The sequence below is a fragment of the Carya illinoinensis genome, chromosome 14 (assembly GCF_018687715.1).
Source record: "Carya illinoinensis cultivar Pawnee chromosome 14, C.illinoinensisPawnee_v1, whole genome shotgun sequence".
Lineage (NCBI taxonomy): Eukaryota > Viridiplantae > Streptophyta > Magnoliopsida > Fagales > Juglandaceae > Carya > Carya illinoinensis.
The window spans coordinates 10,490,306-10,562,394 of record NC_056765.1 but is presented as its reverse complement, the minus strand read 5'-3'; the positions used below and the strand labels follow the sequence as shown (position 1 = coordinate 10,562,394).

The 72,089-nt window shown below is 33.1% G+C and overlaps 6 protein-coding genes and 1 long non-coding RNA gene across 7 annotated transcripts; 5 read left to right on the top strand and 2 right to left on the bottom strand.

Annotated features, from left to right (window-relative positions):
• Positions 1–7,731: 7,731 nt before the first annotated feature.
• Positions 7,732–8,849, bottom strand: LOC122293216. Its single transcript, XM_043101728.1, has 2 exons — positions 8,144–8,849; positions 7,732–8,039 (listed from the first exon to the last, which is right to left on the bottom strand). Exons 1-2 carry the CDS (start codon positions 8,756–8,758, stop codon positions 7,962–7,964), a joined length of 693 nt encoding a protein of 230 aa, XP_042957662.1. The 5' UTR covers positions 8,759–8,849; the 3' UTR covers positions 7,732–7,961.
• A 10,532-nt stretch (positions 8,850–19,381) lies between these two features.
• LOC122293344 lies at positions 19,382–20,360 on the top strand. Its single transcript, XM_043101900.1, has 2 exons — positions 19,382–20,000; positions 20,101–20,360. The coding sequence occupies exons 1-2, from the start codon at positions 19,413–19,415 to the stop codon at positions 20,173–20,175; spliced, it is 663 nt and encodes a 220-aa protein (XP_042957834.1). The 5' UTR covers positions 19,382–19,412; the 3' UTR covers positions 20,176–20,360.
• Positions 20,361–33,715: 13,355 nt separating this feature from the next.
• Positions 33,716–36,936, top strand: LOC122293556. The gene is made up of 3 exons (XM_043102112.1): positions 33,716–36,270; positions 36,416–36,503; positions 36,622–36,936. The coding sequence occupies exons 1-3, from the start codon at positions 33,716–33,718 to the stop codon at positions 36,934–36,936; spliced, it is 2,958 nt and encodes a 985-aa protein (XP_042958046.1).
• On the top strand, positions 36,628–37,926 carry LOC122295145. The gene is made up of 2 exons (XM_043104208.1): positions 36,628–37,678; positions 37,760–37,926. The coding sequence occupies exon 1, from the start codon at positions 36,949–36,951 to the stop codon at positions 37,417–37,419; it is 471 nt and encodes a 156-aa protein (XP_042960142.1). The 5' UTR covers positions 36,628–36,948; the 3' UTR covers positions 37,420–37,678; positions 37,760–37,926.
• Positions 37,927–40,264: 2,338 nt separating this feature from the next.
• LOC122293555 lies at positions 40,265–42,472 on the top strand. Its single transcript, XM_043102111.1, has 6 exons — positions 40,265–40,514; positions 40,664–40,768; positions 40,915–41,019; positions 41,175–41,452; positions 41,543–41,752; positions 42,323–42,472. The coding sequence occupies exons 1-6, from the start codon at positions 40,265–40,267 to the stop codon at positions 42,470–42,472; spliced, it is 1,098 nt and encodes a 365-aa protein (XP_042958045.1).
• Positions 42,473–42,665: 193 nt separating this feature from the next.
• Positions 42,666–43,706, top strand: LOC122293190. Its single transcript, XR_006237195.1, has 3 exons — positions 42,666–42,766; positions 42,877–43,492; positions 43,596–43,706. It is a non-coding gene; the product is annotated as an uncharacterized LOC122293190 (long non-coding RNA).
• An 11,358-nt stretch (positions 43,707–55,064) lies between these two features.
• On the bottom strand, positions 55,065–56,079 carry LOC122294729. The gene is made up of 2 exons (XM_043103652.1): positions 55,413–56,079; positions 55,065–55,314 (listed from the first exon to the last, which is right to left on the bottom strand). Exons 1-2 carry the CDS (start codon positions 55,998–56,000, stop codon positions 55,240–55,242), a joined length of 663 nt encoding a protein of 220 aa, XP_042959586.1. The 5' UTR covers positions 56,001–56,079; the 3' UTR covers positions 55,065–55,239.
• Between the last annotated feature and the right edge of the window lie 16,010 nt (positions 56,080–72,089).

The window sequence follows — 72,089 nt, the reverse complement described above, 5'->3', positions numbered from 1 at the left end:
CAGAGGTGAGACCATTACTTTTATATTAGAGTCCATCAAAATTAATTGGGAGATTGACCAGCTTTTTAAAATCACTATAGATAATGCCTCTTCTAATTGTGTCGTTATTGATCATGTAAAAATGAGTATAAAAGATAAAGAGTATACTATTATGAGAGGTGAGTTTCTGCACATGCATTGTGGTACACTTATTTTAAACCTCATTGTATGTGATAGTTTAAAAGATATATATGACGCAGTAACCAATATTAGAAATGCAATAAGGTTTGTGATGTATTCACCAGCGAGATTTGATATGTTTAAAAATTGTTAAAGTGGTTGAATACCGAGAGAGGAAAATGGCATGTTTAGATTCTTCTACTATATGGAACTCAACGTGCCTAATGTTGAGTGTTGTTGAAAAATACAAAAGAGTTTTTGTGCCTATGGAAATAAAGGATTGATTGCTTTTGAAGCCTAAGTTTAAGGATTGGCAAAGTGTTATGATATTTCTCAAATTTTTTAAAAACTTTTTATGATGCCAACTTGAAAGTTTCTAGTTATTGTACGTGGCCACACATATACTATTTCAGAAGTTTTGTACGATTAAGCACACTTTGAACAAAATGTGTAAAAATGATGTTAACTTGATGAGTATGGCATCTAATATGAAAGTTAAGTTTGAGAAATATTGGGGAAACATGTATAGGATGAACATGATTATTTATATAACTTTTGTCCTTGACCCTCGATACAAAATTAAGTATATGGCATTTTGGTTGAAAAGGTACAAATGGATTAAGTAAAGAGATAGAATTGAGACCAAAGTGATATGGCTTTTAAATTGTTTAATTGACTAATACCACAAGTTTCAAGAGCTATGTAGTGGAAGATCAAATGTAGACCAAAGAAATTCCAATGCTACTTCCTCAAATATTATTGGTGATAATTTGAACTTTTAAGAATTTGGTTTAGCAGTAGATCAATACTTTGAGGAGGAAAATATTACAGTATTTGGTTCAGAGGTGAATAGGTATTTTTCAGACAAGATTGAATAAAAAACACCCTAGTTTGAGATTTTGCATTGGTGGAAGAAGAATTCATATAGATATCATATCCTTATGGAGATTGAACCTGTTATGTTGGTCATCTACATTCCCACTGTCGAATCCGCATCCCATTCAAAATTGGTGGACATGTATTGAAACCATATTGAAGTCACTATAAACATGTTCAATTTGGCCCAAATGCACTCTCATTTGATGTTTCTGCTTTTGCATTTGCTATCAACGGTCTATTTGTTCTAATTGCTATATTTATGCTCATTTGGATATATGTCTTACACTTTACTTCCTTGTCTACAACTATTGCCCAACAAAGTATCTTCAAGCATTGGACTGTGTTATATCAATAGGTCTTGGTTTGTGCGGTTATTAATTCCATTTCCTTCTTTTCTTAAAATGAGTTACGTATCATCAGAAGCCTTGAACTAAATCCATAATATGAATTTATAAAGCAATACTGTTGAAACAAAGGTTTTAGAGAAGAGTGGAAAGGAATTGGAAGTTGTTGAGAATCACCAATCTGCTGGCTTTGAGATGACTGTTTTATAGGTCCAAACACTTTTAAGACAAAACAAGACAAAATTCAAAATATTTGAATATTTGAACATGGTTATTTTCCCTCGTGTCCTCTTCCATTTGACCGCTATATGTATTGCATGTGTTCATTTTATCTTCTATTTATCATTGTAGAAAGAGATTTTGTAGGATATGTTAATTTCTCATTCCATATATTATTTGACGCAGTATGTCTTGACTCCTCGGGGTTATACAAGGATTTTTCTTCCTTCTGCATCATTAGTTGTTTTTTTTTTTATCTATCATCTGATGTTTCTGTTTTTGCATTTGTGTTGTAATGGTGGCTTGATTTCCGATTGAAAATGTCATATCAGAGATTTAGCTTAATTGTAGTTCAAGCAAACTTTGGGTTTACCTTGACTCGAGCGAACTTCATATAGATTATTCACCCGACATCTACTTGAGCAAAATTCAGATAGATTACTCGCTCCACATTTGCTCAACACCCTGCTCAAGTTGATTTTTAGAAAGCTAAGTTCTCACGCCATTTCATATATAAACATTTTTTTTTGTAAATTGAGATATGTGAGAGCTGCAGCCAAAACAAAGAAAAAAAAGATAGATAACTCCTTTTGTGAGATTTGATAGCTCATTAAGTATATTGAGGCTTTTAAAATTGATGAGTAATTTGTTATTTTTTTTTAATACTCCATCTTTGTGATAATTAACTCTTTGAAGAGTTTTGTTACATACAAATAAAGTCGTGCACTAATTTACGTATCAATACTAATTCATTCATACTTAAAATTTAAATTAATACTATTTTTAATAAAATTTACTTTTTGATCAATCACAAAAAATTAATATATATATTAGTATATAATTATATTTGTAATTAAATTTTTTCTTCCTTAAAATAGACTCCACCAATAAACGTAGCCAATTGTTCAAACTGAACCACTTAAAACTCTTTTGAAGTACTTCGTCTGGTCAAAAAAAGAATATTATTACTCAAAAACTCTTTTTGAGTCTTTCCGACCGCTCGTGATAATGGATGAATCTTTTAATCATTACCCTTGCAGGTTAAAGGAGAATTGACGTGCCGTTGGTGGGAATAATGAATATAAAAATTTTCAAGATTAACAATGCGTCGGTGTCCCATGAGAGGGTGTAAAAAAGGCCCAAAAGCACCCCGTCCAGTTTTAACATAAACTAAAAAAAGACAAAAAAAGAAAAGAAAGAGGGGGAAGAAGCATCGGTGTGAGAAGAGAACTTGTAAATGGAAAAATTTAATTATAAGCATATTTATATATTAATATATGTATTAATTTATTATGATTAATTAAAAAATAAATTTTATTAAAAATAATATTAATTTAAATTTTAAATATAAAAAAATTAATATTAATATACAGATTAATACGTGATTTTATTTATATATAATAAAATTCTTTGTAAATATATACTATTTTGAGTCTTTCCGACTGCTCGATCGTGATAGTGGATGAATCTTTCACCCGTTACCCTTGAGGATCACGGGAGGATTGGTGGCCCAAATGAATTGTAAAATTCTGCTTAATCACAAGAAGTGAATGTACTGCGGGTCGGGTGCATGGATTGGTAGCTGAAATGAATTATAAATTAAATTGGTCTTAACCACAATAAATGATGTATTGCACACTAAATTTATAGAGAGTAATAGTTTGTACAAATTTCAAATAAATCAATTATGTACAGTTTCTTTATATAAGAGTGGATCTCATTTTAAATAAATATAAAAAATACTCTTTTGTATTTTTTAAAAGAAAATCTTATGCAAATCTTATTTATTTAGAATTTATATTGTCCTTACTCATTTATAAATTATATATATATATATAAATGATCTTAAAATTAGATCAAAAGTTAAAAGTTAAATAAAATATTATTAGAATATTATTTTTTAATATTATTAGTATAATTTAGAGATTTAAAAATTTTGAATTATTTATTATATTTTATGTGTAAATTTAAAAAATTATAATAATAAAATAAAATGAAATAAAATATTTTATAAATTCAAATAATTTCTTAATATATAAAAGTAACAATTTTTCTACATACAGTCGTTATATACAACCGGTATGCAGTCGTTGACTCCACGTCAGTTTTAAAAAAAAAAAAAATCCAAGCTTTGCCTTCTTAGTTCGCCTAATCAAAAAACACAACCCTTTGCACCCTTTGATCCAAAAAAAAAAAAAAAATCAGGTTCTGGGTCGCTGACCCATTTAAAAACACAACCCTTTGATCAGAAACTCCAGCACTAAAAACCTGAAATGAAAAACCAAAGATTTGGTTCTGGGTCAATCATGTGCATCTGCACCATTCTTTATTTTCATGGCCATCTATATGGGTTTGTTGAACATCCTTGCAAGACAAAACAGATGGGCAATCTCCAAACAAGATCTACCTCAATTAATAGACACGTTAGAGCCTGGAGCTTAGAATCCATCTTCTGGTGTTCCAATTAAAAAGGTGAAGAAGGGGAGACCAATGAAGAGACGTGGCTGTTAAAAAAAAACAACAACAACAAATAGATGAGTTCTTTGTTCAAATCCTATCACTTTTTTCCTATCAACTACTTATACTGGTCTGAAATTTACTCCAATCTGATTTTCGAGCTGTGCTAACACTTTCCTCTTTTGAGCTCACCAACCCTTTTAGATGCAATTTTCGAATGCTTGATCAATCTCAAAATCTCGCACCAAACAGTGGGTTCTCTGCAGATCCTTCAAGAATTTATGTTTGTTTTGGTTTCGCAATTTTCTTCAAAACCCAGTAAGCCACTCGTCACTTAAAGTAGATCTCTCATAGATCCTCCAAGAATTTATGTTCGTTGGATTCTCTGCTTTGACGGATTTGCTCGCTAGCTCACATAGCATCTTGGGCTGGAGCTTCAAGGTCAACGGGCAAGCAGCAACCCTTGATCTCTCTTCTCTATCATCACTACCAGGACCCAAGAAGAATCAAACAATCTTTACTATCTGGGAGTGGAGATTGGAGAAAAAATATAGAATGAATTCTTCGAGAAAGAGACGAGAGAAATAAGGGAAACACTGAAACGGTACCGTATTTATTTTTCCACGTCAGAGCCGTTTGCACGCTGCTTGCAGCAACCGACTGCATTTAGCTTTTTTCTAAAAGTAATCCAAGATGTTGACTTTACCGATAAGATTTGGGCCATCTTTAAGAAACTGATGTTGTTACGTCTACGGATCACTTCAAGTCTTTTCTTTTATTTTTTCTTTTTTCTTTCACCATTTATTTAAATATTTTTAAAAAATTATAAAATTATATATTCATTTAAAAATATTTAATTAATTATTAAGTAAAAATTAAAAATTAAAAATAAATATTTTGGTAGATGAGAAATCATCGTGAACCTAGTGTTTGAAAAAGACGTAAACAGAAAGCTTGAAGCTGGAAAAAGTAAAGCTGTTTGTTGATTAGAGAAAAAAGTAAAGCAGTGTGTATGTTTAGACACAAATATATACCTTCTATATGGACTTGAATTTTGACCGCGTGTGTTTGGTTCCAAATCAATTATAGATGAAATATTATTTTTTTAATTTCTTTTATAAAAAAATTAAACTCCTCTCAATTTATTATTTATATCTATAAACATATAATTCAACCTATATTATAGTATTGACTTTCCTCTTTTCTCTTTTTTTTTTTTTTTTTTTTTTTCTCTCCAGGTGAAAAACAGTTTTCTTCATCTTAGCCAGAATTTCGTTCTGTTCACCAGGCGGAGGGGGCTTGGAGCTTCGGCTCCACCCACTTCCGCCCCCCCCCCCCCGCGGTCGGCCACTGTCTCCATTTAGACCTATATTTTCCAATTTTTCTTTTTTATTTTCCCCCAATAGCATTGATATATGCCGATCTACTACTTACCAACGATCTCAAACTGACACGCGCTCCTCTAGCAGCCTCTCCAGACGCCAATCTACCTAGTAGCTAAAGAAATCTGCTTATACATAAGACGTGTGCACCTCACATGCATGCCTAAGATCCCCGCGTCGTCGTGCCTTGGTAAGACCCCTGCCACCACGCACGACATTTTCTAGACCAGCGGCATCGAATCTTCCAGATTCAACTGTTCTTATCCCTCCTCGTGTGGCACGTGGGGTGCACGCGCCACCATCGCCAGTGATAACCCCTTGCCGGCGATTCGACATAGTTTCCGATTACTTTCCTATGTTCTTACTTTCTATATTTTTCCTAACTAATGATCGAGTGAAAGTAGACATGATAGTTTCTTCCAACCAATCCAAACCAACAAGTTGCAGCACACAACCCTTTACTAAGGCTTCTAGCCACAGTTCTATAGTTTGTTTATAAGCCTATATTAAAACCGTCACCAAGCAGTTTCCCCTTGTGGGGGCCAATTTTTTAGCTCCAAAAACCTCTTCTTCTTTTTCTTTTTTTTTCTTCTTCTTCTTTTTTATTTATTTTTTTTTTTCATGTTGTAACATGTTGATTTTGGGAAGCTTGTAGGGGACTCTCATCCCATTAAAAACTTGTATCTTGTAATCACTAGTTTATTTATGAAAGTTTTTACTTTGTTGAGAAAAGAAAAAAAAAATCTATTTACATTCAAATACATTTTAATGTGATTTATTAAAATATTACTATTAACATATCGATTCAATTATCTGAGATCACCACATCATTTGAGATCTTTACAGCTAATAATAATTAGATCACTTTATCAAAAACTAATGACTAGAGGCCTAAGCCATATACTTTCCTTTTTTATAACTTTAATACTTGGGATTCTCTGTTAAATAATTATAAATAAGAATTTTTACATTTTTTCATATTTTAGATTTTTAATTAATTGAAGGAAAATATGAAAGGGAAAAAAATATAAACGTGTCAAACTTTAATTAGTTGTGAATAATATTTTGATTTTTCCCATAATTGAGTGCATTTTCTTGTTAATTATAAATTTGATATGTTTGGATTTACCGTTTACGTAATAGTGAGAACATGTCACATTTTACGTACTCAAATTTAATTGAGGTTTTCTTCTCTATGTCAACTAAATTATTTTTCATTGCATGGGCGCTATTGAATTAGCTTTTATTACTTGTTTCAAATTATTATTTTTCTTTCGTTGGTACATATATATCTATATAAATATTATATATATATATATATAAGAATGAATTTAAAGTTGACAAAAGACGTAATTTCCATCCGTTTTAAATTGTAAATTGTTTTTAGCATGAAAGATGAAAAAATTTGGTAAAAAATGACCGTTTAAATCATGAGTGGCTCTTCAGGTAAATATTGTTATAAGTACAATTGTGTACTAATCTGTACACTAATGTAATGTGATTGATTAAAAAATATATTTTATTAAAAATAGTATTAATTTAAATTTTAAATATGAATAAATCAGTAGTAGTATACAGATTAGTACGCGATTGTGTTTGTATATAACAAAATTCCTTCTAAACGGTCTATCTGTTCCAAAGGCTTTAACAGCCACTAATAAAAATGCGCCACATCAGCAATTCTACACAAAACTCATAAGAGCCATCACACCGGATAATTGCCAAAACATAAGCCATCCCACCGTACGACCAAAACCTTCAGAATATATGCTTTTTACACCAACCAATGGGAGGCAGACCTTCTCTTGCCTGTCCCTTCACCTTCTTTCTTCTCCACCAACCTCCCTGCACAGGCCTGTGTTCATCATCAATATCCCATGTCATATCTACTAGTGGAGTAGTGTTACCTTGTGAGGCGATGGAAGATGCAGTTTAGGAAGAAGACTCGGGTCACAGAAGTAGAGGAGCAAGGAAATTGTAAATCGCAAAATTATTAATCGCGACGGTGATGATAGAGAGAGCGATAGTGAGAGAAAGGAGAGAAACAGATCCACAGCGACGGCTTGAGAGAGAGACCGAGAAGAGAGACAAATGGACTCAGCCGAAGAATTGAAAGAGTGATGATTTTGTATCATGCATGCTGATCCACTGTAAGTACAATAGATTATTAACGTGTCAACCTTCAATAGGATAGCTGTTATTTGAGGAAAAACAGATCGACTGGTATAAAGATTTTCTCTTAAATCATCCTAATATTTTTAAAGAACTATTTTCCAAGATAAGAAGAAACGAAAAAGAATTACCAGAATGATTAACCATAAGGAGAATCAAAGGAAATACATAGCTCTGATCTTTACTAAAACCCAGATCTAGTTACATACACACAACCCAGAAATTCTTATTTTTCTTCCTAAAACCATTTAAATCATGGATGAAGAACTTCCCTTGCAAAATACTTTTACACACATACCCATACTAAATAGTCATGTTTCTTCGAATTGGCTTGAAAGATTACTAAATACTAAAGATCCCTGTGCCCAAGGAAAACGTCTGTCAAGACTGTGGTGGAATAGAGTGAAACCTTTAGCAGCTCCAAGCCCTAGAATGCATGCAGCACAAACTCAAAATCAAAAATGACAGTAGAAACATTTAAAAAACACTTTTTCTTCTCGGAAGAAAAAGAAAGAATTAACTAGATCTAACCTTCTTAATGTCAATCTCCACCTTCTTCTCCTGGACAGAACCCATGTCTTTGATGTTTAAAGTGTTGATCAGAAGGGCAGTGCTAGAAATGGTTGACATGGGTTTCACCGTCAAATCATCCATAACCATGTATGTCACCACACCTCTAACATACCCTTTCTCAGTATTGTTTGGAATTCCTTTGGCGCGGCGGCTAGTTCGTGGCAGATCACCAAAAAGCCCATCTAGGGGACTCACGTAATACACAACGGACTCAGTCCTGATCTCTTGGTCAGGTGAAACGAAATTTTGCAGCAATGGAGGGGTAAGACTTGAAGATTGGAATGCTGGTTTAGGGTTCAAGAGAGAACCCTTGGTTTGGTTTGGAAGAAGATAGGAGGGGTCAAGGTTTTCGATACTCTCATAGACTCTTCCTAGGGACCCTGACCCAGGTGCCAAGTCATTATCCCGAAGAAGTGCGATGATGGAACCGAGAGGTACCTGTAGAAGTCCGAAGAGGAAGTCCACGAATTCCTTTCCGGACTCTGCAAACACCACCTTGTTTGAGCTTTTGTCTACGAGAAGCTTCAAGCTAATTATCGTCTCGGTCTCGCTGCTGCTGGGATTTGTAGCCATCTTTGTCTGTGCATCAATTTGATGAGAGCCATGGACTCTATAAATTGAGGCAAAATGAGAGGGAGAGTACGGATCCGGACCAATTATTAGAGTACGGATACCAAATTATTTGGAAGTGAAAATACCAAGTGTGGTCCGAATTTACTAGAGAAATAATTTATACATGTAAAGTTGTTTCTTATGTATTTTATTATTTATATAAATATTGTCTTAAATATTATACGGACGCTAAAACTTATTAAATTGTTGAAATTAACCAAAATAGACTTTTCACAAATGCGGTGCTGCAAAACCCAAAATCCTTATTCATATATTTATTTTCTCCCAACTTTAAAATAAACCTAATTTTTAAAATAAATATAAAAAATTAAAAGGAAAATGCAAAGACGAGGAATAATTAAGATCCTAATAATTATCCCTAAAATCGCATTAAGTACCACTGAGACTCTAATGCTTGCGTATAGTAATGGCGGAAGAGGCGCTAAGGACTCATTTAGTTACTCAGTATAAATGAGAAGAAATGTTTTATTGATATTATTATTATAATATAATTTTTTTAATATTAGTTTTGTTTTAAAATTTAAAAAAATTGAATGATTTATTATACTTTTATGAAAATTTAAAAAAATTATAATAATTCTATGAAATGAGATAGTTTAGTTTTTGTTAACTATACCAGCCTAAATCATTATATTAATTTTAGTTTTTTTTCTCTGTCCCTACCGTTTACATAGCCCCCAACACATCTAATTTTATATTTAATTATTATTTAAATAATAAATATTTTCTTTAATTTTTAATTTTTCATTTAATAATTATCTAATTATTATAATTTTTTCAATATTTCAAACAAAACACACACAAAAAAAAATTCAACTTCCAAAACAAAAATAATATTAAAAAATTATATTTTAATAATATTTTAACTATATATTTTTTTTTAATTTTTTCTATCTCATTTCTTAAATTACATAAATCATGTTAACTTAAATTATTTGACTATTATTCATATATTATTTTACTTTTTACAAATTTTTTATTCCATTTCGTTTTAATGTCCAAACGTAACTAAAGTGCCGGACACCTTCATGAACATTAGTAGAAGAGAAATCCCTGAGCCATTTAGTGATACAAGAAAATTAAATTTATAAATTAATTTGATATATTACGTTAGATTTGATTATAAAATTATTTTTATTATAAAATAGACCTCATATATTATACGACATCATGTCAATTTGTAAATTTATTTTTTTTAAATCTGTTTAGGCTGTAGCATTTCTCATTATTTTTTAATATTAGATTTGAGTTTAGATATTTTTTCAAATTTAAAAATAAATAAGTAAAAATATTATAATATTAAAAGTTAAATATATTTTGTTAATATTATGTTTTTAGAAATTTAGAAAGACTGCATTAAGTTTTATATTTTATTTAAAACTGTAAAATTTTACTTTTTTTGTATTTAAATAATAATTAAATGATAAATTTAAAATTTAAAACTAAAAAATATTTTCTATATAAATAATATTTACAAAAAAGTTTATAAAAATATTTTAAAAACAAACTCTCGTTTCATCGCCCAAACATTATTTAACGGCTCAGCATCTCCGCTCTACCCAATTTTGGACATCATCTAACATCCTAGCATACTTGAATCTTCACTTAGACCATTTCAAGTTGAGACTTCCTGAAACCCACTAACAAAATGCAGAAGAAAAAGCCAGACTTTCTCTCAACATTTCTCTTCCCCTCCAAAAGTAACAGGACTCATTGACATTATCATTTTCTCTCTTCAAAAAGTAATTCGTGGGACCCACTGATCATGACTTTCTCTCTCTCTATTCCTCTTTCCCCAATTAGCAGACCAAAAAGCAAGTACTTTTGAGTCCCCCAATATTCATTGTTAGCTTAGCTTGAAGCCTCGTAGATAATCTTATTAGGAAAATGCTAATGGAGCCCTTCAAAATTATAATTTAAAATTACAGCTCAATTATTTTTATTTTTTTATTTAATAATTAGGACTGTACATCCGGGCCGGTTTTTAACCGGCCCGGACCGGAACCCGGAAAACCGGGTTCCCGGTTATGGGTTTCGGCCCGGATTTGACCCGGGCTGAAACCCGCATTCCTATGACCGTACTACCCGGTCTGGACCCGGTTATGAGACCCGGGTTATAATCCGGAACCCGGTTAACCGGGTGTATATAAGGTGGGAAAAAAAAAAAACCCTACCCTCTGAACCCGTCTCACTCACGCCAAACCCATCTCCTGCCTCTGTCTCGCGCCGAACCCTCTCTCAATCTCTCCAAAACCATAGCCATCGTCCCTCTCTGAGTCTCTCCGAAACTCTAGCTTCTTCACCCTCGTGCCTCATCGTCATCCCCGTGCTGATCTTTGTAAGTAGATGCTTATATAATGTGTTTGTTTAGCTTAGACTGCCGATAGCATTAGGGTTTATTTTCTTTCTTTTGTGTTTGTTTTCTTCTCTATTTTTTTTCCTTCTCTGCCGATAGCATTAAGGGATTTTTCTTCTTATATGTTGCCTTTTTTTGTTTCCGATCTGTTTGGGTTTTCTAGAAATAGAGGTACCAGATGTATGGCTTTGGTACATGTAGTATTATTTATTTTTTGTCTCTGCTCATTTGGGTTGAGAGAGAATTGAAATCCCATATGTAGAAGAATGGCTGAATGAAATTGGAAATTAACCCACTATGATAGAGCTGTGACGTTTGCTTTTATGATAGATAAATAAATTCTGTTCACAGTAGATTTTGCTTTTATGAAATATCAGACTATGTCAAAGTCTCATGTTTTGTGTTGAACAAACATATCCATTTTAAGTAAAAATGAGAAGATCTTACTTATTACTAAATCCCACCAATTAATTCCTAGAAACATTCATGGACATTAGCCTTTGCATAGAATCTCTTTATTTATTTTTTTTTCAATTAATTGGGACTTTCACATTTGCCAATCTTGCACAACCTTTTTATGATTTTGAGGAAATATAAGAAAATTAATTGGGACTTTCACATTTTTAATTGTTTTTATTGCCAACGAAACGGTGAAACCTTATGAGCGTGAGAAATTTAATTTGTAATGCATCTTGTACTGCTTTCTTTCCAGAGATTGCTTTCTTTCCTTCTCTGGATTATCTTGTTTGAGATTTTGAGAATATTAAGTAAAGCAGTGTAACACTATTCAAATTTTCAAAGCTTTGTCAAGCTACTTTCTGTATATCCCAATATAAATAAGAAGATTTCTGGATGGAAAATGCTTCACCTTCTTTTTAATACCTATTAAGATCATGCAAAGCATATAAGAGATGAACCCCCCTTACCAAGTTGAAGCAAGGTAACCACACCTTCCCACGACACATTAAGTATGATTCAACCCTGTACTTCAATTTCTTAATGGTTATCAAATATCATAGGTGTGTATATTTAGTACAGTAGAAGAGAATTATGTAAAATGTTATGTTTAAATTATATGTAATTAGATGATTACTTGACTGCCATGTCCATCAATAAATTTCTTGATTACTTTTGTAAATAAATTGACATGTTGCATTATACTCTAATAAATTGTGTTATTCTACTAAACATGTTACCATCTTGTTTTTAAAACATCTTTTATTGCTTTTGAGATGATAAACATGAATTTAATTTTGAGATAATAAATTTTAGAAATAATATATTTGAGTTAAATTGAAATGATATTCACATCCAATAGACTTATTAGAGTTAAATTGATAAGGTGCCTCATGAAACAAATCAACAGCAGAAAAACAAGGGCCAAGGGCCAAGTGCCCCTTATGAAAAACAAGGACCAGAGTTTGCCTTCACAAATTTATGAAATTATCTCATCTCTTTTTATATTAATATTTAAATATAAATATTTTAAATTCTAAAATAAAAATTATATTATAAATCTCTCTTTAACTTTACAATCTTGGAGTTTAATTGATAAGGTGCCTCATGAAACAAATCAACAGCAGAAAAACAAGGGCCAAGTGCCCCTTATGACCAGAGTTTGAAAATATTTCTTTAGTCTCTGAACTCAATATTATTTTTTTTGTTTATATAATGTTCAGTTATTTGTTTTCTGTGTTTGATTTTTTATTCTACTGTGTTTGTTACTCAGTAACAGATGGAAGAAGATTCTGTGAGTTGTAATGTCGGTACAACTCAAGGGGTTGGTAGTGACTCCATTTCTCTTTCAGTTGATGTGGAAGAGCATGGGAATCTACCAACTTCTTCATCCACATATACACAACAGCCTACCCATTCTATCCCACCTTTACCCAAAAAATCCAAGAAAACACCTAGTAACCAATCGGTGGTTTGGGAACATTTTGAGAAAGTGCTACCTCTTGACCCCAATAACCCAAAAGCTAAGTGCAATCATTGTAGTAAGCAGTATAGTTGCCACTATAGGAATGACACTTCTTCTATGAATCACCACCTTTATAATGTATGTGAAAATTCCCCTCTTAGGATTAAAGGAGTTGGAAAAAGTAAATCCTCTAGTGGTAAAAGGGATGCGGAGGGAAGAGTATGTAGCCCACAAGGTGTAGTAAAGTATGACGCTGAAAAACTTAGGGTGTCAACCGCTAAGTTTTTTATTAGGTGTGAATTGCCTTTTAGGCTAGTGGAGCACTTGGGGCTTATTGAGTATGTGGCTGATTTAGAGCCTCGATTTTCATTGCCATCCCGACTCACTCTAAAAAGGGATTGTATTAAGCTGTATAACGAAGAAAAGATACAGCTAAAGAAATTATTAGATGGTCAAAGAATTTGTCTAACCACCGATACCTGGACATCGGTGCAAAACATGAACTACATGTGCATTACTGCACATTTTATTGATTGCAATTGGAAATTGCATAAGAAAATAATAAAGTTTTGCCAAATTCCCAATCATAGGGGCGAAACTATTGGGAGGGTGTTAGACTTGGGGTTGCATGATTGGGAGATTAATAAGATTTTGACCATCACAGTTGATAACGCCTCTTCTAATGATGTTGCTGTTGATTACATGAGGAGGAGGATAAAGGATAGTGATTGTACCATATTGGGTGGTGAGTTCCTTCACATGCGGTGTGCTGCCCATATATTGAATTTGGTTGTTAATGACGGTTTGAGAGAGGTTAATCAATTAATATCAACAATTAGAGAAGCCGTCAAATATGTGAAGTCTTCACCTTCAAGGTTTTCCAAGTTCAAGGCTTGTGCAATAGAGGAAAATATTAGCGGGAGGATGCTTTGTTTGGATGTTTCCACTAGATGGAACTCCACATACTTGATGTTGAGCACCGCTATAAAACACAAATTAGCCTTTGAACGCTATTATATGTATGTAGATAATGAATTCGTGAACCCCACTAGTGATGATTGGAAAAAAGCACAGATTTTTGTAGAGTTATTGAAAATATTTTATGATGTTACATTGAACATTTCTGGTTCTTTGTATGTGACAGCTAATGTATATTTCCAAGAATTGTGCACAATCGAAGATACATTAATTGATATGTGCATGAGTAATGATAGCATCACTAGGACCATGGGCATGAATATGAAAAATAAGTTTGAAAAGTATTGGGGTAGCACAGATAAGTTTAACTTGATGATATATGTTGCATTTGTGCTTGATCCAAGATACAAAATGTTGTCAATGAGGTTTTGGTTGCGACGATGCAAAGGGGATGAGATGGGGGATAAGATAGAGTCCAAGGTTAAACTCTTGTTAAGCCGCTTGATTGAGCAATATAACAAATTTCGTGTGGCTATTGGGCGGAGTTCTAATGTGGCTCAAGAGAGGCCAAGCACTACTTCTACTTCTTCTAGTAGCTCGACTAAATTTGATAGTGAGTTAGAGAAATACCTTGAGGAGCAAGGGTTCATGGAGTTTAGATCAGAACTAGATAGGTATTTGTCGGAGGGATGTGCACCAAAATCACTCAATTTTAATATCTTGGATTGGTGGAGAGTTAATGCTGCCCATTATCCTGTTCTTGCTGAGGTAGCACGTGATGTGTTAGCCACCCCCATTTCCACTGTTGCCTCGGAGTCCGCATTCAGCACTGGAGGACGCATCTTGGATCCTTTTAGGAGTTCATTGTCTCCAGAGACTGTCGAAGCTCTCATTTGCACCCAAAATTGGTTAAGGACCAAACCTGTCGACATCCAGGAGTTGGAAGAATACATAGAGTTGATGGACCTTGAAGGTAAGTTTGAGACTTGAAATATTTTTTTAATATCTATCTAACTTAATTTAATATATATCTAACTCTGTTTTTTTAATATTTTTTTAGATGATTATCTAGCTTTAGCTTCACAGCAGGCTGTTGTGAATCAGCCTTTCCAATCATGTTGAAGAAAAACTAGAGTAAGTGAAATTTTTTTTTGTGAAAGTAAAGAAATCTGTGTAACTAATGGAGTCCTAATAACTAATGCAACCCATCTGTTCACATCTGAATGATTCATTTTTATAAATAGAAAAATGGGCAGTGGGAAGGACTACATCATATAAATTGATACATTTTTCAGAAGTTTCCTTCGTGTTTACAAAAATTGTTTTGAATGGATATAATCACCCTATGTTTTGAATGGATTGAAAATAACTTTGTTTCTGTTCTTCACATTTTCAAACTTCAGTGCAATTTAGTGGGGTCTATTCTAGGATTCTTCTGTAGATGAGAAATATGCCAGTGATCACTCTCTCTTTTTAGTTTTTTTGTCTATGGTAGTACTCATTTGGGTGCTTTTGGATTTTTTATCTCTTTGCATAAAGAAACAAAAATTGTTATACTGAATGATCATAGATTGAATCCTAAGTAGCGCAATAAATTGTTTGAATATATATGGCTAGTGAATCTGCAGTGAGAACTTTAATTTAACTTCACGCTCAAATTAGTTGAATCTTATGTATTTATGCCCAAACCCTATGTCCAAAAATATGAAGTAGAGATGAACACAAAACATAAATCTCATCATATTATTAAACATTTAATAACACTGCACAAAATATCTATACAGTAACAAAATACCTGCAATTATAAAAGAAAATTCTGCTCAATTCTCTGAAAGCAAACAGCTTTGTATGGTTGTGAGAGTGGACATGTCTCATTAAAAAATATATATATATACTTTACACCATTGTTTTAACAGTTCTATATAAGTTTTGTTTCTGAAAAACAACAACAAATAATATCCTTTCTGTTTCTTGACTAATGCAGCCCATTTGTACTTTGTCTTTCTGTTTGATGGGAGCGCTATTTGGGACAACTTATTCCAAGAACCTTTACTGTTATGTTGGCTGATTACTCAACTCAGTAACAGGAGCACATGCAATGAGAAACATCTGATAATTTCTGATTATTTTGGAATTGGCTGCTTGCTCAAAATTGCCATAATCCACTACAGAGCTCTCTTCTTGTTGCTAGCTTATTCATACCTGGTTTATCTATATTTAAGTTAAATAATTTAACATACTTGTTTTTCCAGATTTATTATGGATGTGTTTTTCCAGATTTAATTTGTTATATTGTTTGTTAATCAAGTGGGTGCTTGTAACTTTTATAGCATTCCATTTTTATGATTGGTTTATATCTTGATAATTGTTGTAAAAATGGAAAAATGGAAAAACGTGATCAATTTATAGTCTTAATCACATAATTTATGGCCACTGAAAAAAAAAAAAAAAAAAACAAAACAAAACAAAAAACCCGGGTTCACCCGGAACCCGGAATCCGGTTATTTCAAAACCCGGGTACATCCGGGTTTCAAACCGGGTCTGATCCGGATTAACTCGGGCCGGGTTTCAGCCCGGATTTCAGACCCGGTTTCCGGCCCGGGTGTACCCGGATTCCCGGGTTGGAACTCGGATGAACAGTCCTACTAATAATTAAGAAAATAATTATTAGTAAAATTTTATATTTTTGGTATTTTTATTAATGATTAAAGAGGTTAAAAAATTATTGAAAAAAATATAAAAGATAAAAAAAATTAAAATATACTAGCCATATGCCCAGCAGTAAAATAATATTTGCAATGGAGCCTAGTTCACAAGCCAGCAAACCAAAGACCCGAAAACTAGGAATGGGCCGAACCAGGCTGACCCAGGAATCCCAGGAGAAGAAGCAGTTGGACAACACAAGCTCATCAAGGGTCAAAGGATAGATTGTCTAACACCTCTACTGGCCAACATCCCCCAGAGTGCAAGGTTAGGAGTAGGTGCATCTAGCTAATTTCATGCTGCATTAAATGAGATGCATAGATGGGCACGCCACAACAAAGAAATCACATCGCATTCAATGAAGCCTATGGGTCTACAATATGCCTTCTGGAGTGTCAGTGGTCGCCAAGATCATGCCCTGCAGGATTGTCGCACAACATAGAATTCGCAAGGAGATGTTACCTCAATACGGAGCACCACCCCCATAATCCCCCCTTCCAGGGGTTGCCCCAGCCAGGTATATATACCCTCTCCCTCAGTGAGGGGAGGGCTCTCAGACACTCTTCATACTCAAGCTTCTGTAACACTCTCACAAAGAATTACATACTGACTTAAAACATCCTAAGTATCTCTCGTCACCCCGAAACTCTCATTTCTTCATTGCTGCATGTGTGAGCTGGGCCTCGTGGAGTTACTCAGGCTGCGAAACATGACATCAAAAGCTACCTATCACTTTTTAGTGCATGACTTACATCATATCTTTTTACAAGATTTTTTTTTTTTTATCGAGAAAGCATTTTTTATTGTTGTTTTGACTATTTGTTGGATTCTCTTCTCATCGTTTATACTGTCACTTTTTTTAAGAAAGTTGATTTCATTAAACTACAAATATGATACATGAGGAGAGAGTAGGGTTCCCCAACAAACATCCCAAAGCAATAAATAACAGTACGAAGTGGTGAAAAAAAATAGATTTATTTGGGATCAATTTCTTGATCTCTACCCATGTCCTATGAAAGGATGACATCTTATAAAAAGACGAATAAAGACCACTGCTGGAAGCAGAGAAGGTGGCGAGTGCACTGTTAGTTGTTGTCAAAAGATGCTTTTTGGCGAGATTCACAACCCCTCCTGCAAGATTACTAGTTAGGAAAAGCAATAATATATAATAGCCAAAACTTAAGCCGAGTCGCCGATGAAGGGCCACAATTGGCAGTGGCGACGCCTGTAAGAGACGCGCCACCTCAGGAGGTGAACGAATTGGCAGACCCAAAGGGTTGGAGACCTCTGAGACCAACGAAGCTGCATGTGGCTTCAAAATCTGCTCCAGGACGCGGTTGCCCGTGGGAGACACGCACGGCAAGTGCCACGCGTGCAGCGAATGCTCTGAGCCAAATGACGGATTTCTTCCTTGAGGTTGAAGATCGACAGCTGGAAAGATGGAAAAGTGGGCGCATGCTGGTTGGAGGTAACCAGAGTGCAATAGATAGGCAAGATTCGGCATTACGATGAAAAAGCTACGAAAATAACTACGAAAATAAATAAAACCAGTAAAGGAGCCACAGTGGATGGCGAGGAGGGGAGGTGGGTGGAGCCGAAGCATCAACCCCCCTCCCCTGGTGAATGAAAATGCTTTCTGGAAGAGGCGATGGGCAACGAGAGAAATACTGTCATTTAATTTGATATATCGTATATTTTGAAAAAATAAAAAGACCTATGCATTCAATGATCTATTGACCCATCATCAAAAGAAAACAAAGAAAATCTCCAATACAGCATGAAAACATTGGATCAAAGAGAACAGATGGAAACATTTTGGTAAATTAAATAAATTGCAGTGAAAGAGAAGTATTATAATCATAAAATAAATTTATAAATTTATAAATTAATATAATTTTATATAATATATTAAATAATAAAATTATCTTTATAATCTAACTTATTACATTAAATAATTTTAATATATAAATTTATTTAAGTAAAATATATTTATGCCTAAAGTATGAAACTTTTTTAGTTTGTTAACAAAATATGATTTTTAGCCCCGTTTTGAAGTTAGATTGAACTAAGATCTAAAATATATAATATATTATTTTATATAATAATTATATAAATTAATTATATAATTTTTATTCAATAGATCACTATTGATTATATATACAATATAATTATTTAATATTTATTAATCATTTATGAAATTTGAAAGAGATCACGTAATTTTAATTTTATTAATTTAATTAATTTTTATATTAATATTTTGGTTAAAAAAATGATAAAGGCATTTATAAACCCAACCGGTTACATCATGGATAAAGATTTTTAAGTCAAGCATCCTTAAAAATTTATCAAAAAATTATGAATATGTCTAGAGCCGCTCCCGCTAGGCTAAAATATATATATATATATATATAATTATAATATTATTAAATAATATTTTTTTAATCACTAAGAAAAATAAATTTAAAAAAATAAAAGAAAAACAAAGGCCAGATCCCCCAACTAGATGCTAGCTTTATAGCCTTTATTCAAAAATTATAATGTATTATTATCCGATCATCAAATCAGACTGACACAACACTAAACCATCAAATTTAATTATTACAATTTTCTTAAATTATCACACAACCAAAATAAATAACTTAAAATTTTCCCTCAATATATAGAGTTGTTCCCATCAAACTGATGCAGAGACAAAGATGGCCAGCAGTGCCAGCAGCAGTGAGACGATAATTAGCTTGAAGCTCCTCGTAGATAAAAGCTCAAACAAGGTGGTGTTTGCAGAGGCCGGAAAGGAATTCGTGGACTTCCTCTTCGGACTTTTACAGGTACCTGTCGGTTCCATCATCGGACTTCTACGGGATAATGACTTGGCACCTGGGTCAGGGTCCCTGGGCAGAGTCCATGAGAGTATCCAAAACCTTGACCCCTCCTACCTTCTTCCAAACCTAACCAAGGGTTCTCTCTTGAACCCTAAATCAGCATTCCTATCTTCAACTCTTACCCCTCCATTGCTGCAAAAGTTCGTTTCACCTAACCCAGAGATCATGCCTAACCCCTGGCGGGGGGGTATTGTTTTTCCGACTACCACGGGTCATGTTACTAGCATACCATATGAAAACACTACTGAGAAAGGGTACGTTAGAGGTGTGGTGACATACATGGTGATGGATGATTTGACGGTGAAACCCATGTCAACCATTTCTAGCATTACCCTTCTCAACACTTTAAACATCAAAGACGTGAGTTCTGTCCAGGAGAAGAAGGTGGAGATTGATATTAAGAAGGTTAGATCTAGTTCTTTCTTTCTTTTCCGAGAAGAAAAAGTATTTTTTATATATTTCTACTGTCATATTTGATATTGAGTTTGTACTGCATGCATTCTAGGGCTTGGAGCTGATGCAGTTTTCACTCTATTCCACCACAGTCCTGACAGACGTTTTCCTTGGGCACAGGGAGTAATCTTTCAAGCCAATCCGAAGAAACATGACTATTTAGTATGGGTATTGTGTAAAAGTATTTTGCAAGGGAAATTCTTCAACCATGATTTAAATGGTTTTGGGAAGAAGAACAAGAATTTCTGGGTTGTATGTATGTAACCATATCTGGGTTTTAGTAAAGATCAGAGCCATATATATTTCCTTTGATTCTCCTTATGATTAATCATTCTGGTTATTCCTTTTCGTTTCTTCTATCTTCGAAAATAATTCTTTAGAAAAATTAGGATCTTTAGATCTTGAAGGACGAAGCAATTAGAAATAAGATCATCATCTAATGAATAACCTAAAAAAATATATATATATATTTTCTAACAACTGAATTATGATTAAATAGTCATTTTCTCAGTAAATCTTTTATATTTCATGCTAAAAACAGTTTCTAATTCAAAACGGATGGAAATTACGTCATGTCAACTTTAAATTCTTATGTACCAAGGAAAGAAATTCGAAAACAAATATGAAATGATAGGACCTAATTCAATTATAAGTTGACACAGAGATAGAAACCTCAATTTTTTGGTTAAAATCTGTCATGTTAACCTCAATAATACATAAACGGTAAATCCAAACATATTAATTTTATAATTAACAAGAAAATGCACGCAATTATGGGGAAAAAAATACTATTCACAACCAAGTAAAGTTTGACATGTTTATATTTTTTTTTTCCCTTCCTTTATCAGATTTTCCTTCAATTAGTTAAAAATCTAAAGTATGATAAAATTGTAAAAATTCTTATATTATTTATAATAATTTGTAGAGAAGCCCAAGAATTAAAATCATAAAAAGGAAAGTTTAAGGCTTAGATAATTAAGAAAATAATTTTTAATAATATTATAATTTTTTTAAATATATAAAAGTATAAATAAAATGAGTGAAAAATATACAAAATAAATAATTAAGACAAATGACCTCCTCCAATTTTTTATTTTTTTTTCTCTCTCTCTAAACGACAAACATCTTTACTTTCTCCAGCTTTACTAAAGCTGCCTGCTCTCTCTCCAGCTTTACTAAAGCTGCCTGTTTGCAGCTTTACTAAAGCTGCCTTCTACAAGAAAATGCATTTTTCCCTTTTTTTAAAGCAGCCCAATTCTAATCGGTGAAGTCAACATCTCGCTTTTACTTTATGACCTTAAACCTATTTCGGTGACTGGAGTTTCGATTCATACTATTTATTTTTATTTTTTTAAGAGTTACGTTATTTATAAATTTAATGTGTAATAAATATATCATTTATTGTGATTAAGACGAATTTTATAATTCACTTCGGTCACCAACTACAATAAAACAAGCATGACTAAAGGCCTCTTTGGATTGCGGTGAGAGAACTAAAATAGAACGATTTAAAGTGCTGAAGTTAAAAAGTTTCTCCGTTTCGTATTTTTATATTAAAGTATTTCTAAATTAAAAAATAAATAAAAACTCACGTTTTAAAGAAAGCATTAAAATGAAGTTTTTTGTCACAAACACTTAAAGAAAAAATAATCTCTATTTTATAATACTATATAAATTACAAAATAACCATAGTCATTTTAACAATATGACAAAGTAACCTTCAAGAGCACTAAAAGTCGTACGTAAAAAAAGTTAAAGATTTATAACTCTTGGCTTTAAAATAACAACACTAAAATTCTATCTATATTTTTCATTCTTCTCGTACTAAAATACTTACTTTCTATTAAAAATATGCTCTTTTATATCATTTCTACCTCAAAAAATATATATATTTTTAATTTATTTTCAAACAAATTTAATATATTTGAAAGTGCTTTGAACATACGAATTACAAACAGTAAATAGCTTTTTAATAGTAAAATTTATTATGTTAAGCTCTAATCTATAAGTTTTAAATTAAAAGTAATATTTTCCACCACAACTCCAAACATGCACTAAATTAAATTTTATAATTTGTTTTAGCCAACGATCCACTCGACTCACGAGCAGGGCTGTATAGAAATAGATGTAACCAACTGTCACCAACATGAACCGACCGCCGGAGTTCGGATCCAGCTGAAACAGACAGAGAACTAGTTGTCCAACAATATGAAATTGATTAAATCAACATCGGATGATTCAGTTCTGATTTAAAATAAGTTCAAATCGCCGAACTGGCCGATATAATATATATATATAGATTTTTTATATATATCTTATATAAAACGACGTTGTTTCACTTAAATTAAAAGACATCATTTTATATGTACTGTTTAAAAAAACATTTAATGAAACAACACATCATCGTTTGGATTTAGAGGTTTAATACCCCTTTCCCTCCCTTTTCTTCTCCCGATTCTCTATTTCTCCCAAACTCTCTCTCTCCTCTCTCACACAGCGTCATCCACCGGCACATCTCTCCTTTCTCCTTTCTATCTTTCTCTCTCTCCCATTGCGATGTCTATTCTCTTTGCACTCTCTCTCATCCCACCACCGACAAGACATTGATGAATCGACCAGAATCACGTCAAAATCGAGCATGCTGGTTTTCTCTCCCTTAACCGACCAGTTTTAAATATGTATGAAACTAGTCAGTTCGTAGGGTGCATCTGTGAAGAGATTTTTGTAGAGTATTGCCCAGATGACTAACACAAAAGGAGAGTGAATTGAGTTGTATTTAAAAATTAACAATTATAAATCAAATGCACAATATAAAATATAGACAAAATACGAAGCAGCAATAAATATAAAGAGTAAGGGTAAGAGAGAGGCAAACTCAGTATGTTAACGAAGTTCAACCCCACTGCCTATGTCCTCGCCTCAAGCTACCCCTTGATTATCCCCAAATTCACTATTTAACTTCCTTCAGGTGGAGACATAAACCTATTACACCTTGGAATAATACCGTTATAAAAGATCTGTGTAAAACACCCTCTACACTGGCAATTACCTTACAAGTGGTGATTCAACTATTCCCTGTATAGAATACTTTCTACACGCACAAGGGTTATACACACTATTTTACTGATATAAGAGCTGATAGAGGGTAGGTTATCAGAGAACACTCCTCAATGAGTGAAATAAGAACAATACAGCGTAAACTATATCTCTCTCAAAATGAACAAGGTTTAAGGCTCAATGTTTAGAGAAGAGATAATGAAAACTTTAAATGAATATTGTATGCTCTTGGTGTTGTCAATGTGAAGCTCTTAAATAATCTATTTATAGGCATATGAGACTTCATATACAAATTTAAAAAAATTCACATGTCAAAAAAAACATTAATCAATTTTTCAAAAAAATCAAATAAAAGTTTCTTCCTTTTCATTTATCAAAGACAACATTATTAATTTTTTAAAAATTTCAAATCTAATCTTTTTACTTTTTGCATATGACAAAAGAAGTACTATTTATTTTTCAAAATTTTTAAACAAAACCATCTACCTTTTGTACAAGTCAAGTCAAAAAGAGCATCAATCACTTTTGAAAATATTCAAATAAAGCATGCACATGTGAAAGATGACAATCAATCATTTTTAATATTTTCAAAATTTTCAAATAAAATCATCTACTTTTTACATAAGTCAAAAAGAGTAGCAATAATTTTTGAAAATATTCAAATAAAGCAAGCATATGTGAAAGATGACAATCAATCATTTTTCAAAATTTTCAAAATATTCATGCACATATGGAAAATGAATTTTAATGCTTTATGATAAAATATTAATTTTGAACCTTAATCCTAGTTTCTAATTTTTAAGAGATTTATAACATTACTCTATGATTTTAATGTGAATTTATTCACTTCTTGCTCATGCTTGGTTCCTTGACATACTTAACTCCATGTATAAACAACTTAAGCTTGAGACTCCTTTATTTTTTGAATTTATTTGTTATTATCAAAACCCATATGTAGATATATAATTACACCAAACTTGAAACTTTGGGTTCAACAATCTCCACATTTTTATGATGACAAATACTTGATAGAACCTGAAGCCTGTATTAATACTTAAGCTCACCTTGAGAATGTGCGTTAGTTTTTCAAAAAAAAAGTATAAATATAATTCCAAACATATATAACAAGTTTAGCAATTCAAACAATGTTAATGTTCTAATTTAAAACTTCTACCCCTTTTGCCATTATTAAAAATGATCCCTAGCAAATAAATGAACTGAAGAAAACGGTGTATCAGTAGAAACTGTAGATAGTTGACAAATTGGAGCCACCCGTGACCCGACAAGTGTGGTTGAAGATTTGAACAATTGCCTGATGTTGTTGACAAACAAGATAGAGAGTTCTGAGTTTCTATAAAAAAAAAAAAATCATTTTCACTCATCTAATACCATATAAAAACAATCTTAAAGTTATTCCAATTCGCATCAAATCTTATTATCATCATATAATTCATCTGCATTCTTTTAACATTCTCACTTTAAGCTTTCAATTCTTTTTTCAATGGCTCATTTTTCTAACATTTCTCTAAATACATTCATGAGGTATTCTGCACCTCAACCTCCTGTCCTTTCTGCAACTGCCATTGATGTTATGTTGCAGCAAGAAAATAATAATTTAGCTAATAAGTCAAATTCCGATACTATCTACGACTTGGTGAGTCTCGGGACTCGCTACTCATCCTCTATTGTTGTTTTTTCCCAGCAGCTACAAGTCAGAAACCATGATATTAAAAAGCTTAAAAAATAAATTGTTGTACTTCAGCGAATTGTTCAAGAGTCTCACACAAGGGAATGAATCTTTCGGCATAAGAATAAATAGTTGAAATTCTTATTAGATTCTTTATTCTGCTTGCCAGTTCTCATGAATAGGGATGACATGATATTATACGAAAAGAATGAGCGTCTCAAACATGAGGCTAAGAAGCTCAAGTTTCAGTAAAGGTATTTATAAAAACTCTCTCTCTATTTTTATTAACTCTTGTATATCTTTTAAGAGATTTCATAGCATACATCATACATATTTTTCTTCTAATCATACATAATATATCTTCTGGTGAAAGTTTTGTAAAAATATCTGCCAACTGATCTTATGTGTTTGTGAACTCTAGTACTATATTGCCCTTCTGCACATGATCTCGAAGAAAATGATATATAATTTCAATATGCTTAGTTCTAGAATGTTGTATTGGATTTTTTGAAAGATTTATAACATTTGTATTATCATATTTGATTGGCATGTGATTATACATGAGTTTAAAATCTTTAAGTTGCTGCTTCATGTAAAGAATTTTAGCACAACAACTACCCGCAGCAACATATTCTGTCTCAGCATTAGATAATGTAATAGAATTTTACTTTTTACTAAACCAGTAAACTGGTGCATGACCTAAGAAATGACATGTTCCACTAGTGCTTTTTCGATCAATTTTGCAACCCGCATAATCTACATCTGTGTAGTTGATTAGATTGAAAGATGTATGCTTAGGGTATCATAACCCTAGGTCAATTGTACCACTAAGATATCTAAAAATGCACTTAACTACAATCAAATGAGATTTTTTTGGAGCTTATTGAAAGCGTGCACATAAGCACACACTGAACATAATATCTGGTTTAGAGGCTGTCAAATATAATAAGCTACCAATCATACCTCGATATACCCTCGAGTCAACTGGCTTACCGGTTTCATTTTTATCAAATTTAATGGATGTGTTCATTAGTGTTCCAATTTCCTTAGCACCTTCCATCCCAAACTTCTTGAGTAATTCCTTAATATATTTTGACTAATTGATGAACATTCCAGTTTTTGCTTGCTTGATTTACAACCTGAGAAAGAATGTAAATTCTCCCATCATGCTCATTTCAAATTCTTCCTGTATAGTCTTAACAAAAACTTGACACATATTTTCATTAGTAGCACCGAATATTATATCATTAACATAAATCTGAATCAACAGAATATCATTATTTTCGTATTTAATGAAAAGAATTGTATCGATTTTTCCTTTTGAAAAACCTTTTTTAATCAAGAAACCATTGAGTTTCTCGTACCAAACTCTAAAAGCTTATTTAAGTCTATATAGTGATTTTGTGAGTTTGAAAACATGATTTGGAGAAATATGATTTTCAAAACCTGGAAGCCGCTCAACATATACCTATTTATTTATAAAACCATTTAAGAAAACACTTTTAACATCCATTTGAAAAAGTTTGAAATCTTTATAATAAGCATATGCAAGTAACATTCTAATAGTTTTTAATCTTGCGACTGGTGCATACATAATCAATTCATTCTTCTTGATTGAAACCATGGGCTATAAGTCGAGCCTTATTTCTAGTAATGACTCCAGACTCATTTTTTTTATTTCTAAAAACTCATTTTGTTCCAATAATAGTATGATTTTTGGGTATAGGAACAAATTTCCAAATATAATTTCTTTCAAATTGATTCAGCTCTTCTTACATTACTAGAATCCAAGATTCATCAAAAAGTGCTTCATCAATATTTTTAAATTCAATCTGAGATAGAAAAACAGTATGATTGCAAATGTTTCTAAGAGATGATCGAGTATTTACACCTCGTGAAGGTTCTCCCAAAATTTATTCCACTAGATGATTTTTCACAAATTTTCACTGTTTGGTTGCATCTTGTATTAAATTTTGATAATCTTTCCTGTTGTATTCATGTTAGAATTCATCTATTGTATTCTCTTTGTTGAGATTGAGACTTTCCATGTTATTTATACCTCATGTTTCTTCATCAACAGATTTCTTGGAGAATAAAGAATTAGATTCATCAAATACTACATGCATAGATTCTTGTACAGTCAAAATCTTTTTGTTAAATATTCTATAAGCTTTACTATTAGTAGAATACCCGAGAAAGATACAATCATCAGATTTTGTACCAAACTTGCCTAAATTATCTCTATCATTCAAAATAAAACATTTGCATCCAACTATATGAAAGTAACCAATGTTGAGCTTTTTCTCATTCCAAAGCTTATAGGGGGTTTTATTTAGTTTATACCTTAGCACAATTCTATTTATAACATAACATGCAGTACTTACCACTTCGGCCCAAAATTAACTAGGCAAGTTGTTCTCATTGAGCATTGTTCTTGCCATTTCTTGAAGAGATCTATTTTTCCTCTCTACTACCCCATTTTGTTGAGGAGTTTGAAAAGCAGAAAAATTATGCACAAAACCATTTTCATCACAAAAAATTTCAATATTTTTTATTAACAAACTCATGTCCCCTATCACTTCGGGTACTTGAAATAATATATTCCTTTTCATTTTGAATTCTCTTGAATAACTTGGTAAAAACATTATGTGCATCATCTTTATGATTAAGAAAGATGATCCAAGTATATCTAAAGAAATCGTCAACATTAACAAATGTATAATATTTTCCTCCTAAACTTGCAACTTTATTTGGTCCAAAAATATCCATGTATATCAGTTGCAGTGGTCTAGTAGTGAAAATATGTTTCTTAGTTTTAAAAGAAATTTTTGTTTGTTTACCAAATTGACATGCATCACAAATTTTGTCTTTAAAAAAATTTATCTTTGGTAAACCTTTCACAAAATCATTTGTTAAAAGTTTGGAAATAAGTTTCATGTTGGCACTACTTAGTCTTCTATACCACAGTCAACTAGTTTCATTTTGAGCTGAAAGACAAATAGCATCTTGTGAGGCAATTTCTTCAAAATCGATTTTATAAACATTGTTGCTTCTAAAAGCAATAAAACAAACATTGTAATCATGATATTCAAAATGGCTATTTAGAGAATTCATTACTAATTTTACCTATTCCCACGATCTTCCATTTCGAGTTGTCTTCAAATATCATATGTCCTTCTTCTATAGATCTAAGATCAAATAATTTAGTCCTATCTCCCATCATGTGTCTTAAACATCTACTATTTAAAAACCATTTGTTTTTTGTTGTTGAGGACTTCATGCATACTTATAAAAACAATTAAAATGATTTTTCTGGGTACCCAAGTTCTTTGGATCCTTTATTTATTAGTATTAGAAGAAAAAAAATTTTTAGGTACCCATATGGTCCTAATAGTCATTGTATGTTTTCTTTTAATAGGACAAGTATGATAATTATAACTATTTCTATTACAAAAATTACAAATAGCATGTAGCATATATGAAGAACTTGAGTGATTGTAATAGTATCTTTTTTTTATAAAATTATTTTTATGAAAAGAATTTTGAATACTGGATTTTGATATAGAATGATTATCAAAGAAGTTTTTTTAAGATTTGTATTTTTGTTTTGGCATATATCCCAAGCCTGCTTTGTCAAAAACACATATTTGACTACCAAGAATTTTTTCAAAATTTCTTTTTCCATTCATAAAGTTTTCAATAATATTTTCTAAATTAGTTTTCTTTTTCTTCAACTCAAGATTTTCATCTTTTGAAACGATATTTTTTTTTTTCTTAAAACATCAATTTTGTTTGTTAAAGAAGAATTTTTTTTTCAAAGCAGTATATTTGATACCCAATTTTTTAAATTCTTTATATGCCTCTTCTAAAATATTTTACAATTCTTCATATAAAAGATATTCAATATTATTAAGATTTGTTACCTCAATGTCATCTTTAACCATAAGACAAATATTTGTTGATTCTTCATTACTTGCTTCACAATTTAAGCTATTTGAATCATCATCCCATGTAACTTTCATTATTTTCTTGCTCTTGTTTCGATCTTTTTTTAGCAGAGAACAATCTGGCTTGATATGACCACGCCTATTGTATTTATAACAAATTAAAGTGTCATTTTTACCTGAATTTTTCTTAGAAAACTTTTTGAAAGATTTTCTCGGAAGAGCTTTATTTTTTTTTAAGAACCCCTTAATTCTTCTTGTTATCATCGCAACTTCTTCATCTTTGTCGTTATTTTCCTCATTTTCATCACTTTCACTTTCATGAGGAACAGTTTTAAGTGCCAAACTCTTCTTTGACTTTCCTTCTTCTTCTCCTCTTTTCAATGTGTACTCATGAGTGGTAAGTGACCAGATGAATTCATTTACTTCGAACTCCTTGAGATCTCTAGCTTCAAGAATCACTATCACTTTTAATTCCCAGCATTTTGGTAAAGAGTTGAGAATTTTTCTTACTATCTCCACCTTAGAATAAACTTTGCCAAGAGCTGTCAAACTGTTTATGATGTTAGTAAAACGTGGACATATTAGAAATAGATTCATCATCATTCATCTTAAACATTTCATATTCATGAGTAAGAATATAAATTTTTGATTCCTTAATTTGCGAAATTCCTTCATAAGTAACTTTTAAGTTATCCCAAATTTCTTTTACCGTAGTACAAGTCATTATTCTATTAAACTCATTTTCATTAAGAGCATTATATAATAAATTCATAGCAGTTCAATTCAATGTATAAAGTCTATACAATCAAACTATTCTTATTCCTTTTTGAAATTTACTCCATCAACCACTTTTGTTGGAATATAAGGTCTATTTACAATGTATTTCCAGATTTCTTGACATTGAGCCTGAATGAATATTCACATTCTAACTTTTCAGAATGAGTAATTGTCTCCACAAAAGAGTAGAGACAGACTGCTAGATTGACCTTCACCAAATGAAGTTGCAATGTTAGCCATAAAATCTTAACTAAAAAGATAGTTAATCTTATAACAGAGCCGTCGCTCTTATACCAATTGTTACTAATCATAGGCAGCACCTATGTCACCTAAGAATTCTACTTACCAAACTAGCCGGCCACCGTCTCTACTGGTGCACTGTCACCCATGATCGGAGAGTATTGCTTCGGTGACACAGTCACAAGCGAGAGTTCCCATGAGTGATCTGCCTGTATAAACAGTATATGTCAACTAGCTCTGACACCAATTGTTGCCCAGATTACTAACACAAGAGGGGGTGAATTGGGTTGTATTTAAAAATCAACAATTATAAATCAAATACACAATATAAAATATAAATAAAATATAAAGCAGCAATAAATATAAAGAATAAGGGTAAGAGAAAAGCAAACTCAGTATGTTAACGAGGTTCAGTCTCACTGCCTACGTCCTCGCTTTAAGCTACCCCTTGAGGATCCCCAAATTCACTAGTCAACCTCTTTCAGGTGAAGATAGAAACCTATTATACATTTGAACAACACAGCTACAAAGGATCCGAGTAGAACACTCTCTTTCTACACTTGCAATCACCTTACACATGGTGATTCAACTATTCCTTATGTAGAACACTTTCTACACGCACAATGGTTATACACATTTTTTTACTAATACAAGAGCTAATAGTGAGTAGGTTATCAGAGAACACTCCTCAATGAGTGAAATAAGAACAATACAGCACAAACTATATCTCTTTCAAAATGAACAAGATTTAAGCCTCAATGCTTAGAGAAGAGAGAATAAAAGTTTTGAATGAATGTTGTATGCTCTTAGTATTGTCAATGTGAAGCTCTCAAATGATTTATTTATAGGCATATGAGACTTCATATTCAAATTTAAAAAGATTCACATGTCAAAGACAACATCATTCACTTTTTTAAAAAATTCAAATAAAAGTTTCTTTCTTTTCATTTGTCAAAGACAACATCATTCACTTTTCAAAAATTTCAAATCTAATATTTTTACTTTTTGTATACGATAAAAGAAGTACTATTTACTTTTCAAAATTTTCAAATAAAATTATCTACTTTTTGCATAAGTCAAAAATAGCATCAATCACTTTTAAAAATATTCAAATAAAGTATGCACATGTGAAATATGACAATCAATCATATTTAATATTTTCAAAATTCAAACGTTTAATTATATCATGCACATGTGAAAGATGACAATCAATCATCTTTCAAAATTTTCAAATTTAATTTTCAAAATATTCATGCCTATGTGGAAAATGTATTTTAATACTTTATGATAAAATATTAAATTTTGAGCCTTAATCCTAATTTTAAATTTTTAAGAAATTTACAACATTACTCGATCTATGACTTTAATAGGAATTTGTTTCCTTTTTATTCATGCTTAGTTCTTTGATGTGTTTGATTCTATTGTGTAGACAACTTGAGTTTGAGACTCCTTTATTCTTTGAATTCATTCTTATCATCAAAATCTATGTGTAGATATATAATTACACGAAACTTAAAACCTTCACTACAAGGAATTTCACCTTTTCCGCCGTTTTTGCTATCGATGCAATTATAATCGATGGAAATATGCAGAAATTACAACGACATTCAAATCGCCGTTGAATTAACGCGCGATTTTGGAATATGGGCGCCTTTGAACAGTGTTATGTCTTATTGCAGCGGATTTGATATTGTTGCAACGAATGTGAGCCGTTGCAAAAAAATCCATATATCCAGCGTGTCGATTAACGTCGGTTATTGCGGTTATTGCGGCAATTTTAAAACAAACCGCTGTTAAAGATGGTAATATTTCCGCTCGTGCCTCACGCTTTTCCCCTTCATAATTCCCACCATTCAAGGTTACGGGAATCTCATTGATGTTCCCATCTCCATTTCCCATTCCCGAAAGGAGCACTACGTATATTGTTGCATTTTCGTGTTCTTCTTTGGGCATCTCCAGACCTGCTGTTCCCTCACAAGGCCACCACCATCGATCATCTCTCTTGCAGAAACCACAACAAATATTGAAGTAATTTGCAACCTTTAAGTTTCAGCTAGATGTTAGGGTTTCTGCAATTAGAGTTTCAAATATATTGAGGATTTATTTCTCCTACCCTACATCTAGTTGTGAATTTCAATTATTCAAAATTATGTGATTTGGGACAGGCTTGGAAGAAGGGCTGTTGTTTGGGGATATGTATGAACCAGCGTGTTCCTATCCACAGAATCTTGCCATCGATTTCCATCAAATCTTGAACGACAGCTATACTACTTGAGTTTTCTCTGACTTAAAGGTATTCCACTTCCCTTACTTAAACTAGTGAAGCAATCAGTTTGCCATTTTTACTGCATATAGTTTCAGCATGTATTTTGTACTTGTATTCGTATATTTGCGACTTGAAATTTCAAAGATTTAACTCCATAACATGACTGGGCCAATCTTGGAAAGAAATTAAACCTTAGCCCAACAATAGTTTCTAATCAGACTCACTTGTTGTATAGAAATGATGGCTGATCCAATATATCATTATTGGGTGTGTTGGTTTACTCCAACTATTTATAACTTCCATGGAGATTTTGAAACTGCATTAAGATTTAAGGCATGAGTTCTCTCTCTTGGTAGGTTATTGTGTTTAGTTACATACGTAATCAACTATATTTTATCATATCTCAAGAGTTGAAATTCTATTATAAATTTTATTATCTCCATGGTTTTGGGTAAATTATTTCTAGAATGTAAGCCCAATTTGACCCACCAACACTTCTTGCACTAATCTGTGCAATTTAAGTCATGCTTGTTTATTATTTCTTCCCACTTGGCAAATCCCATGAATGGGTAGCGAATCTACATGCCTATATCCCTCTACTTATTTTCAACTCTTGTTATAAGTATGTTTTTTTACAAGGGAAGCAGAACAGATTCAAGAGAATTACTATCATCAATGAATTACATGGGATTTCTAATCACTTCCACTTTAATGGCCTTTTATCAAGACTGAGCAGAGCTCTTTTTCCAAAATTTTAGTAGTAGCCTCAGTTTAGGTAGGTGAAACAACAACTTCCGAAAAAAGCCCGGATTGCTAATTTCTATGCTTAGCCTCCTACATATTTAGTGAGGAAGCAATTGGTCGGAAATGTCTTTATCTCTTTTTCTTTTTTCACGTTCTTCGTCGATTCCCAAGATGGACACAATTCAGCCACATCAGGCTAGTTGACTTTTTCCAATTAATTATGCATTTACAAAACTAGTATGAAGGCTAGAATTACTAAACACATACTACTTGCAGTACTTCAACTGAAAAAAATTAAAATGACTTGAAGTTCTGCACCTTAAATATTCATTCCCACCAGATTCCATTAATATATTTTTGTCTTGGGATGGAGAATATACCAACCGATTTAGTTTACCATTCTTTAGCCTTTCCCCCTAAATAATTGCCCTTAAACCACCGGATATGCCTATAAAAGTCTTTTGCAATGGCTTCGAATGCTTTCAAAGCATACATCATGCATATAACATGTTGCAAGGTCATTGTATCCCAAAACATGAACATTCGCTACATGGTGATTTTCAACCTTCTTCTATATGATTTAATTCTTAGTTGGCATGCCTAAGGAAATCCTGTAATAGATAACATCACAACCTCACCCAACAAACAGCTATATTCAATATCAGATTTAATGTATAGTTCGATATGGACTTTTCCAAACTAATAGTTTTTACACTATTCATATTAGTTTCCCAATTGCCCAGTTCATGGTATATATGCTGATTTATGAATATTTATTGACGATAAGTAAAGAGCTTTCATTGTTCCCTTAATTGTTTGGGCCGTCTCAAAATCAGCGGCTTTTCAACTTTGATTTACACATGCTATTAACCGCATTTCGTAGATGACTTTAACTGCATTGCCCTCGTTATGAAGAAGCACTAATTATATCACTGTTTTGTGTGACTAGATGGACAGAAGTTGGATGTACCTGAATGATAGACTTATGTCAACAGAGTATGCTGAAGGGGTTGAACAATTCCTAACAGTAGCTCGCGCGAACGCAACGAGCACTAACCGCACCCGTTGTCCTTGTCGTTCATGCTATAATAATATCTTCCTCCCTATACCTGAGGTGGAAACCCACTTGTACCTAAATGGGATTAATCCAAATTACAACCCTTGGATATTTCATGGGGAAGACGAGATTCTGGATGTTAGTGATGACAATCAGTCCTCATCACCTACTGATGAAGATGAACATATTGATGACATGGAGCAGATGTTAGATGACATTAGGGAAGGCACGCTCATGGATACGTTAGACGATTTTTCCGAACCTAGAAGTCAGCCACCTATAGGCGAGCCAACCCCTTCATTCTCATTTGACAAACTATTAGATGACGCACGACGTCCACTTTACCAGGGGTGTAAACAGTTTTCAAAGCTCTCCTTCATTGTGAAGTTGCTTCATATTAAATCCATTGGTGGTTGGTCGATAAAGTCCTTTGATCTTCTCCTGAAGTTGTTGAGGTCTGCATTTCCAGATGCTCATTTCCCTCGTTCTTATGAAGAGTCACGGTCATTGAAGCGGGGTTTAGGATTCAAATACCACAAAATACATGCTTGTCCTAATGATTGCGTGTTATTTTGGAAGGAAAATGAAGATATGAATGAGTGTCCAAAATGCAAGGCCCCTCGGTGGTTGCCCAATACATATAGAAACCGTTTAATCCCTCAGAAGGTGTTGCGTCATTTTCCTTTGAAGCCGAGGTTGCAACGACTATATATGTCAGCTAAGATTTCAGCCCATATGAGATGGCATAAAGAGCAACGAGCTAGTGATGGTTCAACTATGAGGCATCCAGCCGATTCAGTCGTTTGGACTACTTTCGATAATGATCATAGTTGGTTTGCTGCAGATGCTCGCAATGTTAGGCTTGGTTTAGCGAGTGATGGTTTCAATCCTTTCAACAACCTTGCAAAACCGTATAGTATCTGGCCCGTTATCCTCTTGCCGTATAACTTGCCTCCGTGGTTCTGCATGAAAGAGCAATTTTTCATCACGTCTCTCATTATTCCTGGCCCAAAATCACCTGGTAATGAGATTGATGTATACTTGCAGCCCTTGGTAGATGAATTGAATGAGCTTTGGGAGAATGGGGTGCATACATATGATGCATACAAGAAGGAAACTTTTAGATTGCATGCAGTTTTATTGTGGACAATAAACGATTTTCCTGCATATGGAAACCTATCGGGCTGGTCAACTAAAGGGAAATTGGCTTGTCCTTCATGCAATGCTAATACAGATTCTATGTGGTTGACCTTTGGCCGTAAGCATTGCTACATGGGACATCGTCGTTTTTTACCATCAAATCACGTATGGCGAAAGAAAAAATCTTGTTTCAACGGAAAGGATGATCATCGCATGCCGCCAGGGTTATTATCAGGACTGGATATTCTCCATCAACTCAGTCTTCTTAGGGATGTGGAATTTGGCAAAGGTCAGAAGAAGAGAAAGCGGACTGCTGAAGAATTAAATTGGACCAAGAGAAGCATTTTCTACAACTTACCATATTGGTCCTCACTTCAGCTTCGGCATAATCTTGACGTAATGCATATTGAAAAAAATATTTGTGACAACATACTCGGCACCCTAATGAACATTCCTGGAAAAAGTAAAGATAATATTAACTCTCGCCGTGACCTTGCAAATTTGGGTATACGAAAGGAACTTCATTTGATGCATCAAGGTGACCGGTGTGTAATGCCGCATGCATGTTTTACACTAAATGGCGATGAGAGGAAAATTTTTTGTGAGTGGTTGGCTGATGTGAAATTTCCAGATGGGTTCGCGGCAAATATTTCAAGATGTGTAAATGTTCGTGATTGCAAAATAGTAGGGATGAAAAGTCATGACTGTCACGTTTTCTTGCAGAGACTACTCCCTATTGCAGTTGGGGGGTGTTTGCGAGACGATGTTGCTTTGCCCTTGATAGAGCTTAGTCAGTTCTTCAAAGAGATTTGCGCACGAACTCTAAGTGTGGATTGTTTGTCAAGGCTCGAAAGTGATATTGTCCTCATTTTATGCAAGTTGGAGATGATTTTTCCTCCGTCATTTTTCGATATCATGGTCCACCTAGCTCTCCATTTGCCCCGTGAGGCGATGCTTGCCGGACCAGTTCAATATAGATGGATGTACCCATTTGAGCGGTTTCTCGGAAGATTCAAGCGGTATGTTAAGAATAAGGCTCGTCCAGAAGGATCAATAGCGGAAGCATACATTCATCGAGAATGCTTGACATTTTGCTCGATGTATCTCGATGATATTGAGACGAGATTCAACAGACCAGACCGCAACATTGATGCGGTTGAGGATGATAGGATAGATAGATTTAGCATTTTCACACAGAAGGTCCGTACCATGGGTGTGGCATCACCTATTCAATTAGATCCAATATTATTGACTTCAGCTTGTTGGTACGTGCTTAACAACTGCACCGAGATTGCTGCCTATATAGAGTACGCATCTTTTATATGCTCTTAGCATTTTGTGGTATATATAAATTTCTGAATTTAGTTAGGAGTTTAAGCCTACTGCACATATTTTGTGGTTATTGTTGTCGAACAATTTTAAGAAGAAATGATGTTCCCATATTATGTGCAGTGAGCACTATCAAATATGTAAGGAAAAGAATCCAATGCATGCCGATGGAACGCATCGAGTAGAGTTCCCATCATGGTTCAAGAAACGTGTATGTAACCCCACTTACACTTGAATCCATGCATCGAACTATTCTCAGTATTTACCCATAGTACTACAGTCCATGCATAATTACATGCTTAATAATGGTGTAGGTTGTGATTTTCCAGGTTCAAACTATGCGTGAAGATACCCCTACTGAAGTAGTCGATGATCTATATGCCTTAGCTTGTGGCCCTGAATCTCAGATTAGATCGTACGCTGCGTGCATCGTGAATGGTAAAAGGTTCCACACAAAGCATCGAGAACAACGTCGCCGCATTCAAAATTCTGGTATTTTTGTAACTGGTGATGAGCAAGCAAATAATTTGGAGTTCTATGGTGTTCTAAATGATGTTGTAGAGTTACATTATATGGGATGGTGTCGAGTGTACTTGTTCCGATGTGACTGGTTCGACGTTGGCGATCGAAGACAAGGTGTTTGAGTGGATTCACATATGACTAGTGTCAATGTTGCTAGGACATGGTACAAAGATGAACCCTTTGTCTTGGCATGCCAAGCTGAACAATGTTTCTATGTCAAAGATAGAAGGGTTAAAGGTAGTTGGTATGTCATACAAAAGTTCATGAATAGGAATGTATATGATATCCCACAAGTGCATTTAAATGAGGATCATGAAACGTCATCAAGTGACGGTGAGGCGTATCAAGATGAGGAATTTGAAAGTTCCCGAGGAAATGTTGACTTTGCTGATGTTGGAGTGGCAAGTCCACTCCATAGGCCTGATGTACAACCATTTGAGTTTGATGCATCAAGATTAGTTGGGTCATCTGGACAGCCACAAGTTGGAGATGATTTTATAGATGATGCAGAGGCTGAGTCGGGTTCAGACAGTGGTGTTGCTGATCATTCAAGTCCAGTTGAGGGGATGGATTCTGATGATGATTTCCTATCTGACTCGGAGTAGTCATTTTTGAGTGGGCACATAAATTACATGAAGAAGCCATTTCTTCTCATTGAACTAGCACCTGTATAGTTTCCCCCATTTCCTTTTTAAACTTCATTTACTGCACAAACACAGTCCTCTATCTTGGAGGGTTATATGATGATATGTATTAACATACATTAGTTTTGCTCTTAATTTGACTATGATGAGCTCGTGCTTCTTGTATGTCCAGGTTCTAACATTGATTTGCAACCAATTTGTGCAGATTTATTAGTAACAGGTTGGTGGTATTATTTGGAAAAAGTTAAGGTTGACTATCCCTTTCTGTAGTTGGATGGTAATCTAGTGTTACATGCAGCAGAATATTGTGGACATAGCGGCAAGCATTGCGGCATAATCGAGTGGGATTGACAAAGATATCCTTTTAACTATTTAGTTATTTAATATGCAGTAGCTAACATTGGAACCAAATTTATAATGGAACTCTTTCTCTCTAACATAGACACACACTCATATTTTGTGTCTTGTATGACTACTAGGTCAAATTTGGTGTATTACCCAGGACTGCAAAATATTAGGTGTGCCATATATATATATATATATATATATATATATATTATATATATGTATATTATTGTTTATATAATATACATTTAATTTACCCAACAGTCTTGCCACCTATCCGGGTCCCTTGCATGATAATTTGTTGACTCTAGAGCATGTTTAGACAGCAAGTGTCAATTTCACTATGACTTATTTATCATGAGCACAAGTCCACTACCAGTCAGATGCACTTTGTTGAATGAAGAAAAAATTGACAAATTATCTGCGTGTGATTGATATGGGATGACACCATTTATAAAGCAGCTGGGTACTGTCAAATAAGGATATGGGAAATAAATTACTTTATTAACATTTGAATGACTTGTAACAAGTCAAGCGAAATTCTTAATATGCACTTTGCTTAGATGGGCAATATATAGGTCATATACAATGCCAAAATAATGACGTCAATGGTAATAAAATTATTATATGAGGCAATTAACAATTTGTGCATGTTCTAATATATTTGAGAGGTAAAGGTGGCATCTAACAATTACAAAAGCAGATGGATTTCATATTGGTACATTTTGGACGCTCATTTGGTCAAATTACTGCTATATTTAGTTTTCAAAGATGCACATTGAAGAGAAATATTTAATCATATTTGTGTTGATCATTGGAGGAGTGGCAAGCATAGAATGGTGAGAATACTGCTGCAAATGATATATTAGAGTTGACCCAACCAGAACATAAAAAAAAAAACTATGTGCATGTGTTAGCTTAGTCACCGCATGTCCTGGGAAGAATTTTAATAGTAAAACATCAATCTTATTGAGACAAATGCAAAAAAAAAGTATGCACAAATACGGAATTGGGAAGCATCATTTGAAGACTAATTTTGGGCTCTCAATACATCTATGAAATGGGCGGGACATTTTGGCGCCTGGGAGGGAAAATTGGGGACTTGAGGGTAAATATAATTATGGAACTCATGCTTTAGCAAGGTTAAACTAGGAATTATCAACATAAAGATCTTTGATGTGACCGCTAGGATTGGATGTAATCTGATGGGTTGGTGAATTCTTGAGAGCAACGAAAGGTGAGATATGCCTCTAGTGAACCATTTCTTGAGAGTGCTTTGTCTTCAGCAGCCAAATTGCTCTTAACTTCCAGAGTATCCATTTAAGATTTCCAATGTATTTCTTTGGGTCTATGCGATTTCTGTAGCTTGAGTTCCTCCCTATAATGGATGAGCTTCACAAATAGTTGCTGCATGCATAACGTTTCTGCTGATCTTGTTACAGAATAGATTTAGTTACACCAAGGTACTGCTCTTGGTTTTTTGTCCATTTCCAGGGGAGGAGCATTTTCCAGGTATGGGATTTTTCATAAAACCAGCTAAACAAACTCCATAAAGGTATAATTTTTACCTTCCCTTATGTATGCCTATAATAAATTTCTTTGTAAAAATCTTGTGGAGTGCTTGTGGTTTAGCTCAGTTGTGCAGACAACCATTAACAGTTTACAACCTTGGCTTGGGTTTGATGGGTTGGTTTATGAGTATTCGAGTAATGTGGTTATATATGATTATCTGCTATATATATATACATACATATATATATACACATATTGATAGCATAATGTTACCTACACGTTGGTATTTCAAGGTAGTTTTGACTTTTGGACTCAATGCTATTATGACAATGAGTCCTGCATCTAACATACATATATATATATATATACAATTTGGGTCTGTGCAGATTTTTTTTAATCTTCTTATACTTTGACAATGGATGAAATAGACCTTGCCTGCACTCACTATACTATAACAATTAACAAATCTTTTGTAGTTCTGACTTTGACACAATTCCATGGTGACACTTTCGAAGTATTAATATTGGAAACTTAGAGTGGGGTACCTGTTTTTGACCTTCCTGGGTGGTTGCTTCACATACTGTACAACTAGCTATGCTTTTTTAATTGTGGATATTTTATGTTCTAAGTTGGAGCTGGATTGAGGTGGAAAATTGGAGTACATCTGAAATGAATCTGTGTTGTATATATATGCACCGACTGCACATCTTTGTGTTGAAATCCACATATGTAGCCCTTGTTGATTTAATGTACAACAACAAAGAAAATGGTCACAGTAGTGACTGGTGACACATGTAACAGCTCTAACAAATATAATTACTTTCTGGGTGATGAAAATGTGTCCAGCCTTGTGCCATATACATATTTTTGCCACACTTAGAGAGGAAGATATTGTAAGATGGACAGCTAGAATTGACTACTATATATGTTTGGTTTTAGGATAGCATCAATGGCACCAACCGGACGAGGAAGAGGGTGCAGGCGAGGTGGAGGCTTAGTCAAACGACACGCACCTTACCAATTCATAGGACGGCCACGCCCTCCTATACTAAGAAGATGGACCCCCGATGATGATGAAGGTGCGGGTAGTTCTGACGACTCAACGCAGCCTCCAAGTCCAGATAGGCCGCCTCAACTTGCAAGTTCTAGACCAATATTGAGTGGGCCTAGGAGTGGAGGTAACAATGAAAATCTACATGGTATGCAACCTAATTCTTAGCCTCCTACTGTGACTTTAATTCAAACCAAGGAATATGGCATGCATTGCTGCATAATATGATTGGCAATAATAAGGATGAGCAGCTGTGTTTACGTGTTCCTAATTAACTACGCATGAATGTGAATATAGAAGCTGCAGCAGAAGATGTTTCCGAGCTTGCAGCAGCAAACATTGCAAGTAGAAGACCAATATTGAGTGGGAGCAGGAGTGGAGGCAACAATAATCAGCCAAATGGTATGCAACCTAAGTTTAGCCTCTTATGGTGAATTTAATTAAGATGAGGAATATGAATGCATCCAAGCATAATATGACTGGCATACACATATAGCCACCTCTTTAGTTACGTGTTGCTAATAAAAGATGCATGAATGTGTATATAGAAGCTGCAGCAGAAGATGTTCCTGAGCCTGCAACAGTAAACCTTGCAAGTAGAAGACCAATATTGAGTGGGCCAAGGAGTGGAGGCAACAACGATAATCTAAATGGTATGCGGCCCTAATTCACTAGCCTTGTACTGTGGTAATATAATTCAGATGGGGAATATGATATGCATCCAACCATAATATGATCTTGATAAATTTAATTGCCACCTCTTTAGTTTTGTGTTCCTTATAAAGGGTATTTTGGATTGTGTATCTAGAACCTGCAGCAGAAGATGTTCTCGAGCCTACAACAGAAAACATTGCACGACCAAGACGTGGTCGTGGGCCAGCGAAATGTATTGAGTTTGATAAGCAACGAAAGCATGGAAAAATACCATTGAAAATCAATGATGGGCAAACCGCACCTTGCTGCGAAAATGCAACGATGTTTACAACACGGGTCACATGGATCTTAAAACATCATGCCGACATGAGTTACCCACGATGGACGGATGTACCTATGGTTGAGAAGGAAGAGCTAATGGATCGTGTCAGGGTAAGTCAAGAATTGGACATGCACATTATAAGGAAATTGTTGTTGGATATTAAACTATATATGTTCAAACTAATAACTTGACACTTTTAGGCTGACTTCATATTGGACTGGGAAAAGGACAATCATCGCAAGACAGTCTGGAAACAGTTACGAAGGCGATTCAATGCTTTCCATCATGAGCTTCACAAGAAATATTTGTCATATGATAGCCATGAAGAAGCCTTAGCTAGTGCGCCTGGTATGGTTGGGCCACTTGTTTGGGCAAAGTTATGTGGTAGATGGGGAAGTGAGGCATTTAAGGTATGCCTAGTATTTATAGCATTCTGCACTAATTTAATAGTCACTAATAAGTATGATGAAGGTGTTGTCGGAAGCACAACCTTCTCCATTGAAACACCTCACATGACCATATTTTGTTTTATTGGATTTTATGCAAGTAGAAATCCTATAACACTTAGTGGACAATGATTAATATCACAAACTTACATTGGGAATTCACTGACAGTAATAGGAGTCAATGCCTTGATATGGTTGGAACTAATTAAAGTTTAATTTTGTTATGTTGTTAGACAATCTACCTATGTGGCACTGTCATAGTAGCTCCATCTATGAAATAGGCTGTGTATTATATATGTCATTCTTTGAAGGGTTCTGGGTGAGGAGGAGCTCATGAGACACAGGTAGATCAGCTATAAAACTGGATGAAATCATAAAGTATGCTATGATATTAAAACCAATAGGATAGCATAGTTTAGAATTCAAATACAGATAATTATGTTTTTTGGTCGATTTTATTTCAGTTGTAATTTTCCATTATAACAGCTCGAGCTTTGATTGAAGGTTAATGAGATATTGTTGGTGTATTTGTAGAAAATGTCCAAGCAAAACAAAGAGAACCGTAGCAAGCTGAAAATCAATCACACCGCTGGGAGGAAGTCATTTGTTCGCGTATTAGAGGAGAAGGTTAGGTTTACTTACATACTCTATTCTAATTCTCAATCCACTTGTTTGAAATGCTGAAGGAGTACCAAAAAATATAAGTTTGATAACTAATATAGCATGCGGAAAAGAATTGAGTTTGATAGAAGGTACACACATTGAAATAACTGAAAAATGCTCGGTTTCTGATAACACATCGCACGGACAGCATGCATTGCATTATTGCACATAGTAGAAGGTGGGTACAACCATTAATATATTAGTCTACATATTTGACAGCGTTCGACCACCCCCAACCTGGTAGAGTTTTACAAGGAAGTCCGTTGGTCTAGAAAGAACAACGCATTTGTGACAGAGACGACAGGCGAGCTTTATGTGAGAATTGTATTTAAAACAGTCCAGTTATAGGTTAAAATTCAATAATGGGCAATCATTGTTCTGTTTGTTAAAGAGTAGACTAATAGGATGTTCACTAATCTGTGCAGACACAAATGGCTGAGAAAATGCATGATATGGAACCTGAGCAACGTAGTGAAGAGGCAACAGCTTCTGTATTTAGGGATGTCCTGGGACATAGACCCGGATATGCTAGGGGGCTAGGTGAGATGATAATACCGGACTCTACAAAAAAAATAGATCTTGAACGGGAGAAACGTCATGCTGAAGAAGTGGACAGACACAAAAAAGAGGCCGAGTATTACAAGAGTGAGTTTGAGGAATTGAAGGGAAGCATTCGACTTCTGATGGAGAGGCAGGTTGAGTTTGACAAGACATTGGGTAGTTTAGTGAACACAATTAGGTCACAAGATGAGTCTCATAGAGAGACTCATGGTGACTATCATTGGTACTGATGTGAATGAATGCTTTTTTGTGGTGGTTTTTTGTGTAAATGGTGGCAGGTGGTTTTTTTGGAGAATGGGGTAATAATTTTGGGTGGTGAGCAGGATATCTAAGGCAGTGCATTAAGTAGTTATGATATATAAGTAAATATTTTGTGATCAATATATTTTGGAGGACTTGTAAGCAACCAAGAAGGCACTATGATGGGAACTTGGTTGGAGTTGTAATTCTGCACATGGACTGGGAGCAACATACATATAGGTATGAAATCATGACTTTTGGACTTTAGGGCCTAATTCCATCGATTATTAATACTAGTAGTAAAACATTGCATACTAACACATATATCCTCTTTATTTGACAGGCAATGGTGATGCAAAGTTACTAGTAGTATTTAACACCTATAGTTGAGAGAATGGTGCAGTATAACTTTGCCCAAAAAAAGGCTGCAGCTTGGGCAGTGGTTTAGCACAAGGTTCGAATATATAAACTCAGTCACTTTTTAGATTTCAGTATGAATGTATGTTTCTGAAAGGTCACTTTATCTGGACAATTCCACAATTTCCTTTTAAACCTTCACATACATATTTGTGTTTTTTGGTCTATATATGACATTTTAACCTTTTGATTCTTCATAGTGAAGCCAGCCAAATTCACCAAATATTTTATTTATATCTACTGAAGATTAGTCTTAAGTGGGTTATAAATTTCTATATAATTGCTACTCCTAATACCAGTAAAGATTTATTAATCCTTCCTGCATTTTAATCCACAATACCAGTAAAGATCATTTAGGTATATCCTAGCAGATTGCATATATATATATATATATGCATTTTTTTTATTGACAATAGTAACTGGTTTATTGCACTAACTTTACCAACTCAATATTAATGGGTGTATGTTTTTACAGCAAGATACTATGTTGGTACTGCCTTGGTTGATGCAACAGTGGGCTATTAAACATGTTTTTTGGGTATTTTGTGGATAGAAGGTCCTTAAGGTGTTGATCCTGGATGAATGTTAAAGAGGGCTTTGTTACTACAGAACTACAATTGCTATGTTGGGGTACAACTCACACTTGACAAGGAATGGTGGATGACAAATTATGAAGATATGGACTCTGCTTAGAGAATGAAGTTCTCGTTGCCTGTCTCACCCAGACCTGCCAGGCCATTAATATTGAATTCAGTAGTTTATGCTTGACTTCTTTGTATTTTGGAAGTATCTAATTTCCTAGAATTAAGTTTGTAAATGCTAGCTGTTGGATTTGGGATGTAATGGTTACAAATCCTTGATCAGTTTTAACTTAAACTGATCAATGATTTTTAACAAATGTATGGGGATGGACAAGAAATAGCAAATGTTGTTGATTTGTTTCAAAACACTACTGCTTCTTACTTGAAATTCTGTTATAGGAATATATATGCAAGTTTGTGATATGGCATTGAATTAAAGGTCGGAACAGCACATGCAGTATTATGTAATATTCCAAAGCTAATGCAATTTAGCTAGATATATATTCATATAATGATGGGTACTGTGTACACCAAGATTTCCAGGGATGTTTAGCTCAATCAGAAATGATCATCATTTGCAGCGGTTAGGAGGCTGTTGCAAATGTATCCATTGGTTTTAGCAGTGGTAAAAGGTCCAGGGTAATAGACGCAAATAGTTTTATATGATGATAAAAGCGTTGCAAAATACTTTCTTTCACAGCGAGTTATTAAACTGCTGCAAATGATAAACAAGTTGACATCGTCAATATTATTTTATGCAGCGTACATTATCGACGGAAGATTGTAAAATTACCAGCGTTTCAAATACATCGTTGCACTATTATTGCGGCGCTATAATAGGCTTTAGCAGCGTCTACAAACTGTCGGCATATACTAATGCCGTCATTTTATATCACCATTTGTAATAGCTATTTCCAACGTGTATTAATATTATTTCCAGCAGATGACAAAGCGCTGCTAAACATATTATACACAGCGATTACTGAAAATCGATGAAAATATTTTGTTCCCTCCGTTTTTTGGCAACCATTGTGCAACGAGTTCTGAAACGCTGAGGAATCTTTATTGCGGCGATTATTTGACTTACTGCGGCGATTATTTAGCGCCGGAAAAGATCAAATTCCTTGTAGTGCTTAGATTCAACATAGAGAGTTTGTCAGATTTATGGGAGAGCTACTCCTTATCTAAAGGTATATTTTTTTAGTGTAATTTAGTCCAACTTGCCTTGTAAAGCATTTTCCTTTCAGATGTCTAAATCTCTTTTCTTTTAAGAATTTGAGTCAACTTGTCCCATCTCTTTTTGACATTATCTCTAAGTTTGATTTTTAATCTTATCTCCAGACTAAATTATAAACTGCTAATTTGACCCATACACGGTAATCTCGTTGAAGATGGCTGGGGTCAAGGTTTTGGACACTCCCATATACTTTACTCGAGGAACATGACCTAGCTGCTAACCCAAAACCCTGAAGAAGTCCGAGGATGGAACCGAGAGGTATCTGCAAGAGACCGAAGAGGAAGTCCACTAAACCCTTCCCAGCCTCTCAAACTCCATCTTGTTACTGTTTTTGTCTCTTGAAGCATACTATCTCGCTGCTGTCGGGCTTTGTGGCCATCTTAAATTGTCTCGTCATCCATTTGTTGCGAGCATGGACCCTATATAAAGACGTATGACTCCGACCTTAGTAATAAAAAATTCAACAAACTACACCTTATCCAACCTTATTTCAATTATAATAAAATAGCACTTTTTTATATTAACCTTTATAGTTTTCTTTAAAAATTAAAAAATATCCGGCCGCCGGCGATGAAAGGTGCAATATTTTATGCCGTAAGTTATAAAAGTTTGATAAAAATGTGGTTTATTGAATTCTTCTTTATTAATTACATGATATGTAGTTATACGATTAAAATATGATGTCATAATATATTTAATAACGAACAATGTTATATATAATTATAGGTTGTGCAAGCTGGATTGTACACTTATTTTAAAAATAATAAAATTCACCTTTAAAAAGTTGAGGAAAAATCTATGTAGCATCTTTTTTATCTTTATCCTCTCAATATCTCTTGATGTGGTACAAAATGATAAATTCACAAGTAAAACATACATAATAAATAATCTTCTACAATCATTTAATATTACAGAAGATAAGTAGGATTATTCAAAAATTTATTTTTTCATGTGAATCTTATATTTATTTATTTTTTAAAATAAGAGTACGCAGTACTTACGCATACTATAACTACAATTATTATTTCTATTTAATGAAATTTTACCAGACAAATCAACTTAGTCGCCTTCATATTCCTTAAGAATGGCAGTAATACATTCCATAATGCAGTTTATTTTTTAGGCCTTAAATTATTATTGTTCGAACATCTAATTAAGGAGTAACTCATATATATTGGATTAGAAGGTATTTAATTTTCCGGATGCCCCTTTACAACCAGCGTAACAAATATTTAATTAAAAGATTAATGTTAAATATAATTTTAAAGTGTATAAGTGTCGTATATATTTTTTCTAAAAAAAATTGTATAATTTATTATTAAAAAGTAAATTTTTATATAAATTTTAGAATTATCTACTTCTTTTAAAATGAGTATGAGATTTGTTAATTTTAAAATTGTATAAATCATTTCGCTATTATATTACATGATCAGTTATCTAAATGGTTCGGGTTAAGGTTTTGTAGGAGAATCAATCTAAAATCATCCGATTACTCAAGAATTCCAAGAAACTCAAGAAAGTTCAAGAACACAGATGGAGAGAAAAGCTAATATTCTGTTAAAGTAAAATGTGTAACTGTCCAATGTACAGAGTAGTTCAACTATATATACAAGGAATGAAATACATGTGCAGCGCACGTGCAATAAAGTAAATTGACAATTAAAGGTTTTGTAAAACTAACTATTTACAATAATTGTTTATACTTCAATACTCCCTCTCAAGATGGAGTGTGAATATTGAGAACACCCATCTTGGAAAGAAGATATAGAAACTGATTAAGAGGCAAGGCTTTGGTGAATGCATCTGCTAGTTGATGTTGAGAGCTGACATGTAGAGTTCTAAGCATACCAGATTGTATCTTCTTTCGAACCAAGTGACAGTTAATTTCTATGTGCTTAGTTCTCTCGTGAAAAACAGGGTTTGTTGCTATGTGAATTGCAGATTTACTATCACAAAATAGCAAGGTTGGAAAATCATGAGTAATCCCAAAATTTTGAAGTAAAGCAATTAGCCAAGTTAGTTCACAAGTAGTGGAAGCCAAGGCTCTATATTCACCTTCAGCTGAAGATCTGGAAATAGTATTTTGCTTCTTTGATTTCCAAGAAATCAAAAAATCACCCAAAAACACACAAAATCCAGTCACTGATTTTCTGGTGTCTAGACAGGTCGCCCAGTTAGAATCTGAAAAAGCCTTCAGCTGTAACGAAGAAGAAGATGGCAAAAAAATTTCCTGACCAGGTGTACCTTTGAGATACCGTAAAACATGATATGCTGCATCCAAGTGTGTTTGAGCAGGATTATCCATGAATTGACTTAAAGTTTGAACAGAATAAGCCAAATCAGGTCTTGTTATTGTCAAGTAGAGCAACCTCCCCACCAATCTTCTATAAACTGTGGATCTTCCAAGAATGACAAATCAGTTTTTGTCAAACGCAGGTTAGAACTTATTGGAACTTTGGCTGGTTTACAGCCAAGAAAACCAGAATCAGCCAATATTTCTAAGGCATAATGCCTTTGACAAAGTGAAATTCCTTTAGAAGCTCTGGCCACTTCTAAACCAAGGAAAAATTTAAGATCTCCAAAATCTTTAATCTAAAAAGCACTATGAAGAATGGATTTTATGTCTTGGACAGCTTTAAGATCATTGCTAGCCACAATCACATCATCAACATATACCAAGAGTGCAAGAAAAACTGAACCAAAAACTTTAGTGAATAATGAATAGTGACATTTGGACTGTTTAAATCCATGCTGTAAAAGGCAATTAGTGAGCTTGCAATACCATTGCCTTGATGCATGTTTTAAGCCATATAATGACTTAGTTAACTTGCATACCTGAGTCTCCCCCTTATTTCCATACCCTTGAGGTAGGGTCATAAACACCTCCTCATCCAAATCTCCAGGCAAAAATATATTATTTACATCCAACTGATATAAATACCAATTCTGAGAAGAAGCAACAGCTAGTAAACAACGTACACTTGTAAGCTTGGCCACAAGAGAAAAAGTGTCAATAAAATCCAACCCCTCTTGTTGAGTGTACCCCTTAGCTACAAGCTAGGTTTCTAACGTTCAATGGTCCCATCTGATTTATATTTAATTTTATACACCCATTTACAGCCAATGGGATGTTTATCAGGAGGCAAGTTAGTAAGTACCCATGTGTTATTTTTCTCAAGAGCAAATAATTCTGCTTTCATGGCCTCTTGCCAATGAGGAATTTTAATTGCTTGATGATAGAATTTAGGTTCAAATTGAGATGAAATATCAATGGTGAAAGCACGATGTGTAGAAAAAAGTTTGTTATAAGAAAGATAAGTAGACAAAGAATGAGGAGTACTTACCTTGAGAGAAGCTGCTACAATGGAAGAATCAAATTTTGATGAAGAAGAAGTGATTAAATCACAATGATATTGCTGCAAATATTGTGGTGGATGTTTAATCCTAGTAGACCTTCAAATAGATGGATTATTGGTAGAAGGATGAGAATTTGAAATTTGTTGAAACTGATCAATGGATACAGAATCTGAAGATTTTGATGTGAAACAGTAGGCATATTAGTCACAGCAGGTGAGTCAGAAACAATAGGAATGTTAGAATTTGCTGGATTATTAATGGGATAGCAAAAATCAGGTGTATTAGACGGAGGAATGAGAATTACAAAAGAATCTAAAGAAACTGACTTAGGATCTAAAGAGAGAGTGTTTCTGTTTTTATATGGGAAGAGATGTTTATAGAATATGACATCCCTGGATAGAAAAACAGATTTTGAGTGTAAATCATACAATTTGTAACCTTTGACACCAAAAGGATAGGCCAGAAAAATACATTTCCGAGCTCTGGAATCAAATTTTGATCTTTGAGAAGCAAGAGTGCTAGCATAGCATAAATAACCAAACACTTTTAAACTGGAATAATTGGGCTTTTGAGAAAAAATGAGCTCATAAGGAGATTTGTTAGACAAAATAGGAGTTGGTAACCTATTTATTATGAAAGCTGCTGTTAGAACACAGTCACCCCAGAAACAAAGTGGTAAATAGGCTTGAAACCTCAAGGCACGTGCAACTTCTAGTAAATGCCTATGTTTTCTTTCTATTACCCCATTCTGTTGAGGAGTGGCTACACAACTCTTTTGATGAATGATGCCTTTAGCAGAAAAATATGAAGACATATCAGACTCTAAACCATTATCACTTCTAAGAATTTTAACCTTAGAACTAAATTGTGTTTCTACAAGAGCAACGTAAGAAACGAGCTTGGTTCTAGTTTCATATTTGGTTTTCATTATATACATCCAAGTAGCTCTTGTAAAATCATCTACAATAGTAAGAAAATATTGAAAACCATCTAGAGTAGGAGTCAAGAATGGGCCCCATATATCACAATGGATTATCTCAAAGGAACAAGAAGTACGAGATTCACTATGTGGAAAAACCAATCTTGATTGTTTTTAATAATGACATACATCACAATCTGTATGTCTAGAAGGAGTTACATCAGAAAAGGATCTATGTATCAGACTTTGTTTCAAAAAAGAAGGATGACCTAGGCGATAATGCCATAGGTCCAAACCAACAGAATCAGAGTTACAACTTGATGTTGAAACAAAAGATTTACTAGAATCAAGTGCATCAGATATAGATGCTTTATTGTGCAGCAAATGGTAAAGACCACTTCTTTTTTCACCCGGACCAATTGTCTTCCATGCATACAGGTCCTGAATAAAGCAAAATTTGTTTAAGAAGATTAGACAAAAATTAGAAGAGTGGGTAAGTTTACTAGTTGAGAGGAGATTAAAGGAAAATGAGGGAACACACAAGATATTGTCAAGAACCAAAGAATCTAAAATTTTAACAACTCCTATGTGTGTAATTGGTACTTTGTAACCATTTGACAATGTAACAAAAGCTGATTGAACAATTGTGTAAGAGGAAAGAAGTGACACTGAGTTAACCATATGGTCAGTAGCTCCAGTGTCAATAATCCATGGAATATCAAGATATGAATGATATTTCTTAGCAGAAAACAAGCAAGGATTGAAAGTCAGATTGGAAAGTGATTTACCTGACTGATTGAAAAAGGACTGAGGATTTTGCTGAGATGTGGTATCTACTAAATGAATTGAAGCAAATTTGTCAGTGGAGTTATGCATTTCAAGCAAAGAAAGTAACTGTTGACATTGTTCTTGAGTAAATGGTAAGGAATGTATCTCACTAATTTGTCTGTCCTGTGAAATATTACCAGACAAATTACCATCAACATAATTGATTCTAGGTTTATTGCTCTTGTAGCCAAGAAGATACGCATGTAGTTTGTAACACTTTTCTTTTGTGTGTCCTGTCAGTCCACAATGACTACAAATGGGCTTCGATTTTTTAAAAAACTTGAATCTTGTACCAGATTTTTGAGAATCATGTGTAGTAGAAGCCAAAACAGTGGAGTCCAGATTAGAAGATTTTGGAACATGAAGACTACGATGACGTTCCTCTTGTAAAACTAAAGACAAAACTCTGTTTATGGGTGGCAAAGGATCTAGCAATAGAATTTGGGGTCTAACATTAGAATATGTATCATTAAGCCACATCAAAAACCGCATGACAGATTCTTGTTGTTGGTATTCTAATACTGCTTTCAATATACCACAATTGCAATTAGGACCACAACCACAATTCAACAATGGTCTAAAATTTGACAATTCATCCCATAAAGTTCTCAACTGAGTGTAATAGTCACTTACAGACATGTCCTTTTGAAGCAAAGAGGAAACTTCTTTCTGAAGTTGAAAGATCCGTGGCCCATTTGACTGTGAGAACCGTTCTTTGAGATCAGCCCATTGTGCAGCAGCCATATCAATGTAGATACAACTTGCTGCAAGATGTGAAATTGGCAGGAAAAGAAAAGGTGAGAAACCGGGTATGCGTGTACGATGATTGTTTTTCTTCATACTTTTATCAGACATTTTTTAGAGATCATCCATGATCTGATTTTGATGAAATTTCAGTATGTTGCTCGTGATGTCGACAACTTCATTTTGACTCGTGTCGATCTCTGAGATTCATCTTCATCTGTCCTCTACAAATACTTAATTGGTGAGTCTTTCTTGTCACTCTTGTGGTTTTCCATCTGTATGGTGATGATTTTGTGTTAAACCAAGAATATAGATATTCTTGATGTATTGGTAGCATCTAGATATTGTTCTAGAGAAGACAATCTATAACCTCATTATTGTTGATAGTGGAAGTTTAATTGGACTAGGTCCCGTAGTTTTTCCCTTTGTATTGGACGGTTTTTCAAGTAAAAGTTATTGTGTCTTGCATGTGAGTTTATATTTACTAGATTATTAATTTAATTTACACATCGAAATGGTAGAAAAATATTCTGCTGTGATTTTTAGTGTTCATCCTAACAATTAAGTCCAACTCAAACAAGAGAAACCCAAAATCCATAAACATATCACAAAAAATAAAATAAAAAACATAGAATTAGCAAATCTAAAAAGCTCAAGACAAATTTTCAGAATATATCAATTCAAAATGTTTGTGAAACTTGAAAACAAGCTTAAACAAATAAGGAGAGAAGAAAGCGATCGAAAAGAGAAGAGAGAAGAAAATGAAACGAAGAAGAAATAGAAGAAGCATGGACGAATACGATGAGAGAATAAATAATGGAACAAAAAAAATATAGTAGAAGAAGCCAAAAGGAGAAAAGGAGAAAAAAATTAAGAAAAAAGCTACACAACCTCCTACTATAATTATATGTAAAGAGGATGTTTCCTTTCTTTAATTTCCATTAGAGGGTGTAAAACGCCCAAAAGCACCACGTCCAGTTTTAATATAAACTCAAAAAAGAAAAAAAAAGAAAAGAAAGGGAGAAAGAAGCATCGGTGTGAGAAGAGAACTTGTAAAAATATACTCTTTTGAGTCTTTCCGACTGCTCGTGAAAATGGATGAATCTTTCACCCGTTACCCTTGAGGGTCACAGGGGGATTGGTGGCCCAAATGAATTATAAAATTCTGCTTAAGCACAAGAAGTGAATGTATTGCGGGTCGGGTGCGTGGATTGGTAGCTGAAATGAATTATAAATTAAATTGGTCTTAACCACAATAAATGATGTATTGCACACTAAATTTATAAAGAGTAATGATTTGTACAAGTTTTAAATAAATCAATTATATACAGTTTGTTTATATAAAAGTGGATCTCATTTTAAATAAATATAAAAAATCTATGTATTTTAGTAGAACTCATTTTTTTTACCCAAAAAAAAAAAAATTAATGCAAATCTTATCTATTTAGAACTTACACTATCCTTTCTCATTTATAAATAATATATATAACTGATCTTAAAAAATATAAAACTAAAAAGTATGAATCCAAAGTCATCAAAAGAGGTTTAGGTCTCGTTTGATTATATAATTTAGATGAGATGTTTTGTTAAAAGTTAAAAAAAATATTATTATAATATAAATTTTTAAATATTAGTTTTATTTTAAGATTTAAAAATGTTAAATTATTTATTATATTTTATATAAAAATTATAATAATTTATATAAAATAAGATAGTTTAATTTTATATAACCAAACCAACTCTTAATGTCTAAAAGTAATCCTAGATGTTGACTTTACCTAAGAATTGGGCTATCCTTTAAAAAAGTTACGAGCAGACAGCTTGCGTAAAGCTGGAAAATGTAAAGCTCTGTTTGTAAAGCAGTTTCTACCTTATATATGGACTTGAATTTTTTTACTTGGTTGTTGGAATAAGCTTAATTTATTTTAAATTAATTATTGATTAATTTTTTTTAATTATCTATAAAAAAAATTAAACACATCTTAATTTACTATTTATACATATAAATATATATTTCAATCTATTTATATTCAAACATATTTTAATAATATTTATCAAAATATTACTATTCACATATCAACTCAGATCATCTTAGATCATCTCATTTTTTGGGATCTTCACAGCTAATAAAATATAACAACTTTTAATAATTAGATCACTTTATTAAAAACTAATGACTAGACCTAACCCATAAACTTTCCTTTTTTATGATTTGAATTCTTGGGCTTCTATATAATTAATTAATTATAAATAAGAATTTTTACATTTTTTTATATTTTAGATTTTTAATTAATTGATGGAAAATATGAAGGAAGGGGAAAAAAATATATAAACGTATCAAACTTTACTTAGATGTGAATAGTGAGAACATGTCACATTTGACGTACTCAAATTTAATTGAGGTTTACTTCTCTGTGTGAACTAAATTATTTTTCATTGCATGGGCACTTTTGAATTAGCTTTTATTATTTTGTTTCAAATTATTATTTTTCTTTAGTTGGTGTGTATATATATATATATGAATAATATTATATACAATTATTTTTACATACTTTTTATACATTTTATTAATGTGATTGATTGTATTAATTTTTTTTAATATAAAACTAATCACATTAATAAAGTATATACAAAAATAATTGTATATAAATTCTTTTATATATATTTATATATTTTAATTTTAATTTGACAAAAGATGTAATTTGCATCCGTTTTAAATTGTAAATTGTTTTTAGCGTGAAATATGAAAAAAATTGATTAAAAAAATATGACCATTTAATCATAATTCAGTTATTAGAAAATAGTTTTTCCTTAAGGTTTCATTTCTAATTAAAAAATATTCTAACCCAAAAGAAGATTACACTGAAATAATTATATAACTTATGTGATTTTTTAAATTATAAAATTATTTTTATTATAATATAAAATTAACAAAATAAATTCAGGTAATTTATCAAATTAATTTATTTATTAATTTGTGGACGTCGTAGTTAAGAGAAAAAAAAAATCGATGAATCGAACTGAACAAGACCAAATTGATGGGACTGGTCTAATCTCAAATTTGATTCAATCTAATACCAATTTTATTTTTTTTTAAACCGTTTAAAATCAATCCGATTTCAATTTTTTTTTTTTAAATTCAAGACCAGATCCAACGTGACGTATATTTTTTAATTTTTTTATTATATATAATATATAATTATATATAAAATAATTTTATATTATATAATAAATTACTAATTAATAAAATATATTATAATATATCATTATAATTTATAATATAATTACAATATATATTATATTATATTATAATATTATAAATTATAATAGACTATATTATATAATATAATATACTATAATATATTATATGATACTTTAAAATCAAAAGACAAAATCCAATCGAAATGAATATCGATAAAACTAAAATACCAATTTATGAAAATAATTAATACGTAATCAATTTTAAAAAATACAATATCAATATATTCCGATTCTTTTTAAATTTTATCAAAGACTGGAAGTAGAACCGATTTCACCGTACTCGCGGCACTCTTCTAATTGTTTCGTTCTTGGATACGGCCAGAGTGAGAAGTTGAATAACACCTAAAAAGTTACTTAGAATGCGCAAATTTCTTGACCGTAAGTTCAATGTTCCTAATATTTTTAAAGAACTATTTTCGAAGATAGAAGAAACCAAACAGAATTAACAGAATGAATAATCACAAGGGGAATCAAAGGGAATATATAGCCCTGATATTTACTAAAACCAAGATCTAGTTACATATACAGCCCAGAAATTCTCCTTTTTCTTCCCAAATAAATGGTTGAAGAATTTCCCTTGCAAAATACTTTTACACGCATACCCATACTAAATAGTCATGTTTCTTCGGATTGGCTTGAAAGATTACTTCCTGTGCCCAAGGAAAACGTCTGTCAGGACAGTGGTTGAGTAGAGTGAAACCTTAATCAGCTCCAAGCCCTAGAATGCATGCAGCGCAAACTCATAATCAAATATGACAGTAGGAACATATAATAAAAAAACTTTTTCGTCTTGGAAAAGAAAGAACAACATCTAACCTTGTTGATGTCAATCTTGACCTTCTTCTCCTGGACAGAACCCATGTCTTTGATGTTTAAAGTGTTGAGAAGGGTAATGCTAGAAATGGTTGACATGGGTTTCACCGTCAAATTATCCATAACCAGGTATGTCACCACACCTCTAACATACCCTTTCTCAGTATTATTTGGAACTCCTTTGGCGCGGCGGCTAGGACGTCGCCGATATTTAGAATCGCGGCCAAAGGAGACAACCATGATCTCTTGGTTAGGTGAAAAGAAATTTTGCAGCAATGGAGGGGTAAGAGTTGAAGATTGGAATGCTGGTTTAGGGTTCAAGAGAGAACCCTTGGTTTGGTTTGGAAGAAGATAGGAGGGGTCAAGGTTTTCGATACTCTCATGGACTCTGCCCAGGGACCCTGGCCCAGCTGCCAAGTAATAATCCCGAAGAAGTGCGATGATGGAACCGAGAGGTACCTGTAGAAGTCCGAAGAGGAAGTCCACGAATTCCTTTCCGGTCTCTGCAAACACCACCTTGTTTGAGCTTTTGTCTACGAGGAGCTTCAAGCTAATTATCGTCGCGGTCTCCTTGCTGGGATTTGCGGCCATCTTTGTCTTTGCATCAGCTTGACGGGAGTTTGGAGCCTGGACTCTATAAATTGAGGCAAAGATGAGTGAGAGTACGGACCATAAGACATATTAAATTGTTAAAACTAATCAAAAATAGACTTTTCACAAAATCCTTATTCATATATTTATTTTCTCTCAATTTAAAATTAAAAAAAAAAATAATAGGTAAATGCAAAGACGAGGGCTAGGGATACTAATAATTATGCATAGAAAAGATTTAAAATGCATTAAGTACCACTGGGAGTCTAATGCAGACCTACATCTGTTTGCTAATAGTGACGGCGGATAAGGCGCTAAATGGTTGTATTGATTTTAGTTTTTTTCTAGGTCCCTGCCGTGCACTTTAAGGACCAGTTTACGTCGGCCCAAGTTCCAACTCATCTAATTTTATATCTAATTACTATTTAAATAATAAATATTATTTATTTATTTTTAATTTTTAAATTTTAAATTTTAAATTTTTCACCTAAAAATTTTTTAAAAGAAATATTACAAACACAAAAAAAAAAAAATTAACACAACGGTAAACTTATAAAATAATGTAATTTTATATGATTCATTAAATTTATTTTAAAATAAAAATAACCCTAAAATTACATCAAATCACATCATTTTATATATTTATTTTATATAATTTATTATAAATTTTTTAAACTTTCAACCAAAACAAACAAAAAAAAATTCAAGTTTTTAAATTTTTAAAATAAAAATAGTATTAAAAATTTATTTTTTAATAATATTTTAATTTTAAAATTATTTTTAACTTTTTCTATCTCATTTTTTTTAACCACATAAATCATATTAATTCAAATCATTTCACTCTCGGTCACTTGCTATTTTACTATTTATAAATTTTTCATCTCGTTACATATTAATATTTAAACAAGGCCAAAGTGCCTAACACCTTCACTAAATTCCATAAACATTACTAGAAGGAAAATCTTCGAGAAATTTAGAGATGCTAGAAAAATAAATTTATAAATTGATTAGATATTTTATGATTATAAATTTATTTTTATGATAAATTTATATTTAATATATTATAAGACTCTCAATTTATAGATTTACTTTTTTAAATCTGTTTAGCCTACAGCATTTATCATTATTAATGATATTACATTTGAGTTTAGTTTTTCAGAAATTTAGAAAGATTGCATTTATTGAATCTAAGATTTCAAGTTTTGTGTAATTATATATCTACACATGAATTTTAATGATAACAAATGAATTCAAATAATAAAGAAATTTTAAGCTCAAGTTGTCTACACAATGGAGTCAAGCACATCAAGAAAGCAAATATGAGCAAGAAGGGAACAAGTTCACATTAAAGTCATAGAGTAATGTTGTAAATCTCTTAAAAATTCAATGTGACGCCCCCAAAATCCCCACGCCCGAACACGGGGAAATTGAGACGTCCGGATGGTGACAACCCGGGTCACCATCCCATCGACGGGTGCCGAGTGTGTGCAAGGCAACAGATGTGTACAGAGAAACACGCAGCGGATAAAGAAAGTCATAACTAAGTACCAGAATTTTTCTTAACGTAATACAAGCTGTTTAAAACGTACATAGATAAAATATTACAAAACACAAATACAGTTTTGAACAAATAAAAAGATAGCATCAGCAACCCGGCGGAGCCGCATCCTCGGGCTCAGCCTCCTCCTCTTCGTTCTCTAACTCTGCACCAAAAGCTACGGAACCACGAATGGTACCGCAGGTAAGTAAAACCCAAACACTACCAGATAAAAACACATAAAACTCAAACAATATGCATGAACCATGCCCAATGCACAAAGCCCAAAAACACAAGTTTTCCACACACGCCAAAAACCCTTTTGGCCCAAAAACACATCCTTTCCGAAAAACACGCTAAAAATCACATTTGGCCGCCAAAAGTCCATTTGGCCCAATATCTCGCCAGAAGTCCATCCGGCCCAATATCTCGCCAGAAGTCCATTTGGCCCACGCCAAAAGTCCCATTTGGCCTCATAAACCATTATCCAATTTTAACCGTATGCACCATGACCTCCCCTAGGGGTCATCCGCACACCCTGGCTCCAGTGTCACACCGCAGAGTAACACCACGCATGTGACACCTAACGAGCGATGCCCAGTTCCGCGCCCCTTCCGTGCGTAGCCAAGCATCCTCTAGCCCTCGCCAGCGAAGGGCCACGGAGTCGGTGAGTAGGGCGATGCCCGGTTCCGCGCCCGGCGCGTTCGTAGCCAAGCATCCCCTAGCCCCGCTCCCGTCATCTCTCTCGACAACTCAGGGGACATCACTCAGTTTATTCTGCTCCCGAGTGACCAGAGGAGCTCCACCGAGATAATAACCTATCCCGGCTTGGACTCGTGATACACACGCACCCGTAATACACTTACGCCAATACACAGGCTTTTCACACATGAACAAAAACACACGTGCATGCACTATGAAATGTCATATCAATGCATAATAAAATAACCAACCAACATAAATCAATTAAACAAACAACTCCGTCCTCCATCCATCCGACCCCTGAAACTCCTCGGACTCAGTCCGGAATCAACAACCAACAACAGTAAATAAATTGAATGAGCGATATATATTTAAATCTGAAAATAGGGTTTGGAAAATACTTACAGCGCTATACGGCAATTTTAGAAAGCAAGCGGCGTTGCAAACGGCGCCGAAAAAGCAACGTCACAGTGAAAATTCACTGTGGCCGTGGGTCTGAAAAACCCACTTTTGAACGGGGACAAACTAGGACATGAGATTGATAGGGAATGGTCTAGGGATAGTTGTGAAGCTATTGGAAGTGGTGGTTGGCCGTGGGTGGCGGCGGAATGGCCGGAAATGGCCGGATTACCCAAAACGGAAACTAAGCTCGTAGGAGCTGTTCCGGTGGTCGTTGGAGGCCGGAAATGGGTGGGTTAGGACGGCAAGGAGTCGGTGATGAAGTAGTGAAGAAACGGTGGCCGGAGGTGGAGCGACGGCGGCGGATCGGAGCAAAATCCGTGCGCCCTTCCTGGAGCTTTTCCGGCCAAACGGCCGGCCGGTTGGGGGTGGGTTTTGAAGGGGTGGTGCACCGGAGGGAGAGGAAGAGAATGGGATCGGTGGGAGGTCGAACGGTGGCCGGACGGCGGCGGTAGGGTAGAGAGAAGGTGACGCCGGCGTGAGGAAGAGGGAGGAGAGAAAGAGAGCACGGGGGGTCCGAACGCGGGAGAAGAAGAGAGAAAAGAAAAAAAGAAAAAAGAAAAAACAAAGAAAAAGAAGGAAAAAAGGAAAAGAAGGGAAAAAGAAAAAAGGAAAAAGAGAAAAAAGGAAAAAGATGTGAAAAGAGATGAGGTCCAATCCTCACTCCGGGAAAACGAAACAAACCGCCAAAAAAGATTAAAACCACAAAATAACTTAAAGAAATAAAACACAACCTCAAATAAATTAAATTAAATTAAAAAATCAATTTTAAAACGCAAATAAATTAAAATAAAATAACTGATATATTAATTAAAATAAAAACAATTATTTCAGCAAAAATACACTCAAAAGCGGGTCATCACATTCAAAATTAGGATTAAGGATTAAAATTAATATTTTATCATAAAATATTAAAATACATTTTTAACATGTGCATGAATATTTTGAAAATTAAATTTGAAAATAATAAAAGATGATTGATTGTCATCTTTTACATGTGCATTACATGATTAAAGGTTTGAACTTTAAAAATATAAAAGATGATTTATTGTCATCTTTCACATGTGCATGTTTTATTTGAATATTTTTAAAAGTGATTGATGTTTTTTTTTTTACTTATGCAAAAGGTAGATGTTTTTGTTTGAAATATTTGAAAAGTAAAGTGTGCTCCTTTTGTCATATGAAAAAAGTAAAAAGATTAGGTTTGAAAATTTTGAAAAGTAAAGTGTGCTCCTTTTGTCATATGCAAAAAGTAAAAAAATTAGGTTTGAAAAATTTAAAAAGTAAAGTGTGCTCATTTTGTCATATGCAAAAAGTAAAAAGATTAGTTTTAAAATATTTGAAAAATAAAATGTGCTCCTTTTGTCATATACCAAAAATAAAAGATTAACTTTGAAATTTTTGAAAAATGAATAATGTTATCTTTGACAATTGAAAAGAATAACCTTTTATTTGAATTTTTTGAAAAAGTGAATGATGTTGTTTTTAACATGTGAATCTTTTTAAATTTGAATATGAAATCTCATATGCCTATAAATAAATCATTTGAGAGTTTCACATTTACAACATCCAGAACCTACAACATTCATTCAAAGTTTTCATTCTCTCTTCTCTAAGCATTGAGCCTTAATCCTTATTCATTTTGAGAGAAATATAGTTTGCGCTATATTGTTCTTATTTCACTCATTGAGGAGTGTTTTCTAATAACCTACCCACTATCAACTCTTGTATCAGCAAAAGAGTGTATATAACCCTTGTGCGTGTAGAAAGTGTTCTACACAGGGAATAGTTGAATCACCACGTGTAAAGTGATTGCAAGTGTAGAGGGTGTTCTACACAGATCCTTTGTAGCGGTGCTGTTCAAAGGTGTAATAGGTTTCTATCTCCACCTGAAAGAGGTTGAATAGTGAATTTGGAGATCGTCAATGGGTAACTTAAGGCGAAGACGTAGGCAGTAGGGCTGAATCTCGTTAACATACTGAATTTGCTTATCTCTTACCCTTACTCTTGATATTTATTACTGTTTCGTATTGTTTATATTTTATATTGTATATTTGATTTATAATTGTTATTTTTTAAAATATAACTCAATTCACCCCCTCTTGTGTTAGTCATCTGGGTAACAATTGGTATCATAGCTAAGAGCTCTATTATAAGATTAACTATCTTTTGAGTTAAGATCTTATTACTAACATTGCAGCTTCATTTGGTGAAGGTCAATCTAGCAGTCGGCTTTCACTCTTTTATGGAGACAATTATTCATTCTGGAAAGTTAGAATGAGAATATTCATTCAGACTCAAGGTCGAGAAATCTGGAAATGCATTGTAAATGGACATTATATTCCAACAAAGTAGTTGATAGAGTAAAGGTTAATAAGGAACAAGAAGAGTTTGATCGTGAAAACGATAAACTTTATACTTTGAATTTAACTGTTATGAATTTATTATTTAATACTCTTAATGGAAATGAGTTTAATATAATAATGACTTGCGCTACGGCAAAAGAAATTTAGTATAACTTGAAAGTTACGTATGAAGGAATTTCGCAAGTCAAGGAATCAAAAATTTATATTCTTACTTATGAATATGAAATGTTTAAGATGAATGATGATGAATCTATTTCTAGTATGCACACTCATTTTACTAATATCATAAACAGTTTGATAGCTCTTGGCAAAATTTATTCTAAAGTGGAGATAATAAGAAAAATTCTCAACTCTCTACCAAAACGCTGGAAATCAAAAGTGATAGCGATTCTTGAAACTAAAGACTTCAAGAAACTTGAAGTGAATGAACTCATTAGGTCACTTATCACTCATGAGTACACATTGAAAAGATGAGAAGAATAAGGAAAGTCAAAGAAGGGTTTGGCACTTAAAGCTATTCCTCATGAAAGTGAAAGTGATGAAGATGAGAAAAATGACGATAAAGACAAAGAAGTTGCGATGATAACAAGAAGAATTCAGAGGTTCTAAAAGAAAAATAAAACTCCTTCGAGGAAATCTTTCAAAAAGTTATCCAAAAAAGATTCAGGTAAAAATGACACTTTAATTTGTTATAAATGCAATAAGCCTGGTCATATCAAGTTAGATTGTCCTCTGCTAAAGAAAGATCGAAATAAGGGCAAGAAAGCAGTGAAAGCTACATGGGATAATGATTCAAGTAGCTCAGATAGTGAAGCAAGTAATAGAGAATAAGCAAATTTTTGTCTTATGGCTAAAGATGACGTTGAAGTAACAAATCTTGATAATATTGAAAATCTTCATATGAAGAATTGCAAAATGTTTTAGAAGAGGTATATGAGGAATTTGAAAAATTGGGTATCAAGTATACTGCTTTGAAAAAGAAAAATTCTTCTTTAACAAACGAAATTGATATTTTAAGAAAAGAAAGTATCGTTTTGAAAGATGAAAATCTTGAGTTGAAGAATAAGAAAACTGATTTAGAAAATATTATTGAAAACTTTACGAAAGGAAAAATAAATTTTAAAAAATTTCTTGGTAGTCAAATATGTGTTTTTGACAAGGTAGACTTGGGATATATGCCAAAATAAAAATACAAATCTTGTAAAAACTTTTTTGATAATCCTTCTGTATCAAAATCTAATATTCAAAATTCTTTTCATAAAAATAATTTTGTCAAAAAAAGATACTATTATAATCACTCAAGTTCTTCATATATGCCACATGTTATTTGTAATTTTTGTAATAGAAATGGTCATAGTTATCATGCTTGTCCTATTAGAAGAAATCATACAATGACTATTAGGGCCATGTGGGTACCTAAAAATCTTGTTTCTTCTAATACTAATAAATAAAAGACTCAAAGAACTTGGGTATCAAGAAAAATTATTTTAATTGTTTTTATAGGTATGCATGAAGTCATCCATAAGTAAAAATAAATGATTTTTAGATAGTGGATGTTCAAGACACATGACGGGAGATAAGACTAAGTTACTTGATCTTAGATCTAAAGAAGAATGACACGTGACATTTGGAGACAACTCGAAAAGGAAGATGGTGGGAATAGGTAAAATTGGTAATGAATATTCTCTCATAATTGAAGATGTTCTACTTGTTTAAGGTTTAAAACATAATCTTTTGAGCATAAGTCAATTATGTGATAAAAGATTTATAGTTCCTTTCAAAATGGATAAGTGCATTATTTTGAATGATCATGATTGTAATATTTGTTTTATTGCTTTTAGAATCAACAATATTTATACAATCGATTTTGAAGAAATTACCTCACAAGATGCTATTTGCTTTTCAGCTCAAAATGAAATTAGTTGGTTGTGGCATAGAAGACTGGGTCATGCTAATATGAAACTTATTTCCAAACTTTCAAAAAATGATCTTATGAGAGGCTAACCAAACACAAATTTTCTTAAAGATAACATTTGTGATGCATGCTAATTTGGTAACAAACAAAAACTTCTTTTACAACCAAGAAACATATTTCCACTACTAGACTATTGTAACTAATACACATGGATCTTTTTGGACCAAATAGAGTTGAAAGTCTAGAGGAAAATATTATGCATTTTTTATTGTGGATGATTTCTCTATATATACTTGGATCATCTTTCTTACTCATAAAGATGAGGCACATAATGTCTTTACCAAGTTATACAAGAGAATTCAAAATGAAAATGCCTATACTATTTCAACTATCCGAAGTGATAATAGTTTTGTGCATAATTTTTCTGCTCCTCGAACTCCTTAACAAAATGGGGTAGTAGAGAGGAAAAATAGATCTCTTCAAGAGATGGCAAAAACAATGTTCAATGAGAACAACTTGCCTATTTACTTTTGGGCCGAAGCGGTAAGTACTACATGTTATGTTATAAATAGAGTAATACTAAGGTCTAAAATAAATAAAATCTCCTATGAGTTTTGGAATGAGAAAAACCCCAAGATTAGTTACTTTCATTTATTTGGATGCAAATGTTTTATTTTGAATGACATGGATAATTTAGGCAAGTTTGATGCAAAATCTGATGAAAGTATCTTTCTTGGGTATTCTACTAATAGTAAATCTTATAGAGTATTCAATAAAAAGATTTTGATTGTAAAAGAATCTATGCATGTAGTATTTGATGAATCTAATTCTCGACTCTCCAAGAAATCTATTGATGAAGAAACATGGGGTATAAATAACATGGAAAGTCTTAATCTCAACAAAGAGAACACAATAGAGAAAGTTCAACATGAAAATATCAGAAAAGATCATCAAAATTTAATACAAGATGCAACTAAACAGTAAAAATTTGTGAAAGATCATCCAGTGGAATAAATTTTGGGAGAACTTTTACGAGGTATAAGTACTTGATCATCTCTTAGAAATATTTGCAATCATACTGCTTTTTTATCTCAGATTAAACCCAAAAATATTGATGAAGTACTTCTTGATGAATCTTGAATTCTAACTATGTAAGAAGAGTTGAATTAATTTGAAAGAAATGATGTTTAGACACTTGTTCCTAGACCCAAAAATCTTACTATTATTAGAACAAAATGAGTTTTTAAAAACAAGAAAGATGAGTCCGGAGTCATTATTAGAAATGATGCTCGACTTGTAGGCCAATGTTTCAATCAAGAAGAATGAATCGATTATGATGAGACATATGCACCCGTCGCAAGATTAGAAACTATTCGAATACTACTTGCATATGCTTGTTATAAAGATTTCAAACTTTTTCAAATGTATGTTAAAAATATTTTCGTAAATGGTTTTATAAATAAAGAGGTATATGTTAAGTAACCTCCAGGTTTTGAAAATCATATTTCCTCAAATCATGTTTTCAAACTCACAAAAGTACTATATGGACTCAAACAAGCTCCTAGAGATTAGTACGAGAGACTCAGTGGTTTCTTGATTGAAAAAGGTTTTTCAAGAGGAAAAATCGACACAACACTTTTCATTAAATATGAAAATGATGATATTCTTTTGATTCAGATTTATGTTGATAATATAATATTCGATGCTACTAATGAAAATATGTGCCAAGTTTTTGTTAAGACTATGCAGAAAGAATTTGAAATGAGTATGATGGGAGAACTTATATTCTTTCTCGAATTGCAAATTAAGTAAGCAAAAAGTGAGACATTCATCAATCAATCAAAATATATTAAGGAATTACTGAAGAAGTTTGGGATGGAAGATGCAAAGGAAATTAGAACACCAATGAGCCCATAAATTAAACTTGATAAAGATGAAACTGATAAACCAGTTGACTCGAAGGTATATCGAGATATAATTGGTAGCTTATTATATTTGACGGCCAGTAGACCAGATATTATGTTTAGTGTGTGCTTGTGTGCACGCTTTCAATCATCTCCAAAAGAATCACATTTAATTGCAGTTAAACGCATTCTTAGATATCTTAGTGGTACAATTAACCTAGGGTTATGGTACCCTAAGCACACATCTTTCGATTTAATCAGCTATACAAATGCTAATTATGCTAGTTGTAAAATAGATCGAAAAAACACTAGTAGAGCATGCCATTTCTTAGGTCATGCACTAGTTTCTGGTTTAATAAGAAATAAAATTTTGTTGCATTATCTACTGCTGAGGCAGAATATGTTGCTGCGGGTAATTGTTGTGCTCAAGTTCTTTACATGAAGCAACAACTTGAAGATTTTAAACTTATATATAATCACTTTCAAATCAAATGTGATAATACAAGTGTTATAAATATTTCAAAGAACCCGATACAACATTCTAGAACTAAGCATATTGAAATAAGATATCATTTTTTTCGAGATCATGTGTAGAAAGACGATATAGTACTAGAGTTCACAAACACATACGATCAGTTAGCAGATATTCTTACAAAACCTTTACCAGAAGATAGATTATGTTTGATTAGAAGAGAAATAGGTATGATGCATGTTATGAATATCTCTTAAAAGATAGACCAGAGTTAATAAAAATAGAGAGAGATTTTTTAAATACTTTTACATAAACTTGAGATTATTAGCCTCATGTTTGAGACGCTCATTCTCTTCATACAATACCATGTCATTCTTATCTATGGGAACTGGCAAGCGGAATGAAGAATCTAATAGAGATTTCAACTGTTTATTCTTCTGCCGAATGATTCCTTCTCTTGTGTGAGACTCTTGAACAATTCGTTGAATTACAACAATTTGTTCTTTGAACTTTTCAACTTCATGATTTCTGACTTGGAGCTGCTGGGAAAAAGTAACAATAGAGGAAGAGTAGCGAGTTCCAAGACTCACCAAGTCGTAGATAACATCGAAATCTGACTTATTAGCCAAATTATTATTTTCTTGCTGCAACATGACACCAATGGCAGCTGCAAAAAGGACAAGAGGTTGAGGTGCAGAATACCTCATGGATGGATCTAGAGAAATGTTAGAAGCATGAGCCATTGAGAAAAGAATTGAAGGCTTAAAGCAAGAATGTTGAAAGAATGCAGATGAGTTATAGATATGAGAATAAAATTTGATGCGGATTGAATGAACTTTAAGACTGATTTTATAGCATAAAAAACAAGACGAGCTATCATCCAAGTCAAAGAGTAATGTAATTTTTTTTACCGATTGGTGAAAATGACATATTTTTTAGAAACTCGGAGTCCTTACTCTCGTTTGTCAACAACATCAGGTGATTTTTTCAAATCTCCAGCCACACTTGTCGGGTCACGGACGGATCTATTTTTTCAACTATCTACAGTTTCTACTAACGCACTGTTTTCTTCAGTCCATTTACTTGCTGCGAATCCTTTTTAATAATGCCAAAAAGGAGAGAAGTGTTAGATAATAACATTAACATTGTTCGAATTGCTAAACTTGTTATATATGCTTGGAATTATATTTATACTTTACTTGAAAAACTAACGCACATTCTCAGGAGGAGCTTAAGTATTAATATAGGTATCAGGTTCTATCAAGTATTTGTCATCATCAAAAATGGAGAGATTGTTGAACCCAAGGTTTCAAATTTTGTGTAATTATATATCTACACATGGATTTTGATGATAACAAATGAATTCAAAAAATAAAAGAGTTTCAAACTCAAGTTGTCCACACAATGGAGTCAAGCACATCAAGGAACCAAACATGAGCAAGAAGGGAACAAGTTCACATTAAAGTTATAGAGTAATATTGTAAATCTCTTAAAAATTTGAAATTAGGATTATGGCTTAAAATTAATATTTTATCATAAAGCATTAAAATACATTTTCAACATGTGCATGAATATTTTGAAAATTAAATTTGAAAATTATGAAAGATGATTGATTGACATCTTTTACATGTGCATTACATGATTAAAGGTTTGAACTTTGAAAATATAAAAGATGATTGATTGTCATCTTTTACATGTGCATGTTTTATTTGAATATTTTCAAAAGTGATTGATGCTTTTTTTATTTATTTATGCAAAATATTGATGTTTTTGTTTGAAATATTTGAAAAGTAAAGTGTGCTCTTTTTGTCATATGCAAAATGTAAAAAGATTAGATTTGAAAAATTTGAAAAGTAAAGTGTGCTCATTTTGTCATATGCAAAAAGTAAAAAAATTATGTTTGAAATATTTGAAAAGTAAAGTGTACTCCTTTTGTCATATATCAAAATTAAAAGATTAGTTTTGAAATTTTTGAAAAATGAATGATGTTGTCTTTGACAATTGAAAAAGAAGAACCTTTTATTTGAATTTTTTAAAAAAGTGAATGATGTTGTCTTTGACATGTGAATCTTTTTAAATTTGAATATGAAATCTCATATACCTATAAATAGATCATTTAAGAGCTTCACATTTACAAAATTCAGAGCATACAACATTCATTCAAAGCTTTCATTCTATCTTCTCTAAGCATTGAGCCTTAATCCTTGTTCATTTTGAGAGAAATATAGTTTGCGCTGTATTGTTCTTATTTCACTCATTGAGGAGTGTTTTCTGATAACCTACCCACTATCAGCTCTTGTATCAGCAAAATGGTGTGTATAACCCTTGTGCGTGTAGAAAGTGTTCTACACAGGGAATAGTTAAATCACCACGTGTAAGGTGATTGCAAGTGTAGAGGGTGTTCTACAAGGATCCTTTGTAGCGGTATTGTTCAAATGTGTAATAGGTTTCTATCTCCACCTGAAAGATGTTGAATAGTGAATTTGGGGATCGTCAAGGGATAGCTTGAGGCGAGGACGTAGGCAATGGGGCTGGACCTCGTTAACATACTGAGTTTGCTTTTCTCTTACCCTTACTCTTTATATTTATTGTTGTTTCGTATTTTGTTTATATTTTATATTGTATATTTGATTTATAATTGTTATTTTTTAAATACAACTCAATTTACCCCCTTTTGTGTAGTCATCTAGGCAACATCATTAATTTTTGTATTTTATTTAGAAATTTTTTTTTTATTTTTTGTATTTAAATAATAATTAAATGATAAAATTTAAATTTAAAAGTAAAAAATATTTCCTATTTAAATAATATTTACCAAAAAATTTATTAAAATATTTTAAAAATAAATTCTGTTTTCATTACCAAAGCATTACTTAAATCTCTCTAGCCCTCCGTTATCCTTTAATAAAATTACTACAAAACAAAATACCCCTAAGATTTCTGAAAGAAAATAATTTTTTTTTTTAAAAAATAAAAGTACTTTTGGGTCCCCCAAGATTCATCATTAGCTTAGCTTGAAGCCTTAATCTTATAAAGAAAATGCTAATAGAGACCTTCAAAGTTACTGTTCAATCATTTTATTTTTTATTTAATGACTAAGGAATAGATTATTAGTAAAATTATGTATTTTTTTATTTTACTTATTGATTAAAGAGGTTAAAAAATTATTAAAAAATAAAATAAAAGGTAAAAGAAATTAAATGTACTAGCAGTACACTGGGCAGCCTGCTAGCAGTACTAATCCTATAATTCTATTGACATATTGTATTTTCTTTTCTTTTTCGTCACATCTTTAAACATTCTTTTTAAAAAAAATCAATACACTAATAGTCATTTTCTTAATCACTAAATTAAAAAAATTCAAAACATAAAATAAAATACATGAGCAGTCAAATTGAGGGAGCAAATTTAGGCAGCATAGTATGATCATTTTCCCATTCTAAAAGAATTTTGCTACTCATCATCCTCGCATACCATACACCATATTTTTTTAATTTTTTATTTTATTCTACCTTAACTAATTGTACTTTTTATCCATACACCACAATTTGATAAAAAAAAATTTTAAAAAAAAATTATGAGTAGAATTTTTTATGTAAGGATAATTAGTAGAAATTTTCATTCTAAAATATATCTCTCCAAAAAAACTTGACTAACCTAATAATGCCAATAGTAAATCCCCTCCAAGATCCACCTTAATTACTAGTAGACCTGTTGAGAATAATAATTAGTTAATACCATGAAGAGTCAATTACAAATAACTCAAAAAAAATAAAGTTTTAATTTTCACGGGTAGTGAGAAAATTGGTGAATGAGGAAGGAATAGGAATTTTTCTAAGAATAATTAATAGCAACCAATTAAGCAAAGCATAAAAGTTTTGCCAAATCTGTAAGCATTAGATTCGATCTTAGAAAATAACCTTAATTCGGTATATAGTAAAAGAGCACTAAGGATGTATTATGACTTTAGGTAAAATGTCATCTTAAAGTTTTTCATCTAAGCAAATTAAAGTTTACTCATCTTCAATAAACGTAAACAACTACTAAGCATGAAATTGTTCGGAAGTAAAAAGAGAAAGAAAAAACCTTAGACCACATAATTAATTGCATACACAAAGTGGTGAATATAATTCCAAATTACTTGAGAACGATAAGTTTTTGCACTTTATTATTTCAGCGAGCTGCAGTTGTGATATTGATTAATCTTTTAAGAGTACAATTTCGTATACGGCTTGAGTTTTATTTGTATTGTTACAAATGCTTTCAAAACTTATTTCAACTAAAACCATATTATGTGAAAGAGAAATGTTAGATATATAAAGAGATTATATAAAAATAAATTAATAAATTTAAGTGTGGTTTGGATTCAAAGTCAACCCACTTGTACGGAAGAGACATTATCCTATCCAAACACTTTGTTTCACTTTATGAGATTGAAAACCATCTCACTTTACTAATGACAAATGGCCATTCATCCCGAAGCTTTTGCGGAATTTTTGCTTTTGTAGACGAAAGGACAAGACAAAAACAGTGGGAGAGAGACCACACAACTCCAACCTCTGGGCTTTGAAACCATTAACGCACCTCGCATCCTTGTCTTGGTGCAATGACATGGATTGGACAACCACGCATGGATGCTCACAGTGATGGAGTCCACTAAATGAGCAAGAAGCTTGCCTACTGTTGTGAGGTGAGGAAATGGTCGTGGTGGCAAGTAAGCATGTTATGAACGAGAGAGGGTGACGAGATAGTGTGGCAAGGACCTTCCATGGTTGAGGAGCGCCTCAACCACTTCATAGGCAAAAAGCTTGTGGAAGAGGGAGGGTGGCGGGATCCTCCATCCTTAGATGAGAAGCTCATGGAGAGATGAGGCAGGTTTGATAAGTAAGATGAGAATTTTGAGTTGAGATGAAAGTTTAAAATATTATTTTTAAGTATTATTATTGTTTTGGGATTTGAAATAGTTTTATTAGGATTTAAAAAAATTGAATTATATATTCTATTTTGTGTGAAAATTTGAAAAAATTGTAATGATGAGATGAAAATTTTGAATTGAAATGAGAATTTTAAGTTGAGACATGTTTACCAAACCTACCCTCAGAATCCACTGCTTTGTGACTGGTGGGAAAGGTCATGCCGACACTTTCTATTGCCAAGGACCACCATGTTAGCCATAGAAAATGCCAGAATGTCCAATTGTGGTCCTTAGTAGCCTCAGCAAGCCGTGGGAAGCTGGCGGTGATTGCATGGCCTAAGAAGTCTGAGCAGTCGAAGGACACCTTCCCAATGCTAGAAAATGCCGGTCATCCTGGTGTTGGCCGGTGGTGGCCTTGCTCGCCCATAGAGGGCCCCTTTGGGTGCACGACAATGTGCACTCGCTACCTACCCTTCTCCTGGCGAATACACTCTACGTTCATGGCCCACCGTGGCTCAGGGCCACTACAAGCACAACCTCCATTGGTTAGTGACCATTCCCACTACGGCAGAAGATATCAACGATCCATGAGGTATGGGCTCATAGCTAGAGGCCATAAGCCATATCATGCACCCATATTCCTATTACTATTACTTTTTACTTTTTAAAATTTTAAATTACTATTACTTATTTGTAAATATGTTTATAAATAAGATAAAATCATTACAAATATTAAGCAATAATTGGTGGGAGCCATATTTATCAAATTTCCAAAATGTTAAAATCATTTCATCTCACTTCCTAATTTAAACATACAAAATTTTTAAAAACCATCTCATCTCATCTCAACTCAATAATTTTACTACTATTTACGAACCATCTTAACTCATCTTATCTCATCTCACAATCCAAATGAGGTCTAAAAAACCTCTGACCAACTACTCATGTGGAGGCAGTTATCATTTCTCCTAGACAAAAGCATAAATCCTAGTCCTTTTTTCCCTTCTTCTTTTACATATATGTATATATATATATATATAATACACTAGGTTGAAGCAACGTGCAAAGCATGTTTGTCTAATTAGATTAAACATGGTTTTCAAGGTATTATTTTGTGATTTTTGAATTGTAAAATTTAAATAATATACTTTTTTGATATTAATAATTATTTTTACATTTGAATTACACTCTAGTTTAAATTATTTTATTGTTGGGGGTTTTGATTAGTTTATTTTATTAATATTTAATTGTAATGTTTTTATTTGATTTTTCTTGATTTTTATTGTGCCTTTTTACTTTGTTGCATTTCTAATTTCAGATGGGTTTTGTTCTAGTGGGTTTTTCTTTATTTTTGGGCCAAATTCCTTCAATTTTTGGGCCTAGCCCATGTGCCTTAAGCCCAACCCCCTTTCTCCCACAAAACGACGTAATTTGCTCTCCAGCCCTTAGAGCTTTGTTTCTTTGTTCTTTCCTTCTGCTGGCGCCACTACTTCCTCTTTCTTCTTCTTCCTCTATTTTCTTTTATTCTCTCCCTATCATTACCCATGAGGTTCCAACATTTGATCCTTAATTGACCTAGGAGTTGTTCCCGGGCATCCTAATGATAGCCACGATGGACCACAACCAACTTCCCAATCTGCATCCTCCAAGCAGCCATCGAAGTCCAAAGCCTATGGGGTCGTTCAAGACCATGTCAACTCGTTTTCCAAACGATCGCTGCTCACTTGCGGAATGGAAGACTTCAAAGATCATCCGGAATAGTCATGAGCACCGGGGGCGGTTGAGCAACTCAAGCGAACCACCCTACCTTACTACACCA

Excerpts from the sequence above, each read along its gene's own strand:
- LOC122293216 (XM_043101728.1), bottom strand. The coding sequence starts at position 8,758 with ATGGCTACAAATCCCAGCAGCAGCGAGACCGAGACGATAATTAGCTTG. Across the intron at positions 8,040-8,143 it reads TGGAGATTGACATTAAGAAG|GGCTTGGAGCTGCTAAAGGT; the intron begins GTTAGATCTAGT and ends CATGCATTCTAG.
- LOC122293344 (XM_043101900.1), top strand. The coding sequence starts at position 19,413 with ATGGCCAGCAGTGCCAGCAGCAGTGAGACGATAATTAGCTTGAAGCTC. Across the intron at positions 20,001-20,100 it reads TGGAGATTGATATTAAGAAG|GGCTTGGAGCTGATGCAGTT; the intron begins GTTAGATCTAGT and ends CATGCATTCTAG.
- LOC122293556 (XM_043102112.1), top strand. The coding sequence starts at position 33,716 with ATGGACAGAAGTTGGATGTACCTGAATGATAGACTTATGTCAACAGAG. Across the intron at positions 36,271-36,415 it reads GAGATTGCTGCCTATATAGA|TGAGCACTATCAAATATGTA; the intron begins GTACGCATCTTT and ends TATTATGTGCAG. Across the intron at positions 36,504-36,621 it reads CATCATGGTTCAAGAAACGT|GTTCAAACTATGCGTGAAGA; the intron begins GTATGTAACCCC and ends GTGATTTTCCAG.
- LOC122295145 (XM_043104208.1), top strand. The coding sequence starts at position 36,949 with ATGACTAGTGTCAATGTTGCTAGGACATGGTACAAAGATGAACCCTTT.
- LOC122293555 (XM_043102111.1), top strand. The coding sequence starts at position 40,265 with ATGGCACCAACCGGACGAGGAAGAGGGTGCAGGCGAGGTGGAGGCTTA. Across the intron at positions 41,453-41,542 it reads AGCTAATGGATCGTGTCAGG|GCTGACTTCATATTGGACTG; the intron begins GTAAGTCAAGAA and ends TGACACTTTTAG. Across the intron at positions 41,753-42,322 it reads GGGGAAGTGAGGCATTTAAG|AAAATGTCCAAGCAAAACAA; the intron begins GTATGCCTAGTA and ends GTGTATTTGTAG.
- LOC122294729 (XM_043103652.1), bottom strand. The coding sequence starts at position 56,000 with ATGGCCGCAAATCCCAGCAAGGAGACCGCGACGATAATTAGCTTGAAG. Across the intron at positions 55,315-55,412 it reads TCAAGATTGACATCAACAAG|GGCTTGGAGCTGATTAAGGT; the intron begins GTTAGATGTTGT and ends CATGCATTCTAG.